General features: G+C 42.6%; 5 protein-coding genes and 2 pseudogenes across 5 annotated transcripts; 6 read left to right on the forward strand and 1 right to left on the reverse strand.

Annotated features, from left to right (window-relative positions):
* Positions 1–391: 391 nt before the first annotated feature.
* On the forward strand, positions 392–1750 carry LOC106612824 (claudin-4). The gene has a single exon (XM_014214349.3). It carries the CDS (start codon positions 530–532, stop codon positions 1154–1156), a length of 627 nt encoding a protein of 208 aa, XP_014069824.1. The 5' UTR covers positions 392–529; the 3' UTR covers positions 1157–1750.
* Positions 1751–12665: 10915 nt separating this feature from the next.
* Positions 12666–13782, forward strand: LOC106612820 (claudin-like protein ZF-A89; annotated as a pseudogene).
* A 4378-nt stretch (positions 13783–18160) lies between these two features.
* On the forward strand, positions 18161–19543 carry LOC106612819 (claudin-4). The gene has a single exon (XM_014214343.3). The coding sequence runs from the start codon at positions 18339–18341 to the stop codon at positions 18972–18974; it is 636 nt and encodes a 211-aa protein (XP_014069818.1). The 5' UTR covers positions 18161–18338; the 3' UTR covers positions 18975–19543.
* Positions 19544–21372: 1829 nt separating this feature from the next.
* On the forward strand, positions 21373–21851 carry LOC106612755 (claudin-4-like; annotated as a pseudogene).
* Positions 21852–33425: 11574 nt separating this feature from the next.
* LOC106597394 (claudin-4-like) lies at positions 33426–34668 on the forward strand. The gene has a single exon (XM_014188587.3). The coding sequence runs from the start codon at positions 33437–33439 to the stop codon at positions 34082–34084; it is 648 nt and encodes a 215-aa protein (XP_014044062.2). The 5' UTR covers positions 33426–33436; the 3' UTR covers positions 34085–34668.
* A 410-nt stretch (positions 34669–35078) lies between these two features.
* Positions 35079–36248, forward strand: LOC106612920 (claudin-4). The gene has a single exon (XM_014214583.3). It carries the CDS (start codon positions 35165–35167, stop codon positions 35849–35851), a length of 687 nt encoding a protein of 228 aa, XP_014070058.1. The 5' UTR covers positions 35079–35164; the 3' UTR covers positions 35852–36248.
* A 5858-nt stretch (positions 36249–42106) lies between these two features.
* On the reverse strand, positions 42107–44587 carry LOC106612818 (ribosome maturation protein SBDS). The gene is made up of 5 exons (XM_014214342.3): positions 44349–44587; positions 43547–43676; positions 43231–43431; positions 42743–42907; positions 42107–42338 (listed from the first exon to the last, which is right to left on the reverse strand). Exons 1-5 carry the CDS (start codon positions 44474–44476, stop codon positions 42210–42212), a joined length of 753 nt encoding a protein of 250 aa, XP_014069817.2. The 5' UTR covers positions 44477–44587; the 3' UTR covers positions 42107–42209.
* Positions 44588–72089: the final 27502 nt, after the last annotated feature.

The raw sequence follows: 72089 nt of genomic DNA on the forward strand, positions 1-72089 counted from the left end.
TATAATTGTGTAAATGTCAGATTATAATTATACCTGTCTAATTTTGATATCTGGTTTTGATGTAAAAGTAGAAAATCCTTATTCACAGATTTTTCCACAGAATGTAGTGTCAGCATGAAACTGGCAACAGAGAGAAGAGAATACTGAAACCCTGATACTGTGTTTATATTTTAAGGGTGTTGGCACACACAGTTCCTCTTTAGTTTGGCCAAAACTATTTGAACAATGGTGAGTCACAATGAGACTGTTCCACTTGTACCATTTAAGTGACAAGAGAAGACAAAAAACAGAATTACGACACATGCCCTGAGGGAGAAGCGGCAAGTCATGTCAAAGGTGTGTTGGAACGTTTGTGTGCCAAGCCCCTCCCAAGTCAGGTGTATAAAAGCACCTGCTCCCAGTATGGCTTAAACATTGACACTTGGATATTTTTCAAGCAAGACATACCAAGCAACTGATTTCTAAGAAGACACTCATTTTCGGCAGATTTCCTTCATCGACTCCTCCAGGACTTAAAGAAGAAGTAAAGATGGCATCTGCTGGGTTTCAGATGTTGGGCACAGCCCTGGGCATCATTGGCTGGATCGGGGCCATTGTGGTCTGTGCTCTTCCTCAATGGAAGGTCACAGCCTTCATCGGCGAGAACATAATCACAGCCCAAACCACTTGGCAAGGCATCTGGATGAACTGTGTGGTCCAGAGTACAGGTCAGATGCAGTGTAAGGTATATGACTCCATGCTGGCACTACCCCAGGACCTCCAGGCTGCTCGTGCTCTCATCATCATCTCTATCATGATGGGCCTGGTGGGCATCCTGCTCTCCGTGGCCGGGGGCAAGTGCACCAACTGCGTGGAGGATGAGAGGACCAAATCCAGAATAGGCGTGGGCTCGGGTGTAGTCTTCATCATCGCTGGCGTCCTGTGTCTCATCCCCGTCTGCTGGTCGGCCAACACCATCATCAGGGACTTTTACAACCCCATGCTGAATAGCTCTCAGAAGATGGAGCTGGGGGCTGCGCTCTACATCGGATGGGGGGCCGCGGCCCTCATGATCATTGGAGGAGGGTTCCTCTGTGCCAACTGTCCCCCTAAAGAGGACAATTACCCCACTAAGTACTCAGCTGCCAGGTCCACAGCACCCAGGGACTATGTTTGAGGAGTGGGAGAAACGCCCGAGAGAGAAAGAAGAGAAAGAAAAGCAAGAGAGATTATAAAAGACAGAGCGAGACTATGTATATTTATACAGGTGCTGTGCAGTGTGATCCTTACTGTCTCACATTGTGATTTTGTGATTGTTGGATCATGTTTGTATGATATCACAGCTTGGTTCCACTGCTAAATGACAAAATTCCAATGTATTTCATTAAAGACAGACTTCCAGACAGTGGCACTTGTATAAGTAAGAAATGACATGATGGCATGTAACGCACCCAGAAAAGGGTGTGGATGGACAATGCCAGCTAATACTCCTTCTGACGTATATTCACAATACATAGAATGAATAGCTAGGTATATAGGAACAGGAACTAGCCAAAGCTATATAGGAATAGGAACTAGCCAAAGCTATTATTTGAAAACATGTATAAAATATTTCAGAATGATCTGAATGGGTTTCCCATAACGTTTGCATTGAAAGTGTACATTTCATTCATCATTTTGACTAAATATATTTTTTAAATGTGTGTGATTCAGAAAATGTGAATTTCAATGGTGATAAAACTGTAAATAAATATTTTTGTTCAACTTCAAATGCAATGTCTCATGTTTTCTTTGACTGTACATGAGCAACAAGCTTTGATCATATATCAAATTAATGAATCTTTATCCCTCAGCATGGTCATGCTTATTCTTAGCTCTTCAGCCACACCCCACACCAACCGTCAAACAGACTATTTCATTGAGAAATCACAGAGTAGATAGATTAGACTACTATTTAGTAGACAATTTCACTTTAAGAGTAAACATCTCCATTCTCTTTTAAATATATACCATATATAGCCTCTAGCCATGCTGAAATGTAGGCCTAACATTTCCTACAGTAGCCTAGTTTGATAACCCACACCAAAATTGGTACATTTAACAAAATGGGAAGAAAAAAACTGATTGATGGCTAGATAAGACCTGAGATTGAGAAATGCTTTGCCTTTGGAATGGGAATGTTACTTTAGTCTACACTAGAATTCAGAGTAGGATGACACACCTTTGAAGTTCACATAGCATCTTGAGAATCCTTCATTGTGCAATGATGCCCCCTATAGGAATAGAAACATAGAACATCCTCATATGAAGAAAAAACAACATTATGTTACATGGTCCCCATCACTGCTAACTACACCCCACTTCATTTTGTATTTTGGCAGTCTCAGTGAAAACATTGTGTGTCCTGATAGAAGTGTAAATCAGTGTGCAGTCATAAAAAAATGATAGTTTTAAACACCTCCAAATAACACATTTCCTAATAACCCAACTCTTTCTCACAGTCTTCTTGTTAAAACTCCATAGTCAGTTTCCAAGTCATTCTTTGATATCAGTCACATAGTAGTGAGTCAGAAGGAATAGCTGTTTTGTTTCTGCGTCAAGTGGCTATATGACCGTGAAGCTGCTCTTTTCTCTTAGGTCAGCACTGCTAGAGGTTATTGGGCTTCTGTCTGTTTGTGTATAAACATCTCTCAGCAAATGGGAGCAGAGCAGGGAATTCTAGTAACACATACCTGCATCATATCTCTGTTTTTAACACATTACAAAATCTACCTTCTACAACACAACTCTAAAAATACTGGTATCTTTTGTGTGAACCATCTTTGAACTCTTTGGGAATAGCTGGACTCCTCGGGATCTGTCCGTACTCAGGTTGGTGTGTGTGAGACTCAGGTTGGAGTGTGTGAGACTCAGGTTGGAGTGTGTGAGGTCAGGAACAATCAGTTGACAGTGTGTGTGTGAGGAACTATTTAGTAAAGATGGTTTCCCAGGGGATCCAGATCATGGGAAAAGTAATGTTGTTGATCAGCTGTTTGACGCTCATCATCGTGTGTGCCCTGCCTATGTGGAAGGTCACAGCCTTCATCGGAGCCAACATTGTCACAGCACAAACCATCTGGGAGGGAATGTGGATGATCTGTGTGGTGCAGACCACGGGCCAGACGCAGTGTAAGGTCTACGACTCCATTCTGGCACTACCCCAGGACCTCCAGGCCGCCAGAGCCATGATCATCATCTCCATCCTGACCAGTATCGTCGGCATCTGCCTGTCGATCACTGGAGGGAAATGCACCAACTGCACAACAGAGGAGGGATCTCAACGTCAACAGTGAAGAGGCGATTCCAGGATGCTGACCTTCTAGGCAGAGTTCCTCTGTCCAGTGTCTGTGTTCTTTTTCCCCATCTTAATCTTTTATTTTTATTGGCCAGTCTGAGATACGGCTTTTTCTTTGCAGCTCTGCCTTGAAGGCCAGTATCCCGGAGTTGCCTCTTCACTGTTGACGTTGAGACTGGTGTTTTGTGGGTACTATTTAATGAAGCTGACAGTTGAGGACTTGTGAGGCGTCTGTTTCTCAAACTAGGCCTCCCACTCCTCTTTCTATTCTGGTTAGAGCCAGTTTGCGCTGTTCTGTGAAGGGGGTAGTACACAGCGTTGTACGAGATCTTCACTTTCTTGGCAATTTCTTGCATGGAATAGCCTTCATTTCTCAGAACAAGAACAGAGTGATGAGTTTCAGAGGAAAGTTATTTGTTTCTGGCCATTTTGAGCCTGTAATCGAACCCACAAATGCTGATGCTCCAAGCTACTCAACTAGTCTGAAGAAGGCCAGTTTTATTGCTTATTTAATCAGCACAACAGTTTTCAGCTGTGCTAACATGATTGCAAAATGATTTTGTAATCACCAATTAGCCTTTTAAAATGATAAACTTGGATTAGCTAACACAACGTGCCATTGGAACCCAGGGGTGATGGTTGCTGATAATGGGCATCTGTAGCCTATGTAGATATTCCATAAAAAATCAGCAGTTTCCAGCTACAATAGTCATTTACAACATTAACAATGTTACTGTATTTCTGATCAATTTGATCAGAAAAAATGTGATTTTCTTTCAAAAACAAGGACATTTCTAAGTGACCCCAAACTTTTGAACGGTAGTGTATATTTAATTTTATATATATATATAAAAATTAATAATAGGGGGCAGATCAGCTTTAATATTGCAGATAGATTGTGGTTTCCATCAATGTAATTGATCCCCCAGATATTTTTATGTAAATATATACAGTACCAGTCAAAAGTTTGGACACTACTCATTCAAGGATTTTTATTTATTTTGACTATTTTCCACATTGTAGAATAAAAGTGAAGACATCACTATTGGGTCACTATTTGTGGCGGCAGGTAGCCTAGTGGTTAGAGCGTTGGGCCAGTATCGAAAGGTTGCTAGATTGAATCGCCGAGCTGACAAGGTAAAAATCTGTCATTCTGCCCCTGAAACAAGGTCGTTAACCCACTGTTCCTATGCCTTCATTGTAAATAAGAATTTGATCTTAACTGACTTGCCAGGGTTAAATATCAAAACAATGAAATAACTCATGTAGTAACCAAAGAAGTGTTAAACAAATCAAAGTAGCCACCCTATTCCTTGATGACAGCTTTGCACACTTTTGGCATTCTCTCAACCAGCTTCACCCGGAATGCTTTTCCAACAGTCTTGAAAGAGTTCCCACATATGCTGAGCACTTGTTGGCTGCTTTTCCTTCACTCTGCGGTCCAACTCATCCCAAACCATCTCAATTGGGTTGAGGTCAGGTGATTGTGGAGGCCAGGTCATCTGATGCAGCACTCCATCACTCTCCTTCTCAGTCAAATAGACCTTACACAGCCTGGAGGTGTGTTGGGTCATTGTCCTGTTGAAAAACAAATGATAGTACCACTAAGCGCAAACCAGATGGGATGGCGTATCGCTGCAGAATGCTGTGGTAGACATGCTGGTTAAGTGTACCTTGAATTCTAAATAAATCACCAACAGTGTCACCAGTAAAGCACCCCCACACCCTCACACCTCCTCCTCCATGCTTCACGGTGGGAACCACACATGCGGAGATCATCCGTTCACCTACTCTGCGTCTCACAAAGACAGTTGGAACCAAAAATCTCAAATTTGGACTCATCAGACCAAAGGACAGATTTCCACTAGTCTAATGGCCATTGCTCGTCTTTCTTGGCCTAAGCAAGTCTCTTCTTTGAAGCATTTATTTGGGCCAGAATTTCTGAGACTAGTAATTCTAATGAACTTATCCTCTGTAGCAGAGGTAACTCTGGATCTTCCTATCCTGTGGCGGTCCCCATGGGAGCCAGTTTCATCACAGCGCTTGATGGTTTTTGTGATTGCACTTGAAGAAACTTTCAATGTTCTTGAAATGTTCCATTTTGACTGACCTTCATGTCTTAAAGTAATGATGGACTGTCGTTTCTCTTTGCTTATTTGAGCTGTTCTTGCCATAATATGGACTTGGTCTTTTACCAAATAGGGCTATCTTCTGTATACCACCCCATACCTTGTCACAACACAACTGATTGGCTCAAACGTATTAAGAAGGAAATAAATTCCACAAATTAACTTTTAACAAGGCACACCTGTTAACTGAAATGCATTCCAGGTGACTACCTCACGAAGCTGGTTGAGATAATGCCAAGAGTGTGCAAAGCTGTCATCAAGGCAAAGGGCAGCTGGCTACTTTGAAGAATCTCAAATATAAAATATATTTTGATTTGTTTAAAAAAAGAATGGTTTACTACATGATTCCATATGTGTTATTTGATAGGTTTGATGTCTTCACTATTATTTTACAATGTAGAAAATAGTAAAAATAAAGAAAAACCCTTGAATGAGTAGGTGTGTCCAAACTTTTGACTAGTACTGTATATAAAATATACATATATTTTTATATATTTTCCTTTATTATTTTCCACTAACCCTACCAGCCCTCCCCTAATTGTAGTATACTAATCGACAACAATACCTAAGCTCCTACTTCCACCTTATACATACTATATACATTTCACAGACACAGTATATTTTACAATAGTTATCTTTTGTTTGTTTTTAGTCTCATCCTTCAGCTCTACTCAACACCTCCCATCTATCTCTGAACACCATCCAGTTTTGATTCGTATTTGCCATATATTTTTCAACTGTGCTGTGGTGTTTCACAAATGTTCTGAACCTTTCTATTCTCATAGACTCTGCATATTGTAAATGAAAGATAATCATGAAGCTAAGAGTATTATTATATTATTGATCAATTGACTATGACTGTTTTTAAATCACCCAGCAGTGCTATTTGCAGAGTTTGCTCCAGGTAAATGTTACAATTCTTCAGCCATTCCTGAACCTGCGACCAAAAACGACATATGGACAGTACCAAGAAAAATGGTCTCTTCGCAAACAAAATCTGCACAGCTGGGATGGTTTTATCCCAAATATATATATTATTCTATTGGTTGCAAAAATGTTGTATAATAATTTAAATAGAAAAACTCGAAGTTTTGAATCCAGCATAGTTTTGTGTATCAGTTCATAAACCATGTGCCTTTTATTTCCAATCCATATGGCACAGCTTAAATGAAACTGGTATACTTTTTTGTTCATCACAATTTTCTTTAACCAATTTTGGTCTTTAATGCAGAGCTGACAGACATGTTCCTTACTTTCTCCCCCTTCCACTTGCCTCTTCCATTTTTGCGATGATGCTGTAATTAGTTGGTTGTCATTTTGAGTAGAGCAGACATTTCCATATATTTTTGTTAACTGCATGTGTGCCATAATGTCTGAGATGTTGATCATGTCAGTGTAATGTCAAAGATCCACTTAATTCAATTCAAATTAGGACACTGTGCTCAAAGGACTTGTCTGACAGTTCTTATAGCGAAAACAGTGAGTGTTGAAATCACAAAGAACTTGAATGAGTTTGTTGAGTTAAAAGTAATAATGTTGTGAGTTATTTTATAAGTGTAATATTGTTGTTTTTTAAACACCTGTTTTCTCAACCACTAAAGTACCCTGTTTATATCCATTAATGTAAAATTAAATCCATTAGGTTAGGAATATATCAATGGAGTTATGTCTCCATTTTGGCACTGTTTTAACTTTGTTCCTGTGATTTAAAACAATTGTATGATCATTGTAAATAAACAGTACAATATAATCAGTCCGTATTGTCCATTTATTTATGAAAGTGCAACAATTAATCCCTCAAATGTGTACTTTGACTGGAGTTTTAGTGAGGAGCATTATCTCTCTGTTGTGGTAAAACATTTGAGCCAGTACCAGTACATACACCCCTATATGCTCTGCTCTGCTTGGTGGGTAAACCTTGACCTATTTAGAAAGACTTGTGAGATGCTTGATAACAATCAGAGATGCATGTTGACTTGACCATAAAACAGTAAGCGATTTACACAGTCAGCCCAATTCTGATATTTTTTCCACTAATTGCCCAATCACATCAGATCTTTTCGCATCAGATCTTGTCAGAGCTGATCCGATTGACCGAAATACCAATTAGTGAAAAAAGATCAGAAATGGGCTGCCTGTGTAAATGCTGCCTCTAAAACATCTGTAGCCTACTGTCATTGTTAGGCCTATTACATTAGGTTTCAGTCAGACCTACTGATTCGTCTATCACACCAATGGGCCAATCCGCACAGCACCAGACAATTGTTATCAAGTGCGGTTAATCTAGACCCCACAGGTGCATACAAACCGCTTTGCCATGGCATGGTCGACAGGTACAAGCATAGGCTTTTATAAAGGTAACCACTGTTGGCATCGTAGCACCATTTAGAAGTAGCCTACAATGCCTTCAGCTTGTTCGCAAATTCTGGGCATTAGCCTCGGCGTGACCCGGATGGTTTGGATACATTATTATCTGTGCGCTTCCCTTTGGAAAGTGATCACGTTTATTGGCAACAACATTGTCACAGCACATATAATGTGGCTGGCCTTTGGGTTAACTGCGTGGTAGAGAGTACGGGGCAAATGCAGTGTAAGTCTTCGACTCCATGCTGGCACTACCTTAGGAGCTACAGGCACCCCGTGCCCTGGTGGTCATCTCCATCATGGCCGCACTCATCGCCATCCGGCTGTCTATGGCTGTGGGGAAATGCACCAATTGCATCGAGGACGAGCGGTCAAAGTCCACAGTCGCCACAGCAGATGTTTCATTGTCGCTGGCATCCGGGTCTGCTTGCAGTACCAGTGCGTGGGTAAAATCACTGGGGAAGTGTTGATGATTAGTTATTTTAGAAGGAGACCAAGTCAAGACGTTGGACCGGGTGGATTCAGTTTATAGTAAGGCAGTTTATTATGAGACAAAGATATTTGGCAAAGCGTGCACGGACTCCTTCGTTTAGCTCATAGGGAACTAGCAGAAGAGAGCCCCGAAACATAGTGTACATCCAATTTATACAATGAAATAACAGTGTGTTGACGTTGAGTCTAGTAGGTCCGCTCTCCTGACTGGTCGATGAGTGGAGGGACGGTCCACTCTCCAGGTGGTGTCGACTTCCCATTGGCCCTTGGCAGTGTCCTTTGTCCTCGGAGTCCAACACACCTAAGTGTGTGTGTGTGTGTGTGTGTGTGTGTGTGTGTGTATTTCTGGTAATTCGTGTCTGGGTGCTTGCGATATTCATGGAATGTTGTTCTTTACACCAGTGGTCAGTTCGTGTGGCTAGGGCTTAAGTCAGCCATCTGTCTCTGGGTGTGGTCGTGATTGGTATCAGTTGGTCGCTCAATATGTCTCTGGAATTTTGTTGTGTGCTGTTGTGAAACATGTTGTGCAAATGCCCTCCTTATATATCATTAGGTAAAACGTTAGATTATCTTTATTACAGAAGCCAAAAAAATGTAGTCCAATCAATGTAAGCTAAATATGATGTGGCTGTCCATGGTTCTGATTTCTATCTGTGGGGTTCAGGTAGAAAACATGTCGACTCACCCTACTTGTAGAGAAACGCCAATGCCATCCTCATCTCTTTCATGTTGACGAAAATGTATGATTCTGTCATACAGTACACACTTGTATTTTTTGTTATATTAGGCTACCTGGCCAAAATCTTAGGCTACCTGGCTAAAATGCTTGCTAATTTCCATTCATGGGCAACGTTAGCTAGTTATTATTAGCCTTCTACATCTAGCTACATATTGCATTTCCATCTCAGGCCAGGGGCACAACAATGTATGAATTAATGGTTGGATCAGAATTATAATCATTCGCCGTTATAATCATTGGCCAGTATGGAGAATTAAGTAAAACCACAAGTCCAAATCCCTATCTCCATCAATAGCTAATTTAGGAAAGGTTCAATTTTAGCTAGTTGGCAAGCTAGCCACCGAAGGACAAAACAACAAGATGCATCAATTCATGTTTTTCTGTCAATGACGTATGCTCTCAATGGGATTTGATAGGGGCTCGCTGGCTTCGCTTGCCTTCAATTCTACGGGCAGCAACAATGTCATGCTTGTTTAGACCAGACAGCATCAGATATATAAATGGCCTACACGTAGAGCGATAGGGGCACTGTTTCTCTCGTTCGGATGCTTTCTCCCGTGAGAAACATTCAGCCGCTTGCGAATTGAAGGAAAATTATGAAACACAGACAAAATGATTTGGTTCGTTTTTTTTAAACGCCTGTCTTCCCTTGGCATCCGTGAATACAATCCACTGTATGGATATAGACTTGCTACAGTATGTTCTGTATACACATTTCTCCTCTAGCCACTCCCAGTTACCACACATTTAGATATTGTTCTGACATGCTTTGTTTTGCTTCTCACTTCGCTGCTAAAAATACAATGAACATTTTATAAACCAGAATAGTTTTACTAGTGAATTCCAATAACTGATTATGCAACCGTGAGCCTGCAATAGACTATACAAGGTCAGTGATTCAGTAACTCAGTCACAACATTGAGATGCGATATATCTCGTTAACTTGACATGAGCTTGACTTTACTAAATACATTTAGATACAAATGAAATGTATTAATTTCCGTGACTGAGTAGCTTTTCCCATCAATGTTCCTATTTGATAAATATCACAGGATGTTTACAATGCTAGGTGGCATTGTTAGGTTTGTCATAGTTTTTGTCATGTGGGTGGCAGGCAGTTTCTTCTTCATTTGTCATAATAGAACTATGCAGGGAGAGGGCATAAGTATATACCACTAGATAGCAATTGTGCGTCATCAGTGTATTTGATGGAGGGACATGACTGAGGTGTTGCACTATAATGCAGGTTTCTTTGAATAGAAAGAGAACAAACCGTGAAACAGTCATTCAGAGTGAAACAATTATGCTAAAGTTGATACTGGGCGGAATATGAGGATGATTTGGTCATTCAATCTTACTGAATATTAATGAACTGTCTCTGTAAAACTACTGAATATAACGTGACAATCAATGATTTGATATTAGACTTTATCTTAACACAATAACAAAGCACCTAAGGCTAAGATAATTTACTGGTGAGACAAATTAGAAAAATAACTAAAGGAAGGGATGTCATTTTAAGATCTTTCAACATTTTCTGCATGAGAACGGCATAACTCGAACCGCTCTCTCTCCCTGATCGACAGATCTGATAGCATGGGAACATAATACTGCTTTCTCACAGCTTAGTGTGAACCGACTCAACTCACTCCAGTCTTTTCATATAGTCAACCATCATTTATTATTTTATTGATTTAGATGCTACGAGAGTGGATTGATTGCCTTTTTACAATAATAGATCAGAATTGCCATTATAATCATTGGCCAGTATGGAGAATTAAGTAAAACCACAAGACCAAATCCCTATCTCCAGCCATGGCTAATTTAGGATAGAGCCAAATTCAGCTAGCTGGCTAGCTAGCCACCGGAGGACAACAACACAACGAGACGCAACAATTCAAGTTTTTCTGTCAATGGCGTGTGCTCTTAATGAGATTTGATAGCTCGCTGGCTTCCCTTGCCTTCAGTGCTATGGGCAGCAACAATGTCATACTCGTTTGGACCAGACGGCATCAGATAGATGGCATACACGTAGAGAGACAGAGGGATGCTGTTTCACTCGCTTGGATGCTTACTCCTGTGAGATACATTCGGCCTCATGCGAATTGAAGGAAAATTAGAGGAAACATACATTATTTTATGTTTAAAAAAAATAATGGTAACATTTTTTGTCCTTCCCTTGGCATCCATGAATACACGCCACTGTCTGCTTTTCAGTTCATTTTTTATTTTTATTTTTATTTAACCTTTATTTAACTAGGCAAGTCAGTTAAGAACAAATTCTTATTTACAATGATGGGCTACCAAAAGGCAAAAGGCCTCCCGTGGGGACGGGGCCTGGGGTTAAAAAATAATAATAAATACAATATAAATATAAGGTTTCATACCATTCCCAACCAAAGCTCACGCTGAGGTTGGCTTAGTTCTGTAGTTGACATGTTAGTCCCTTTTAACGTATAGACCATCGTCTTATCGTCCTCGGAACAGGGGGTTACATTTTCGTCAAGGGCTTATATAGTGGAGGGAGAGAAGGGTGTGTTTCATAGTTTATAACCCATGTCTCTTCACAGGGGCGGGCCACTGATTGAGCAGGGCTCTAACCGTATGAAAACCCAATTCTCTCATTTGGAAGCTAAAATTACATTTAATCTTATCACAAATAGTTTCATATTCAAACATTTAATTTGCACAACAATTCCATGTGAATCTGATAACTAGAATGTGTAGACTTTCCCAGATACAGTTTATGTCGTCCTGTCATCAGTCATAATGTCTCAGATGACCACCGAACAGACATCATATACATTAAGTACCAACGCATATTTTCAACTGGTTCTATTACTGAGATATGGTTCCTTTCCCCCCACTTGTTTGATGTTCCCAGACTCTCTATGTTTAACAACAGCTATTCAAGAGTCCTTCAGTAGAGTCAGAGAGAGAGGGAAGGGAGAAAGGTATTTATGGGGGGGGGGGGGGGGGGGTCATAAGCCTTACCCACAGGCCAACGTCATGACACTGTAGTTGTTTGGGGTCTCCATGTTTGAACCATTTTCCCAACACCATGTGCTCAATGTATCTTAAGAATAATCTAAATGGCTCTTGTGATTAGATGAGGGCTTTTGGGATGAAGACATGTTCTTATGTGTTTTGAACATGTCACCAATACCATTTTCCCTAAATTGCAAGTTGTTGACAGTTTATTGTAACCTGCAGATGATGAAATGCAACATGATCAGACTGCAGTGAGTCACTTGTGGAAACAAATAACACTTTGACTAACTGGGAGGGGAATGTTACTTTCATCATAACACATCCTATCCTAGCATTTTTGAAGTATAGTATTTCCCAATGTTGATACACGGTGTCAGTAAAACCAATTTTCTTATTTGTAAAATAAATAGGCCTGCCTATACGTGTATTTACATTTTCAAAGTCACAATGAAGGTTTGGGATTGAGCATTTTGACAGATGGTCATGCCTTCAGGGAAGTGCCAGTTTCAGTGTCTATTGATGGTATTTGGTGGAAAGAAGTGTGACCATCTGAACTCCAGGTTGTTTTGAACCTGTCGCATATGAAAGAGAGCTTTCTGAAGATGACAGTATTGAGTTAAAGATTGTCACCACTCCTTCAGCTCTGTCTGAGTGTCACACAGTATCTACAGCGTGACAGTCTGAGGAATCTGGTCTGTCCAGAACAACTCACCTCGTGACAGGAAACCACTCCTCCTGCATATTCGTCTTCCTCAGCAGGCTCCAGTTGTTTCTGACTTAGGCAGCCAGACTTCTCTTTCTCCCACTCCAGACACAGCCTCTCGCCATGGGGAGGATTGGCAAGGAGGTGTTGGGCCAGCTGCTCAGCTTAATCGGCTTCGTGGGGGTGGCAGTGACCACGGGTATCCCCATGTGGAGGGTGGCCACGTACATGGGTGCTAACATTGTGACAGGCCAGATCGTGTTGGACGGCCTGTGGATGAACTGCGTGATGCAGAGCACGGGACAGATGCAGTGTAAGATAAATGACTCAGTGATGAGGCAGCAAGGGCCTTGGTCATCGCCTCCATCATCTTCAACTTTGTTGGCCTGATTGTCACCTTCATCGGGGGCCAGTGCACCAGCTGCCTGAAGTCTGATTCCTCCAAGAGTAAAGTGACGATCCTTGGAGGCATCCTGCTGCTCATAGGTGCTATTCTGGTCCTCATCCCCGTTTGCTGGTCAGCGGCATTCACTATCTCAGACTTTAATAACTCTCTGACCATTGAGACCCAGAGGAGGGAGATAGGAGCCTCCATCTACATCGGCTGGGGCTCCACAGCGCTGCTCCTCATCGGGGGGGATCATCCTCTGCACCTCCTGCCCACCCCAGAAGATGTATGGGTACCCAAGCTATCCTCAAGGAGCGCCCATGTACCCCTATCCAGGCCAACCAATGGTCCAGCCAGGGCCCTATGGGAGAGTTTACACCCCAACCAGCAGACCCTACTCAGGGACAGGGTCGTATTCACAATGTAAATCCTGAAGTATTGACTTCTAGTATGCAAACGTTATGAGAAATTGTTTAATAATGAGAATGGATGTAGCGTAAATGTTCATTTTAGCAGCAGCCTGTGTTTTTCTCCCATTGTGCAACTGATGCTGTTGTTTTGTAAATAGCTGGTTGGTCTATGACTTGTGATGTATCGGTACACAAAAACAACACATTTTTCTGTAAATATTTTTACCAAAAATAAACACACTTTATGATATAATGTGAAGTCTTAATGTGTCTTTGTGGAAAAGTTGGGAAACAACAGCTGCAATATTAAATGTATATGAAATATGAGCAATAATCATACCAATAATCAAAGCCTATGCATTTTCTTACTTACAATTCATGTTTTAAAAGTTGCATTTTGAATTAAATTCTCCCTTAAATCATGAATCTAAAAGTCTAAACCATTGGGGGCAGTGGTGGAAAAAGTACCCAATTGTCATACTTGAGTAAAGGTAATGATACCTTAATAGAAAATGACTCAAGTAAAAGTAAAAGTCACCCAGTAAAATACTACTTGAGTAAAAATCAAAGTATTTGGTTTGAAATATACTTAAGTATCAAAAGTAAATGCAATTTCTCAAATATACTTAAGTATCAAAAGTAAAAGTATAAACAATTTCAAGTTCCTTATATTAAGCAAACCAGACGGAACAATTATCTTGTTTTTTTACTTAAGTACTTTACAATACTGACGGGGGGTGGGGGGGGGGGGGGGGGGAGTGGGTACTAAGCTAACGTATGAAATTGTTTTAAGATGTTCATACCATGGATCATGTAGCTATTTGATTTGGAATTTTAGGACCCCTTCAGGTATCAAAAAAATATATTTGAAAAATATTGCATTTGGCCTTTTCTACTATAGCCCATAGAAGCACATAGAATAACACATTCATAAATGGCAAAAAAGACAGTAAAAAAGAAATCATGAATAATAAAGTGTTGAAGTGTCTGTGCTATATCTAGAAGATATAAGAAAGCTCAGGAAATATATATATATATATATATATATATATATATATTTTTATATATACATATTTAACCCCTTTATTTTTGTTTCCACAAAACTACCTCCATACTTCTTCTATTCTTTTGTATGGGTTACCTTAAAAGATGAGCCCCGTGACACATAGTTTGTAGCCCAAACAGTTTGGACTCTACAGAAAATGGCACATCACCGTTACTGACATCAGACGAGTCCCGTGGGGCTTGTAGGGGTTGTAGAGCAAAACGGAGAAGTCTCATCTTTCCATATTAGTTTTGTAGGCCAAACCGTTCAGACGCTACTGACATTTTCGTGAGAAGCCAGATTTTAGGGATGTCTCATGGGCTGACAAACACCGCTGTAGCTTGGCCACCTTCCACCGCAGATGCAGAAGGTTGACATAGGTGGATATGGCAGATTGAGACACAGCCCATGCAAAAAATGATATCTCTAGCTTAAACTGATGGATTTTGATGGGGTGCGTCAATAGACTCTTAAGGATTTTATGGGATCAACATCTTTTAGTTACATGATTGTCACGTTTGTCGTAGGATGAAGAAGCGGACCAAAGTGCAGCGTGTGTATCGTTCCACATTTTCTTTATTAAACTGTGAAACTAACAATACATACAAAACTAAATGAACAAAACAACAAACTGTGACTGTCACGTCCTGACCCTGGTATGAGGTCATTTTTCCTTAGTAGATTGGTCAGGGCGTGACAGGGGGGTGTTTCGTCTATGTGTTTTGGGTTTTCTGTTTTCTATGTGGGTTGTCTAGAGTTTCATTCTATGTTGTCATTTTCTATGTTGTGGCCAGGTATGGTTTCCAGTCTATCGTTGTCTCTGATTGGAAGCCATACTTAGGCAGCCTATTTTTCATGGGGTTTTGTGGGTGGTTGTTTCCGTTTAGTCTAGAGTACCTGACGGGAAAGTTGTTGGTTGTTTTATTGTTTTGTTGTTGAAGTGTTTTCATTAAAAATCTAAGAATGAGCACTATACACGCTGCGCCTTGGTCTCCATTCAACGACCCCTGTGACAGTGACGAAGAGTACAAAATGCACTTACTCAAAAACAGTCTCCCACAAACCCAGGTGGGAAAAACAACTACTTAAGTATGATCTCCAATTAGAGACAACGATGACCAGCTGCCTCTAATTGGAGATCATCCCAAAAAAATCCCAACATAGAAATACAAAACTAGAACATAACATAGAAAATCTAAACTAGAAAAAAACCCTGTCATGCCTGACCTACTCTACCATAGAAAATAACAGCTTTCTATGGTCAGGACGTGACAATGATGACGTATCTGGTAATTTCTGTTTATTTTGGCGATAGCATGGTTACTCAAAAGCTACCTCGTATCTCCTCTCTCCAAATATACAAACATCCCACTGGGCACACACTGGTTGAATCTATGATGTTTCCACGTATGTAACAAGGGTCGTATGAAGGGGACCAAGGCGCAGCGTGTAAAGTGCTCATATAAAACAGGCTGCCTAAGTATGGCTTCCAATCAGAGACAACGATAGACACCTGCCTCTGATTGGAAACCATACCCGGCCAAAACATAGAAAACAAAACATAGAATGCCCACCCACCTATCACACCCTGGCCTAGCTAAACAGAGAAAACACAGCTCTCCTAGGTCAGAGCGTGACAGTACCCCCCCCAAAGGTGCGAACTCCCGGCCGCAAACCTGAACCTATTGGGGAGGGTCTGGGTGGGCATCTATAATTGGCGGCGGCTCTGGTTCGGGGCGTAGCCCCCACACCGCCCGCTGATCGCTGGAGGCTCCGGGCTGAGGAGCGTCGCTGGAGGCTCCGGGCTGAGGAGCGTCGCTGGAGGCTCCGGGCTGAGGAGCGTCGCTGGAGGCTCCGGGCTGAGGAGCGTCGCTGGAAGCCCCGGGCTGAGGAGCGTCGCTGGAAGCTCCGGGCTGAGGAGCGTCGCTGGAGACTCTGGACTGGAGAGCGTCTCTGTAGGTTCCGGACTGGGGACCTTCGCTGCAGGCTCCGTGCCATGGATCATCACTACAGGCTCCGGGCCATGGATCATCACTGGAGGCTTCGTGCCATGGATCATCCCAACAGGCTCCGGGCCATGGATCATCACTGGAGGCTTCATGCCATGGATTATCACTGGAGGCTTCGGACCATTGATCATCACTGGAGGCTTCCTACAGGGAGCTGGAACCGGTCTCACCGGACTGGGGAGACGCACTGAGGACCGAGTGCTCAAAGCAGGCACCGGCCTTACTGGGCTAATGAGGCGAACTGGAGGGAGAGTGTGGGAAGCAGGAACAGGACTTCCTGGATTCTGGAGGCACACTGGAGAGAGAGTGCGAGAGGCAGGCACATGCTCACCACAATAAGCACGGGGAGTTGGCTCAGGGCTCACCCCTGGCCCAGCCAAACTACCTGTGTGCCCCCCCCCAAAAAAAAGTTTGGGGGCTGCCTCTCGTTCTTCGCCGGGAGGCTCCAATATCTGTCAATGACTTGCCCCCAAGTCCAGTTTCTCCTCCTCATCCATTCCATGTGTGACCAGGTGTCCATCTCTGCCTGGGCACGCCGCTTGATCCAGTCATGGTGGGTAGTTCTGTAGCAAGGGTCGTATGAAGGGGACCAAGGTGCAGCGTGTAAAGTGCTCATATTTCTTTTAATGACGACACTTAAACAAAAATAACAAAAACGACAGCCAACAGTTCTGTCAGGTACATGAACAAAATGGAAAAGAACTACCCACAAAACCAAGGAAAAACAGGCTGCCTAAGTATGGCTTCCAATCAGAGACAACCATAGATACCTGCCTCTGATTGGAAACCATACCCGGCCAAAACATAGATAACAAAACATAGAATGTCCACCCACCTATCACACCCTGGCCTAGCTAAACAGAGAAAACACAGCTCTCCTAGGTCAGAGCATGACAACGTAATTTCAATAAAATTAGGTCCGTTGAACCAACGTGGAATAGATGTTGAATTGATGTCCATGCTCAATGGGATAGTTTTGAGATTCGAAACTGTAACTCAAATAGGTTGTTTAATTAGATTATCAACAGCTTTCTTTAAAATCAAGGTCTCTTAGATCTGTACCGGCTTAAAGGCAATGTTCTGTAATGTGTTTATTTAATGTATTGGTTTATTACATGAAAGAAATTAGTTCAGGATCAAAACCAAGAAAACAGAAAGTGAATATAGGCCTAAACTTACTTCTGGCTATGACAAATCACAATTCTGGTGGTATTAGCAACTTGACTAGAGGAAAAAATTGTTGCAATAAACAATGTCGTCATGAAAGCGTGGAACAAAATTAGTAGCGTCGAACTTCCTGCCATGACTAATTCAGGTGGCATTGTGGACAGCTTATGTCTCTACCATAACCTGTGAGCAGACAGGTCTAACCTCCCAGCTATCCAGCGTTCACTACAGAGGCATTGTTTGAATGGACAAATTACTATCTGTTCACAGGTCTTGTTTTCGTTAGCGTGTCCAAAGAGATTGATTGCACATCTCATCGAAACCGGTCGTCAACCACACATACCGACCGGGGAAGTGAAAGAATCTGGTCCGGTTTGAAAATTACCATGTCAACTGGTTTCAGGTCAGGGGGGAAGAGGTTGACTCCACCCTTTCAGGAGCAGAGAGATCCATATAACTTCAGGGGATGTGACTGAGCCATTAGATAACAACGATTGCAACCAAGCTGAGCTGACCTGCATTGACTCTCCTCTACAACCTCTGCCTAAGCTTCATTGATTTTACAACAAAAAACAAGAAGTCTTCAAAATGGTGTCGATGGGAAGACAGATGCTGGGCTTCGTCCTGGCTATCATCGGGTTCCTGGGGACCATCATTGTGTGTGCCCTGCCTATGTGGAAAGTCACAGCCTTCATCGGAGCCAACATCGTGACTGCTCAGGTCATCTGGGAGGGCCTGTGGATGAACTGTGTAACCCAGAGCACGGGACAGATGCAGTGCAAGATCTACGACTCCCTTCTGGCCTTACCCCAGGACCTGCAAGCTGCCAGAGCTCTGAGCGTCATTGCCATCATCGCGTCATGCTTCGGCATCCTCCTGGGAATTGCTGGAGGAAAGTGCACCAACTTCGTGGAGGATGAGGCTTCCAAAGCTAAAGTAGCCATTGCCAGTGGGATCATTTTCATCGTGGCTGGCGTCCTCATCCTCGTCCCTGTCTGCTGGTCCGCCAACACCATCATCAGGGATTTCTACAACCCCCTGTTGGTCGAGGCCCAGAGGAGGGAGCTGGGGGCCTCGCTATACATCGGCTGGGGCACCGCAGGGCTCCTGATCCTGGGAGGGGGTCTCCTCTGCAGCTCCTGCCCACCCAAGGAGGAGCGTGACGACTACCCAGTGAAGTACTCACAGGCAAGATCCACAGCTACCAGCAGAGCTTATGTTTGAGCAGGAAACTGTTGAAAGAGAGACTATAAATTATTTGATTATCTTTGGTAATCTTCTGTGAATTGAAAATACCCTGCAAGTTACTGGCATTTTCAAGTCTTGTTCTTCTGCATTTTACATTTTGAAAGTGATGTGAAATCAAAACAGAATGAATCTATGAAAACAAATTTACTGAGTACTTCAGGACTTTGCAAGAAAAAGACAAGACAGAACTCTTGCCCATAAGAGAAGTAGTGCTACTGTATATGCTGCCTGTAGGGATCATCTCATGAGTCATGAGGTGATGGCTGAAGTGAATTGAAGCCATTCCCATAACCCTAACTTCTCTTTTGCTGTATAAGGACACTGTACCAGAATGATAATATTGATATTCATGTAAGAACATGGGCAATATGATTTGAGAGTTAAACCATAGGTACAGTATATATGTATGATTCACTTGTCATAACTTTGTACTGTAGATCACAGTATGTTTTGCAAACATACAATATATGTTCATTGATTATGTCTAAAGAACTTATTCAATTGCTAACTTTATTTTTTTAATAAAAAGTTTCCAACAAAGTTTATACATTGGTCTTAACTGTCTTTTTTTAATAAATAGACTCCAAGTTACTGTGATTTCCTTTTTCTCAGCTGAAATCTTAGATGTCTAATAGCATAGTATTTAGGTGAAACGACCTTCTGATGATCCTTCCTCACTGCCTTCTGTTTGAATGACACCAAAAGTGGTTTTGGAAAGTGGGACTTTACATTCCATTGATTCGAGTAAGAATGTGAGGAAAATATTTAGTCCTGTCACACAATCCTGAGAACACTGATTTCTTCTAAGGATTTGAAATAAATTTACCCCATTATACCCTCTGAGACATTTACTGTAAGACTGGCAGTGACAGATTGACACCATTTAGTTTTCTAAATCTTTAAGTTGGGGCAAGAATGCACAGATGAACCAGTTACCCAACTTACGTCCTGTCAGATAAGAAAACAGTTCTGCTATTTAAACTGGCTTCCTCTCAGAACCAGCTATGTAGAATTTAGGTCTGCCAGACAAACATTAGAAAAACTGGTAGAACCTGGTTTGTTTTCATTGTTAAATAGACAATAGTCCCTACTTTCTTTAACTGTGAAGCATTAAGAACAGTATTACCTTATCACCCCTGAAACTACATCGTAATTCCTTGTGACATGTTTTGGTATACTAGGCACATCTTCTTCTTGTGAAAGTGACACACTTTCTACATACTGTACATTACATAATGCTTTAGTTAACAGTGCACATGGAGAAATATGTTGTATGACTTTAAACAGATTAGATTATCTCTTGTTCTCTCCCCCCTCTCTCTCTTCTGTCCATTGGTGTGCCAATGCAATGTGAATGTCTCCAAACCGGTTGGGGCATACTACATGTTCTGGATACTGTGGTGACGTCTCTAAGCCAGTGAGAGTGAAGCTTGGCATATGTCACGTCCTGACCAGTAAAGGGGCTGTTTGTTATTGTAGTTTGGTCAGGGCGTGGCAGGGGGTGTTTGTTTAGGGTGTTTCAGGGTTGTTTGGGTTATGTTCAATGTTAGTGTATTTCTATTTTATTTCTAGTTGGTCTATTTCTATGTGGTGTTTATTGGGTTGACCTTCAATTGGAGGCAGCTGCTTCTCGTTGCCTCTGATTGAAGGTCCTATTTATAGGGGGGTTTGTTCTATGGGGGTTTGTGGGTAGTTGTTTCCTGTTTAGTGTTTGTTGCACCTGACGGGACTGTTTGGAGTCGTTTGTTTTGTATACGTGTTTTATTTTGTTTTTCCTTCTTCAAATAAAAAAGAAGATGAGTATACATTTTCCCGCTGCGTTTTGGTTCACTCCTTACGACAATCGTGACAGCATAGGTGCGTCAGCAAAGTAAAACACATCACTGTTGTTTTTTAAGTTGAGAATGAGTAAACTAAGAAGGTATGATGAGTTAAAAAATCCTCTCTTTTATTTTCTGCCCTCCCACAACTATCTATAAACTTAATTCAGCACTATTTGCCATCTATTGCTGATAATGTCAAATCCCATTGAAAGTTTATTTTGCAGTTTGAGCTTTTAAGCTGGTGAGTTTTCTGGCACATACCTACATCCTCGTTCCTCATCGTGTGTTTGAACCATAACAGCTTTTGTAAACCGATCTACCATCTCCAAAAAGGAGAATAAAATGAAACACTCACCTTTATTGTCCACAGACAACAAAGAATCCTGTAAGGCTGGTATTCTTTGGCTGGATCTCTGTTTCTTATAACAGCCAGTAACACTCTTCTTTCTCGTTTTCAAATGTACATAAACACTTGATCACCTTCCAATATTAACTTGGAGACACAGAGTGAGTCGACGAGTAGAGCGAGACAGAGAGTCACTGCATTCAGAATGGGTTCCATGGGCATGCAGATGCTGGGCAGTGCCCTGGCCTTGCTTGGCTGGGTGTGGACGATCATTGTCTGCGGCGTGCCCATGTGGAGGGTTACAGCCTTCAACGGAAACAACATTGTCAACTCGCAAACCATATGGGAGGGCATCTGGATGAGCTGTGTGGTCCAGAGCACGGGCCAGATGCAGTGTAAGGTAAATGACTGCTAGCCCTCAGCTCCGACCTGCAGGCTGCCAGAGCGCTGGTCGTGGTGGACATCATGGTAGGAATCGCCAGCCTCCTCATGGCGTTCGCCGGGGGGAAGTGCACCAACTTTGTGGTGGAGGAGGTAGCCAAGGCACAGGTGACAGTGGGGGCAGGGGGGGTGCTCATCATCAGTGGGTTCCTGTGTCTCATCCCTGTATCCTGGACGGCTAGTATCTTCATCCAGGACTTCTACAACCCGCTCCTGGTGGATGCCCTCTGTGAGGGGGCTTAGTCGTCAGGTCACATCAAAGCAGCAGGTTCTGTGGCAAGCCCTTCCACCCCAACAAAGACCTACATTTAACATGACAGTTCATGGGACAAACTGGTTGGCATGAACATTTCAAAAGGTATTGGTGGTATAAGGTATATGGACAGACAGTGGAATATGAAGGAAAAGGTTCCAGTGGAAGGATGTTGTATGCACAGACAGTGTACTATGAAGGAAAATATGCACAACTTTTCTTAGCCAGGGAAACACTACACTATTAGAAAAAAGGGTTCCAAAACGGTTATTCAGCTGTCCCCAAATCAAATCAAATTGTATTGGTCACATACACATGGTTAGCAGATGTTATTGCGAGTGTAGCGAAATGCTTGTGCTTCTAGTTCCGACAGTGCAGTAATATCTAACAACTACCTAATACACACAAATCTAAGTAAAGGAACGGAATAAGAATATATAAATATATGGATGAGCGATGATCGAGCGGCATAGGCAAGATGCAATTGATGGTACAAAATACAGTATATACATATGAGATGAGTAATGCAAGATATGTAAACATTATTAAAGTGGCATTATTAAAGTGACTAGTGATCCATTTATTAAAGTGGCCAATGATTGCAAGTCTGTATGTAGGCAGCAGCTTCTCTGTGTTAGTGATGGCTGTTTAACAGTCTGATGGCCTTGAGATAAAAGCTATTTTTCAGTCTCTCAGCCCCAGCTTTGACCCACCTGTACTGACCTTACCTTCTGGATGGTAGCGGGGTGAACATGCAGTGGTTCTGGTGGTTGTTGTCCTTGATTATCTTTTTGGCCTTCCTGTAACATCAGGTGCTGTAGGTGTCCTGGAGTGCATGTAGTTTGCCCCCGGTGATGCATTGTGCAGACGCACCACCCTCTGGAGAGCCTTGTGGTTGTGCGTAGTGCAGTTCTGTACCAGGAGGTAATACAGCTGAACAGAATGCTCTCAATTGTGCATCTGTAAAAGTTTGTGAGGGTTTTAGGTGACAAGCCGAATACATTTAAACTCAGTTTTTCACAATTCCTGACATTTAATCCTAGTAGAAATTCCCTCTCTTAGGTCAGTTAGGATCACTACTTTATTTTAAGAATGTGAAATGTCAGAATAATAGTAGAGAGAATGATTTATTTCAATTAGTATTTGGTAGCATTGCCTTTAAATTGTTTAACTTGGGTCAAACGTATCAGGTAGCCTTCCACAAGCTTCCCACAATAAGTTGGGTGAATTTTGTCCCATTCCTCCTGACAGAGCCTCCTGACAGGCCTCCTTGCTTGCACATGCTTTTTCAGTTCTGCTCACAAATATTCTATAGGATTGAGGTCAGGGCTTTGTAATACCTTGACTTTGTTGTCCTTTAGCCATTTTGCCACAACTTTGGAAGTATACTTGGGGTCATTGTCCTTTTGGAAGACCCATTTGCGACCAAGCTTTAACTTCCTGACTGATGTCTTGAGATATTGCTTCAATATATCCACATAAGTTTCCATCCTCATGATGCCATCTATTTTGTGAAGTTCACCAGTCCCTCCTGCAGCAAAGCACCTCCACAATATGATGCTGCCACCCCCATGCTTCATGGTTGGGATGGTGTTCTTCGGCTTGCAAGCCTCCCCCTTTTCCCTCCAAACATAACGATGGTCATTATGGCCAAACAGTCATATTTTTGTTTCATCAGACCAGAGGACATTTCTCCAAAAAGTACGATCTTTGTCCCCATGTACAGTTGCAAACCATAGTCTGGCTTTTTTAATTGCGATTTTGGAGCAGTGGTTTCTTCCTTGCTGAGCGGCCTTTCAGGTTATGTCGATATAGGACTCGTTTTACTGTGGATATATATACTTTTGTACCTGTTTAATCCAGCATCTTCACAAGGTCCTTTGCTGTTGTTCTGGGATTGATTTGCACTTTTCGCACCAAAGTACGTTCATCTCTAGGAGACAGAACTCGTCTCCTTCCTGAGCGGTATGACGGCTGTGTGGTCCCATGGTGTTTATACTTGCGTACTATTGTTTGTACAGATGAACGTGGTACCTTCAGGGGTTTAGAAATTGCTCCCAAGGATGAACCAAACTTGTGGAGGTCTACAATTTTTTCCTGATGTTTTGGCTGATTTCTTTTGATTTTCCCATGATGTCATGCAAAGAGGCACTGAGTTTGAAGGTAGGCCTTGAATATATCCACAGGTACACCTCCAATTGACTCAAATGATGTCAATTAGCCTATCAGAAACTTCTAAAACCATGACATCATTTTCTGGAATTGTCCAAGCGGTTTAAAGGCACAGTCAATTTAGTGTATATAATCTTCTGACCCACTGGAATTGTGATACAGTGAATTTTAAGTGAAATAATCTGTCTGTAAACAATTGTTGGAAAAATTAGAGTAGTGATAATGGAATTTATATGTTTAAGGTTTTGACTAAATGATTCCACCCTGAAAATGTATAACTGGGTGATTATAAGATAAATTCACTAATGTGTGTGCATAGGACAAGTTAACAAATTAAGACTTTGCTATTTAGCAATATAAGGGAGTCATTTAAGGAAAAGGGGAACTGTTAACAGACAGCTTGTGGAAGACAACTTGTGACCACTGTGAAACTGTCACGTCCTGACGAGTAAAAGGGGTTATTTGTTATTATAGTTTGGTCAGGACGTGGCAGGGGGTATTTGTTTAGAGTGTTTCGGGGTTTGTTGGGCTATGTGTTTATGTAGAGGGGTGTTTGTTTAGAGTCTTCCGGGGTTTTCGGTTATATTCTATGTTAGTATATGTCTATGTTCTGGTCTAGTCTTTCTAGTTCTATGTTTAGGGTTATTGGTTTGACCTTCAATTGGAGGCAGCTGTTCTTCGTTGCCTCTGATTGAAGGTCCTATATAGAGGGGTGTTTTTGTAATGGGTTTTGTGGGAAGTTGTTTTTGCACTGCTGTGTTTAGCCTGCAATACTGTGCGTCCGTTCGTTTTCTTGTTTAGTTTTTTTTCAGTGTTCAAATAAAAGTTAAAATGAGCACTCAACCCGCTGCATCTTGGTCTACTACATACGACGACCGTTACAGAAACTGATAACAGGAAGTAGGTTTCCTCACCCAGGGAGGGGAGAAACCGTTAGGCTTACAGTAGATTATGTAACATGGGGCAGGATATGATAAGCAATATATGTGTTGGAGAAGAATGGTAAATACGCTTTGACAGTGCTAAAGAAGAGGAGGGGCATTTATAAGGGGTATGACATATGGTATAACCAAACATGTGAGGTATAAAAGGCTATGTACATTGTATGATATTCGGAGCCCTCGTGAATAAACATTCTGATTATTGTAAGCTGGGCCTCCGTCTGTTTCATTCAACCAGAATCTTACAAATTCTGGGTTGCAGACTGAGTAGTTTAATTGAAGTTCAGTTTAAGAACATTGAGAATAGAATTCTCATAACAAGTAGATGTCCTAACCAACTTGTCAAAACTATAGTTTGTTAACCTGTCTGGGCTAGGGGGCAGTATTTTCACGGCCGGATAAAAAACGTACCCGATGTAAACTGGTTACTACTCTTGCCCAGAAATGAGAATATGCATAGTATTAGTATATTTTAATAGAAAACACTATAAAGTTTCTAAAACGGTTTGAATGGTGTCTGTGAGCATAACAGAACTCATATGGCAGGCAAAAACCTGAGACAATTCCAAGCAGGAAGTGGCTTGTCTGAGAATTTGTAGTTCTTCCTTTGATTCTCTATCGAAACTACACTATCTCTGGGGTTACGTAGCACTTTCTAAGGCTTCCATTGGCTCTCTAAAGCCTTCAGAAAGCGGATTGAGGCGTCTCCTGTCTCTGGGCAGAGTATAGTAGCTCAGTTTCTCAGTGGTCTGCCTGGTGACTAAGAGATTGGATATGCTCATTCACGAGACCACGCTGTTTTTTCTTTTCCTCTTTGAATGAATACACTATTGTCCGGTTGGAATATTATGGCTATTTTACGAGAAAAATACCATAAAAATTGATTTTAAACAGCGTTTGACATGCTTCAAAGTATTGTAATGGAACTTTTAGATTTTTTTTGTCTCGAAATGCGCTCGCGCGTTACCCTTTGGATAGTGACCTGAACGCACAAACAAAACTGAGGTATTTGGACATAACTATGGATTATTTGGAACAAAAACAACATTTCTTGTGGAAGTAGCAGTCCTGGGAGTGCATTCTGACGAAGATCAGCAAAGGTAATACCATTTTTCTAATACTAATTCTGAGTTTAGTGTGCCCCGAAGTTGGCGGGTGTCAAAATAGCTAGCCGTGATGGCTGAGCTATGTACTCAGAATATTGCAAAATGTGCTTTCGCCGAAAAGCTATTTTAAAATCTGACACAGCGATTGCATAAAGGAGTTCTGTATCTATAATTGTTAAAATAATTGTTATGTATTTTGTCAACGTTTATGATGAGTAATTTAGTAAATTCACCGGAAGTTTTCGGTGGGGATACATTTTCTGTACATCACATGCCAATGTAAAAAGCAGTTTTTTTTATATAAATATGAACTTGATTGAACAAAACATGCATGTATTGTATAACATAATGTCCTAGGAGTGTCATCTGATGAAGATCATCAAAGGTTAGTGCTTCATTTAGCTGTGTTTTGGGTTTCTGTGACATAAATGCTTGCTTGGAAAATGGTTGTGTGATTATTTTGGGCTATGTACTCTCCTAACATAATCTAATGTTTTGCTTTCGCTATAAAGCCTTTTTGAAATTGGACAATGTGGTTAGATTAACGAGAGTCTTATCTTTAAAATGGTGTAAAATAGTCGTATGTTTGAAAAATTGAAATTATTGCATTTTTTAGGTTTTTGTATTTCGCGCCACGCTGTTCCACTGGCTGTTGAATAGAGTGGGACGGTGACGTCCCACCTACCCATGGAGTGGTTGAAAAACTAGTTTTAATGACTCCAGCCTAAGTGTATGTAAACTTCCGACTTCAACTGTACAGTGGGGGAAAAAAGTATTTGATCCCCTGCTGATTTTGTACGTTTGCCCACTTACAAAGAAATGATCAGTCTATAATTTTAATAGTAGGTTTATTTGAACAGTGAGAGACAGAATAACAACCAAAAAATCCAGAAAAATGCATGTCAAAAATGTTATAAGATGATTTGCATTTTAATGAGGGAAATAAGTATTTGACCGCTCTGCAAAACATGACTTAGTACTTGGTGGCAAAACCCTTGTTGGCAATCACAGAGGTCAGATGTTTCTTGTAGTTGGCCACCAGGTTTGCGTACATCTCAGGAGGGATTTTGTCCCACTCCTCTTTGCAGATCTTCTCCAAATCATTAAGGTTTCGAGGCTGACGTTTGGCAACTCGAACCTTCAGCTCCCTCCACAGATTTTCTATGGGATTAAGGTCTGGAGACTGGCTAGGCCACTCCAGGACCTTAATGTGCTTCTTCTTGAGCTACTCCTTTGTTGCCTTGGCCGTGTGTTTTGGGTCATTGTCATGCTGGAATACCCATCCACGACCCATTTTCAATGCCCTGGCTGAGGGAAGGAGGTTCTCACCCAAGATATGACGGTACATGGCCCCGTCCATCGTCCCTTTGATGCGGTGAAGTTGTCCTGTCCCCTTAGCAGAAAAACACCCCCAAAGCATTATGTTTCCACCTCCATGTTTGACGGTGGAGATGGTGTTCTTGGGGTCATAGGCAGCATTCCTCCTCCTCCAAACACGGTGAGTTGAGTTGATGTCAAAGAGCTCCATTTTGGTCTCATCTGACCACAACACTTTCACCAGTTGTCCTCTGAGTCATTCAGATGTTCATTGGCAAACTTCAGACGGGCATGTATATGTAGTCTTGAGCAGGGGGACCTTGCGGGCGCTGCAGGATTTCAGTCCTTCACGGCGTAGTGTGTTACCAATTGTTTTCTTGGTGACTATGGTCCCAGCTGCCTTGAGATCATTGACAAGATCCTCCCGTGTAGTTCTGGGCTGATTCCTCACCGTTCTCATGATCATTGCAACTCCACGAGGTGAGATCTTGCATGGAGCCCCAGGCCGAGGGATATTGACAGTTCTTTCGTGTTTCTTCCATTTGCAAATAATCGCACCAACTGTTGTCACCTTCTCACCAGGCTGCTTGGCGATGGTCTTGTAGCCCATTCCAGCCTTGTGTAGGTCTACAATCTTGTCCCTGACATCCTTGGAGAGCTCTTTGGTCGTGGCCATGGTGGAGAGTTTGGAATCTGATTGATTGATTGTTTCTGTGGACAGGTGTCTTTTTTACAGGTAACAAGCTGCGGTTAGGAGCACTCCCTTTAAGAGTGTGCTCCTAATCTCAGCTCGTTACCTGTATAAAAGACACCTGGGAGCCAGAAATCTTTCTGATTGAGAGGGGGTCAAATACTTATTTCCCTCATTAAAATGCAAATCAATTTATAACATTTCTGACATGCGTTTTTCTGGATATTTTTGTTGTTATTCTGTCTCTCACTGTTCAAATAAACCTTCCATTAAAATTATAGACTGATCCTTTCTTTGTCAGTGAGCAAACGTACAAAATCAGCAGGGGATCAAATACTTTTTCCCCCCACTGTATATACTAGGCGGTGTCAGAGGAAGGCCCAAAAAACTGTCAGAGACTCCAGTCACCCAAGTCAGACTGTTTTCTCTGCTACCTCACGGCAAGTGGTACCGGTGCGCCAAGTCAGACAGCTTCTACCCCCAAGCCATAAGACTGCTAAACAATTAATCAATTGACCACTGGACTATTTACATTGACCCCCCCCCCCCCCCCATTTGTTTTGTACACTGCTGTTTATTATCTATGCATAGTCATTTCACCCCTACCTCCATGTACAAATTACATCGACTAGCCTGTACCTCCGCACATTGACTAGGTACCGGTACCCCCTGTATATAGCCTCGTTATTGTTATTTTATTGTGTTCATTTTTATTTATTTTTTACTTTAGTTTATTTGTTAACTATTTTGTTAACTCTTTCTTGAACTGCACTGTTGGTTAAGGGCTTGTAAGCATTTTACGGAAAAGTCTACACTAGCTGTATTCGGCGCATGTGAGAAATAAAGTTTGATTTGATTCAATGTGTTTTTTGACCAACATATACAATTGAAGGAATCCAGACATTGGGTTTACTGTATGTTTATTGTGACAGTTATTATTGTAAAGGGGCAATCAATCCACTCTTAACATCTAAATCAATAAAATAAACAATTATGGTTGAGTTTATAAAAAGACTGGAGTGAGTTGAGTCGGTTCACACTAAGCTGTGAGAAAAAAGTGTCATGTTCCCATGCTATCAGATCTGTCAATCTGGGAGAGAGGGGGGTTCGAGTTATGCCGTTCTCAAGCAGAAAATGTCTCATCATTAAATTATCTTAGCCTTAGGTGTTTTGTTATTGAGTTAAGATAAAGTTTAATATCAAATCATTGATTGTCATGTTATATTCAGTTGTGTTACAAAGACAGTTCATTAATATTCAGTAAGATTGAATGATGAAATGATCCTCATATTCCGCTCAGTATCAACTTTAGCATAATTGTTTCAATCTGAATGACTGATTCACTGCTTCTTGTTCTCATTCTATTCAAAGAAACCTGCAATATAGTGCAACACCTCAGTCATGTCCCTCCATCAAATACACGGATGACACACTACTGCTATCTAGTGGTATATACTCATGCCCTCTCCCTGCATAGTTCTATTATGAAGAAATTGTCTGCCACCCACATAACAAAAACTATGACAAAGCTCCTAACAATGCTACCTACCTCCCTCACTAACTTTAAGCATCAGCTGTCAGAGCAGCTTACCGATCATTGCACCTGTACATAGCCCATCTGTAAATAGCCCACCCAACTACCTCATCCCCATATTGTTATTATTTGTTTTGCTCCTTTGCACCCCAGTATCTCTACTTGCACATTCATCTTCTGCACATCTATCACTCCAGTGTTTAATTGCTAAATTGTAATTATTTCGCCACTATGGACTATTTATTGCCCTACCTCTCTAATCTTACTACATTTGCACACACTGTATATAGATGTTTCTATTGTGTTATTGACTGTACGCTTGTTTATCCCATGTGTAACTCTGTGTTGTTTATGTCCCACTGCTTTGCTTTATCTTTGCCAGGTCGCAGTTGTAAATGAGAACTTGTTCTCAACTGGACTACCTGGTTAAATAAAGGTGAAATAAAAATAGAAAATACCATTGTAAAAATCCTGTGATGTTTATCTAATAGGAACACTGATGGAAAGATCTGCTCAGTCATGGAAATTAATACATTTAATTTGTTTTGTATATCACTTTATTTAGTAAAGTCAAGCTCATGTCAAGTTAACGAGATACATCACATCTCAATGTTGTGCTGACTGAATCACTGACCTTGTATAGTCCGTTGCAGGCTCACTGTTGAATAATCAATTCTGGGAATTCACTAATAAAACTATTCTGGTTTAGTAGATTTTCAATGTAATTTTACCAGCGAAGTGAGAAGCAAAACAAAGCATGTCAGAACAATATCTAAATGTGTGGTGACGGAGTGGCTAGAGGAGAAAATTGTAAACAGAACATATTGTAGCAAGTCTATCTCCAATAATCATTATGGTAGTACCCCAAGTTCCACTGTAAAATAGATTATCCACTACTGGAGTTTTCATGTGAAGTGGCAAAGATTCTTCATAAAAGGTTATCTATCAATGGACCATCCCTCCCTTCATGTCCAATAGGGAACAACCCCTTGTTTACTGCAGTTGGCAAGACATTGGCTAATGGAACCGGGCAAAGCCAAAGCATAATTCAGACAGGGCAGGTTATAAGTGTCAGAGATACAGTATTTGTCACACCCTGACCTGAGAGAGCCGTTTTATTTCTCTTTTTGGTTAGGTCAGGGTGTGATGTGGGCATTCTATGCATTCTATTTCTTTGTTTTGGCCGAGTATGGTTTCCAATCAGAGGCAGCTGTCTATCGTTGTCTCTGATTGGGAATCATACTTAGGCAGCCTTTTTCCCACCTGTGTTTGTGGGTAGTTGTTTTCTGTTTTGTATTTGTTACCTGACGGAAGTGTTTGGCTTTTCGTTTTGTTTCTTTGTTCTAGTGTTTCATTGTTTAATAAATAATCATGAACACTTACCACGCTGCGCTTTGGTCCACCCCTTCCGACGACAGCCAGTACAGAACTACCCACCACAACTTGATCAAGCAGCGTGCCCGGGAGGAGATGGCATCCTGGTCTCTGGAGGAGTTGGAAGAAAGAATAGACTGAACTTGGGAGCAAGTATTGGAGAGATACAAAAGCCTGCCGGGGAAGCAGGTGGAGGCAGCGAGAGAGGAACGGCGACGAGACCGGGAGTCACGGCAACAACGGAAGCCCGAGAGGCAGCCCCCACACGGGGAGATTGGCAGAGTCAGGGTGGAGACCTGAGCCAACTCCTCGTGCTTACCGTGGGGAGCATGTGACCAGTCGGGCACCGTGTTATGCGGTGATGCGCACCGTATCACCGGTGCGCATTCACAGCCCGGTGCGCTCGATGCCGGCTCCCTGCATTTGCTGGGCATTCAGCCAGGATGGATTGTGCCGGCTCAGCGCTCCTGGTCTCCAGTGTGTCTCCTCGGCCCAGGATATCATGCGCCAGCTCTACGCACTGTGTCGCCAGTGCGCCTTCACAGCCCAGTTCGTCCTGTGCCAGCGCCCCGCACTTGCCGGGCTAAAGTGAGCATCCAGCCAGGATGGGTTGTGCCAGCCCTACACTCCAGACCTCCTGTGCACCTCCACGGCCCAGTATATCCTGTGCCAGCTCCGCGCACCCGGTCTCCAGTGCGTCTCCTCAGTTCGGTGAGACCTGTTCCGGCTCCACGTCCGAAGCCTCCAGTGATGATCCATGGTCCGAAGCCTCCAGTGATGATCCATGGCCCAGAGCCTGTAGTGATGATCCATGGCACAAAGCCTCCAGGGATAATCCATGGTCCGGAGCCTCCAGGGATAATCCATGGCACGAAGCCTCCAGTGATGATCCATGGTCCGAAGCCTCCAGTGATGATCCATGGCCCAGAGCCTGTAGTGATGATCCATGGCACAAAGCCTCCAGGGATAATCCATGGTCCAGAGCCTCCAGGGATAATCCATGGCACGAAGCCTCCAGTGATGATCCATGGCCCGGAGCCTGTAGGGATGATCCATGGCACGAAGCCTCCAGTGATGATCCATGGCACAGAGCCTGTAGGGATGATCCATGGCACAGAGCCTGTAGGGATGATCCATGGCACGAAGCCTCCAGTGATGATCCATGGCCTGGAGCCTCCAGTGATGATCCATGGCACGAAGCCTCCAGTGATGATCCATGGCGCGGAGCCTGTAGCGACGATCCATGGCACGGAGCCTTCAGCGACTGTCTTCAGTCCGGAGCCTCCAGCGACGGTTTTCAGTCCGGAGCCTCCAGCGACGGTCCCCAGTTCGGAGCCTCTGGCGATGATCCACGGTCCGGTTCCTCCGGCGACGATCCACGGTCCGGTTACACAAAAGCGGAGGGATCAGCGTAGATGCCCACCCGGACCCTCCCCTATAGGTTCAGGTTTGGGGCCGGGAGTCCGCACCGTCACGCCCTGACCAGAGAGAGACGTTTTATTTATATTTTTGGTTAGGTGAGGGTGTGATGTGGGGTGGACATTCTATGCATTCTATTTCTTTGCTTTGGCTGAGTATGGTTTCCAATGAGAGGCAGCTGTCTATTGTTGTCTCTGATTGGGAATCATACTTAGGCAGCCCTTTTCCCACCTGTGTTTGTGGGTAGTTGTTTTCTGTTTTGTATTCGTTACCTGACGGAACTGTTTGGCTTTTTGTTTTGTTTCTTTGTTCTAGTGTTTCATTGTTTAATAAATAATCATGAACACTTACCACGCTGCGCTTTGGTCCACCCCTTCCGACGACAGCCATTACAGTATTATTCCAATTAAAGAGTTTATTCATTTTAAAATGAATTTCTTAAAAGGGTATTGATGTGAGATCTAAAAGTGTGATAGACCACAAACAGGGGTGAAATGAACGGTTTCTGCCTTATACAAGCTGATTGGCCTCTACTCCCCAAACAGCAACATCCCTACTCATCTCTGTCCTGTAGTGTGCCTGTTAGGAAGAACTGTAGGGTGGACAATGTACAACCTAGAACCACACAATGCATCATTGCATTGGCGTTCCTTTCAGTCAAACAGACAAAGTGCATAAACCGCAGTGCTTCAGCATGGACAATTGGGAATTCATGGACTTATTGACTATGGAACAAGCGGTATCTTGTATTGCAGCTTGTATTGCCAGGGTTTTGGGTTCGATTCCCATGGTAGAGCAGTACGAAAATGTATGGAATCAGTAGTGTAAGTAGATCTAGATAAGAGCGTCTGCTAAATGACCAAAACATTTTTCATTGTTGTCTTTGTAAAAAAAAAAGTGTGGTAATTGCTAGGTTGTAATCACAGCGATAAAAGAGCAAACAGCCATGTTGAGCATATTTTTCCCTTTCTTTTATCCCCAGTTCTGTGCAAGCTGTAGCCCCCCCCCCCCCCCCCCCCCCATGGCTGTGGAGGAGCTGGGCATCACCTTGTCCATGGTGGGCCTGGCAGGCACCATCCTGATCTGCGCCCTGCCCATGTGGAAGGTCACAGCGTTCATCGGCACCCACCTGGTGGTCATGCAGGTGTTCTGGGAGGGCCTGTGGATGACCTGTGTGTCTGAAACCACGGGACAGATGCAGTGTAAGATCTACGACGCTCTTCTAGACCTGTCCCCTGACCTCCAGGCGGCCCGGGGCCTCATTGTCATCAGCATGGTACTGGGCTGCCTGGCGTTCCTCGTCTTCCTCCTGGGGGCTAGGTGTACCAACTGCCTGAGCCATCCCAGGGTCAAAGCCTGCATGGTGCAGGCCGCAGGGGTCACCTTCACCCTGGCTGGGTTAAGCACCATAGTGGCTGTGTCCTGGACAGCCCAGTCTATCATTAGGGACTTCTATAACCCGCGGGTCCCTGAGGTGCTGAAGGAGATGGGGGCGGCCATCTATGTGGGCTGGGTGACCTCTGGGTTCCTGTTCTGTGGAGGAGGGGTGCTGTGTACCAGATGTCCTCCAGGGGGGAGAGAGGGCAAGCATGGTTCCAGCAATAGGTACACCCTGGCTAGGATGCCCACTCACACTCACAGCAGCTACACCATAAAGAACTATGTGTGAGAGGGGAGTGCTTTATTTGCCTGTTAACTTCAGGTAAATCATGTTGGTAGGTGTTGGCACTCTGAAAAGACATGTCACAGCATGTTTTTCCATCAGAACACTGTAATTTTGAACATGTCTGGTCGTTCAGTGTATTGTCTGACTTTGATGCCTTTAGAATTGCCCTGGAACTATTTGATACAAGCTTTGGTGGAAGTTATTAAAAATAAGATAATATTAGTTAATTATTGTTACAAAATAAGTCTGGCTTAGGTAATTGTAGATATTCAAATGTTCACTATCACCATGAAAGATGTTTGTTGAGTAAATATCTGTTATTTAAATATGATCACTGAAAATCAACAGGTTACTGTTATTGACAGTACAAGTACGTCCACTGAATGAACCTGATTGTTTTTACATCCCTGTGTTGTAATTCACATCATTTCATTTTTTACATTCTATTAAACTGTGGTTATTACTTGTAATGTGTTTTTGTAACATGTTTTTCACATTTTATTTTGTGACTAGAATCTGCATTAAAAGAAAATCGATGCAGCATTTTAGAGGGGAGCAAATCAGGTTTTTTGAATGATTTGCGATTTGAACCGAATAGAAATAAACATTTTGATTCTAAATTACTTTTGTTGCATCTTTTTTATTTATCTTATTGGAAAAAGGTGTATCAAACCTGATTAGAAGGGAGAATATTGAACATTCAGAATTAAGTGTGAAAGACTAGATGCTGTACACGGTGAGGCACACAATGCTTATTTCCTACAAGATCACAAAGTCAGAGGCTGAAGTCAACAGAAGACACAGTGGCATCTTTGTTTTAGGGGCTGTGGTGAAACTAAAAAAGAGGGATTGTTGTGAAACCATGGCACAGTAAACAGAAGGAATCCCCTTTATTCCCCAGCTGTAGAGCTGCACTGCTGCCCCACGCCCTTTTCAGGAATTCGGGAGGAGTGGTTTCAAATCACACAGGCTAGACACACACACAAGCACACATTCACACAGACACCCCACCCTGCTGTGCCTGCAGCTGGTTAAACCCTGCTGTTAGGCCTCTTCCTGTGAGGAGCTAAGCTCAGCTCAGTCATGAAGCGGCAGTTGGAGCTAGCGGCATTGGGCCTGGGCATTACAGGCTGGCTGTGCGCCATCCTCACCCGCTGCCTGCCCCTGTGGAAAGTCAGCGGCACTCTGGACAACTCCACAGCCACGCTGCCAGCATACTGGGATGGGGTGTGGCTGGAATGGGACCACTGGGACCTGAACCATGACGGTAGCCTCCACTGCTCCTTCTACCAGTCTTTGTTATCCCTCTCTGGAAACTTCCAAACATGGAGAAGCTTGATCATGGCTTCTATAGGTGCTGGAGCTTTTGCTGTGGTCATCAGTATTATTGGAGAGGTGTGGTTTCCGAAGAGGAATCAGGTGAAAGTTGTCTCTGGTGTGGTGTTTGTGTTGTCTGGAATACTGCTGCTTGTCCCTGTTGCTTGGACCTGCCACCACACTAATGAGCCACTGGAGGGCGCTGTGGTGCTGAGGAGAGACTGGGGAGCTGCTCTGTACATAGGATGGATCTCCTTCTCTCTGACGGTAGTAGGGGGAGGGTTTCTCAGTACTAGATGCCTCATGTTCCAGCAGCAGGATGAGTCAGAAAGAGGGAGTTACCCTCCAGGTTATCCTGGAGCAGAGCAGGAGCCAGCCAACCCCCTGGATACTATCCACAGGACTGCTTTTAGACACAGCCAGTATGCTCGGGCAACAACACGGCCTTCATGAGAAGATGCAATCCCTCTGAGGGCCTTGAATGAGGAACCTTCCACCTATGAATTATTCTTCTGTGAAATTCTACCTAAATTGCATGTGTACTAGTTATGAATGGATTTCTAGGTACTATAGACAATGTTAGAACTAATTATTCTACTGCAATGAAGCACTTTGAAAGATGTTGAACAATTTTTAATAGGCGGAAAGGAGTAGCACTACCCATGGAGAGTGAATTGCGCTTTCAACTGTAATAATTGGGTCTAAAATGTTGTCAAGTTGCTTAATTTTTGTATTGGTGGTAAGGGTTAAGCATCTAAGTGTTACATTGCCTTCAGAAAGTATTCACACCCCTTGACTTTTTTCCCCATTTTGTTGTGTTACAGCCTGAATTAAACAATTATTACATTTAGATTTTGTGTCACTGGCCTACACACAATACCCCATAATGTCAAAGTGGAATTCTGTTTTTTACAAATTAATAAGAAATGAAAAGCTGAAATGTTTTGAGTCAATACGTATTCAACCCGTGTTCCAGCAAGCCTAAATACGTTCAGAAGTACACATTTGGTTAACAAGTCACATAAGCTGCATGGACTAGTGTTTAACATGATTTTTGAATAACTACCTCATCTCTGTACCCCACACATATCTGTAAGGTCCCTCAGTCGAGCAGTGAATTTCAAACACAGATTCAACCACCAAGACAAGGGAGGTTTTCCAATGCCTAGCAAAGAAGGTCACCTATTGGTAAATGGGTAAAAAAAAAAAGCAGACACTGAATATCTCTTTGGGAATGGTGAAGTTATTAATTACAATTTGGATGGTGTATCAATACACACAGTCACTACAAAGATACAGGCATCCTTCCTAACTCAGATTCCGTAGAGGAAAGAAACCGCTCAGGGATTTCACCATGAGGGCAATGGTGACTTTAAAACAATTACAGAGTTTAATGGCTGTGATAGAACTGAGGATGGATCAACAACATTGTAGTTACTCCACAATACTAACCTACATGACCAAGTGAAAAGAAGGAAGCCTGTACAGAATACAAAATATTCCAAAACATGCATCCTGATTGCAATAAGGCACTAAAGTAAAACTGCAAAAAAATGTGTCAAAGAAATGAACTTTTTGTCCTGAATTACAGCAAATCCAACACAATACATCACTGAGTACCACTCTTAATATTTTCAAGCATGATGGTGGCTGCATCATGTTATGGGTATGTTTGTCATTGGAAAGGACTAGAGTTTTTTAGGATAAAAAGAAACGGAACAGAGCTAAGCACAGGCAAAATCCTAGAGGAAAACCTGGTTCAGTCTGCTTTCCAACAGACACTGGGAGACAATTTCACCATTCGGCAGGATAATAACCTAAAATACAAACCAAGTATTCTGTACACTGGAGTTGTTTACCAAGACAATATGGAATGTTTCTGAGTGGCCTAGTTACAGTTTTGACTTACAGTACCAGTCAAAAGTTTGGACACACCTACTCATTCAAGGGTTTTTATTTATTTTCTACATTGTACAATAATAGTAAAGACATCAAAACTATGAAATAACACATGAAATCACGTAGTAACCAAAAAAGTGTTAAACAAATCAAAATATATTTTATATTTGAGATTCTTCAAAGTAGCCACCCCTGTCTTGATGACAGCTTTGCACACGCTTGGCATTCTCTCAACCAGCTTCATGAGTGGTTGAATGCATTTCAATTAACAGGTGTGCCTTTTTAAAGGTTAATTTGTGGAATTTCTTTCCTTCTTAATGCGTTCGAGCCAATCAGTTGTGTTGTGACAAGGTAGGGTTGGTATACAGAAGATAGCCCTATTTGGCAAAAGACCAAGTTCATGTTATGGCAAGAACAGCTCAAATAAGCAAAGAGAAATGACAGTCTATCATTACTTTAAGACATGAAGGTCAGTCAATCCGGAATGTTTCTTGAACGTTGAAAGCGGATGACTTCGTCAACCATTTTGAAAAGAAGGTTGACGACATCCGATCCTCGTTTGCTAAGTCAAACGACACCGCTGGTCCTGCTCACACTGCCCTACCCTGTGCTTTGACCTCTTTCTCCCCTCTCTCTCCAGATGAAATCTCGCGTCTTGTGACGGCCGGCCGCCCAACAACCTGCCCACTTGACCCTATCCCCTCCTCTCTTCTCCAGACCATTTCCGGAGACCTTCTCCCCTACCTCACCTCGCTCATCAACTCATCCTTGACCGCTGGCTACGTCCCTTCCGTCTTCAAGAGAGCGAGAGTTGCACCCCTTCTGAAAAAACCTACACTCGATCCCTCCGATGTCAACAACTACAGACCAGTATCCCTTCTTTCCTTTCTCTCCAAAACTCTTGAACGTGCCGTCCTTGGCCAGCTCTCTTGCTATCTCTCTCAGAATGACCTTCTTGATCCTAATCAGTCAGGTTTCAAGACTGGGCATTCAACTGAGACTGCTCTTCTCTGTGTCACGGAGGCTCTCCGCACTGCTAAAGCTAACTCTCTCTCCTCTGCTCTCATCCTTCTAGACCTATCTGCTGCCTTTGATACTGTGAACCATCAGATCCTCCTCTCCACCCTCTCCGAGCTGGGCATCTCCGGCGCGGCCCACGCTTGGATTGCGTCCTACCTGACAGGTCGCTCCTACCAGGTGGCGTGGTGAGAATCTGTCTCCGCACCACGTGCTCTCACCACTGGTGTCCCCCAGGGCTCTGTTCTAGGCCCTCTCCTATTCTCGCTATACACCAAGTCACTTGGCTCTGTCATATCCTCACATGGTCTCTCATATCATTGCTATGCAGATGACACACAATTAATCTTCTCCTTTCCCCCTTCTGACAACCAGGTGGCGAATCGCATCTCTGCATGTCTGGCAGACATATCAGTGTGGATGACGGATCACCACCTCAAGCTGAACCTCGGCAAGACGGAGCTGCTCTTCCTCCCGGGGAAGGACTGCCCGTTCCATGATCTCGCCATCACGGTTGACAACTCCCTTGTGTCCTCCTCCCAGAGTGCTAAGAGCCTCGGCGTGACCCTGGACAACACCCTGTCGTTCTCCACTAACATCAAGGCGGTGACCCGATCCTGTAGGTTCATGCTCTACAACATTCGCAGAGTACGACCCTGCCTCACACAGGAAGCGGCGCAGGTCCTAATCCAGGCACTTGTCATCTCCCGTCTGGATTACTGCAACTCGTTGTTGGCTGGGCTCCCTGCCTGTGCCATTAAACCCCTACAACTCATCCAGAACGCCGCAGCCCGTCTGGTGTTCAACCTTCCCAAGTTCTCTCACGTCACCCCGCTCCTCCGCTCTCTCCACTGGCTTCCAGTCGAAGCTCGCATCCGCTACAAGACCATGGTGCTTGCCTATGGAGCTGTGAGGGGAACGGCACCTCCGTACCTTCAGGCTCTGATCAGGCCCTACACCCAATCAAGGGCACTGCGTTCATCCACCTCTGGCCTGCTCGCCTCCCTACCTCTGAGGAAGCACAGTTCCCGCTCAGCCCAGTCAAAACTGTTCGCTGCTCTGGCACCCCAATGGTGGAACAAGCTCCCTCACGACGCCAGGACAGCGGAGTCAATCACCACCTTCCGGAGTCACCTTGAAACCCCACCTCTTTAAGGAATACCTGGGATAGGATAAAGTAATCCTTCTAACCCCCCCTTAAAGATTTAGATGCACTATTGTAAAGTGGTTGTTCCACTGGATATTATAAGGTGAATGCACCAATTTGTAAGTCGCTCTGGATAAGAGCGTCTGCTAAATGATTTAAATGTAAATGTAAATGAAAGTTTCTTCAAGTGCAGTCGCAAAAACCATCAAGTGCTATGATGAAACTGTCTCTCATGAGGACCGCCACAGGAAAGGAAGACCCAGAGTTACATCTGCTGCAGAGGATAAGTTCATTAGAGTTACCAGCCTCAGAAATCTGCAATTAACTGCACCTCAGATTGCAGCCCAAATAAATACTTCACAGAGTTCAAGTAACAGACACATCTCAACATCAACGGTTCAGAGGAGACTGCGTGAGTCAGGCTTTCATGGTCGAATTGCTGCAAAGAAACCACCACTAAAGGACACCAATAAGAAGACGAGACTTGCTTGGGCCAAGAAACATGAGCAATGGACATTAGACCCGTGGAAATCTGTCCTTTGGTCTGATGAGTCCAAATTTGAGATTTTTGGTTCCAATCACTAGGTCATTGTGAGACGTAGGGTAGGTGAACAGATGATCTCCGCATGTGTGATTCCCATCGTGAAGCATGGAGGAGGTGTGATGGTGCTTTGCTGGTGACACTGTCTGTGATTTATTTAGAATTCAAGGCACACTTAACTACCATGGCTACCACAGCATTTTGCAGAAATACACCATCCCATCTGGTTTGCGCTTAGTGGGACTATCATTTGTTTCTCAACAGGACAATGACCCAAAGCACACCTCCAGGCTGTGTAAGGGCCATTTGACCGAGAAGGAGAGTGACGGAGTGATGCATCAGATGACCTGGCCTCCACAATCACCCGACCTCAACCCAATTGAGATGGTTAGGGATGAGTTGGACCGCAGTGAAAGAAAAGCAGCCAATAAGTGCTCAGCATATGTGGGAACTCCTTCAAGACTGTTGGAAAAGCAGTCCTCATGAAGCTGGTTGAGAGAATTCCAAGAGTGTGCAAAGCTGTCATCAAGTCAAAGTGTGGCTACTTTGAAGAATCTCAAATATAAAATATATTTTGATTTAACACTTTTTGGCTTACTACATGATTCCATGTGTTATTTCATAATTTTGATGTTTTCACTGTTATTCTACAATGTAGAAAATAGCACAAATCAAATTAAACTCTTGAATGAGTAGGTGTGTCCAAACCTTTGACCGGTACTGTAAATCAGCTTGAAAATCTATAGCAAGACTTGAAAATAGCTGTCTAGCAATGATTAACAACCAACTTGACAGAGCTTGTAGAACTTTTTCAATAATACATTTGCAAATATTGTATAATCCAGGTGTGCTAAGCTCTTAGAGACTTATCCAGAAAGACTCACAGCTGTAATCGCTGCCAAAAGTGATTCTAACATGTATTGACTCAGGGGTGTGAATACTTACATAAATGAGATATTTCTGTATTTAATTTTCAATAAATTTGCTAACATTTATAAAAACATGTTTTCACTTTGTCATTATGGGATAATGTGTGTAGATGGGTAAGAAAAACAATCTACAAAATGTGGAATAAGTCAAAGGGTATGAATACTTTCTGAAGGCACTGTACAATTTCTGCTCGAGTAATGTCAGTAACAAATTCTTGATATTGCCCCTTTACCTACATAAACTTGGCATAGGGCTATTGATTCAGTTTTTGGAGAGACTATACCATACAAAAATGAATAAAAACAATGAAATTATTACATTTTTATTTGCACTTGTTTATAAGGAAAGACTCATTATGAAGAAATATATAAATTAAGGGGTTAAATTAACTATTAATAATAAAATATGGCTTCATAAATATGGTGAAATGGCACACTGGGTAAAATGAAAGGCAGGGTCAAAACCATATTAACTACTTGAGTAGAAGTTGACTCACAAAAATAACTTCATTCAATTATATAGAGCCATTTTTGTTCATAAGCAAACATCACATTCAAGTGGTGCACGTGCATGATCGCAGCAAAAAGCCCGGGCAAGATAGCTATACACCGTCAGGGCCTTGACAAACTTAGCAGTGAGTGATGACCATGAAAAAACACAAGACTGATGGCTATAGCTATGTTCAACAAGTATATTATTCTTCTGGCTTTATCTAGCTCCATTTGTGATATTTTACCTTGCCTCGATGGCTTGCTAGGTAATCAATCCTCTGATGTTGTAGACGTTAACCATCTGATCACGTGTTTATTAACTTGCACAAGCTGCATTTGCTGTTGCATGGGTCAATATAATGATTGAAAATGGTTTGTCAGTGTTTGCCAAAACTCATAATATGAAGTGAAAAACTGGTCAATACCTGACAAGCCTCAAACTTGTTTTGTAAACTAAAGAAATACAGAGCATCTCAATGTTTGAGTTCAGGTTTCCATCAACCTCCCGCTAAAGCATCTTGCAACAGGTCATACATTCAGCAATCGACACCCAGAAGCAAATCAGCAGTCACGAGAGACTATACATCCAGTAGTTGTACGTAGGGCAGGAAAAAAAAAATTCTGTTCAGTTAAATAATTATCTTCAAATAAACAGAGGCTGGAAATAAGAAGGGATCCATTGGTATTAGAAATAGCAGTCTCTTTAATGAAGGGTTTGCAGTTTGTGTGGCAACGGTGGTGGTAAGATAGTGTATGTATGTAGTCCTATAGTGCTCTGTGTGAAGGCTATTCCAGCCTCTCGTCTCCCTCTTCCACATCCTTCAGACTGAGCACCTCCAGGGAACCTTTACCTTTCGTCTCACAGCGGATCAACTCATCTATCTCCCTGAAGCAGCCCGGGTCCACCAGACATACCTGGAGGATGGAGGGAGGGGGAGAGAAATATATATAGACAGAGGGGGGAGGGAGAGAGTGGTTGTTGTTGCATCACTTGAACCATTTACTACTCATAGCGTATACAGTGTATTACATATTCGTTTGGATGTCTAGATAAAATATAACAATTTTAGTTAAGAGCAGGGGTGTCAAACTCATTCCATGGAGGACCTAGTGTCTACATGTTTTTTTTCCTTTCAATTAAGACCTAAACAACCAGGCGAGGGGAGCTCTTCACTAATTAGTGACCTCAATTCATCAATCAAGTACAAGGGAAGAGCGAAAACCCGCAGACACTCAGCCCAGCATGGAATGAGATTGACACATGTGCTTAAGAGACACACGGTCTAGGACAGTATAGACCAGAGGGATCTGTCTCTCACCATCTCTAGCTGGTCGTCAAAGTCTTCACTTTCCACCACCTTGAGGAGGGGTTTGAGTTTCTCCTTCAGCCTCTTGCCGTCCTTGACCGGCAGGACCAGCCTCAGCCTCATGTGGGCCCTCTGGATCTCTATGGAATCCTTCAGATGCCTGATCACCTCCAGAGCCTAGGAACAAACAAACAGCTGTTAGATTCATCGGCATTAGCATGACAAAGACTGTCATTTGTTGGTACGTACTAAATGCCATCCATGTAAGTATTCTGGTTTATGAAGCTAAACAACATACAGGTTCATCATGTTTGATATGAGAGATCAAACTCTTCACATTTGAAGGGAATAATTTATGGCTAAATCTTGCCACTGCTTGTACACACAGTATGCACAGTGAGTGAGCATTAAAAACAAAGCCGTTCATTCATGTTTCCTTGCCAATATTAAAATAAGGAAAATGTCTAGACTCCAGCAACAACACTGTGTCCCAGCCCTACCTGCTGCTTGGTGCTCTTGTTGGCCTTGACAGAGTAGTGGATATCCTTCATGGCCCTCTCTATGAGGTTGACTGTGTATGGTCGCTTGGTCTCTGGGTTCACACACTTCTCCGCCACGATGGTTGCAATGTCTCTGAAACTCGTCTCTAACTGGCTCTGCCTCTCCTTATCTGAAACCTGGAGTTCTCCTTTAGCTAAAATCTGACCGACAAAGAAAAAGACAAATACAGAATAGGCAAATATCACAGCAATACATAATGTTGAATGAATGTGTGTAATATTAGTTACTGGTGTTTGTATTTGTCAATGTATTTACTTGTTTGCATATCTCTGTCAGGTCATCTGTTCCAAAGGCTTTTGACAGATCATCTTTCTTGGCAACCTGACCCTTGGAAACATTATTGAAAACAGAACTGGTCTGCAACACTTCATCCAGGTCCTTCTCTCTGTGTAATTGGCAAATGGAAATGGCATGGAGATGTATTAAGTGTTTACATTAAGTTTTGCTATCACTGTCTCCTAATCCTGTTCTTCCTAATTCTTGCCCTAGCACTACACACCTGATTCTTCTAATCAAAGGTGTGACAATGAGTTGGTTAGTGGAATCAGATTAATAGTGTTAGGGCAAAAATGTGCACTCCTTTGGGTCCCCAGGACCAGGATAGAAGCACTGTGCTAAATGCTTTCAATACCCAAAACCAAATATTGTATGAACTCTGACCGGTTACTGGATTTGGTTCTGGGGGAGGTCGATGGGGTGTCCCATTTTGTTTTATTCAAAAGATGCCAGGTGTAGGCACTTCAAAAGTCCAACGAATCAGTGAAGCAAAACACATGACACAGACTGTTCCTCAGATCCTCATTATTCCACAGCCTCTCGACACTTGGTAAGAATATGATACAAGGCCAGTGATCGGTCATGACTTGCTCCTCCGAAACAGCACCATTTGTTTATATACATATTTAGTTACATTCGGAGATTATTATAAATACATCAAATATGAAAACATACTACCATTAGTCTGACATACTCGTAGTGTTTGATATGTGCCTCAGTGGGTATCAAACAGATCTAGCTAGCCATTATAGCTAGCTAGCCACATTCCTTAAACACTCACGCTCCAGATCTCCAGCTCATCACTTTATTTTTGTAGCAGGCGATTTCAAATCGTTTTCCTCCCTTTTTCATCCTCACCACCGCCACATTTGTGAGTCGGATCTGGTTTGTTGGTGTAAATATAGACATATTTCTGCTTTACAAAACAGGGTAATCTGCAAGTAAAGCGATACGATTATTGCGGCGTTGGTGTGCTATGAGTTTCACAACAATTCCGCCGGACTGAAACACATACTAGGTAAAAAGTTTCCGACTTTTTGTTGATCTTCTTCGATGAGGTTTAATGTTGCATTACCGTCACCGTCACCGCCACGCATTACCGCATGGCGCTTGCAATGCCAGGGTTGTGGGTTCGATTCTCATGAGGGACCAGTACGAAAACGTTTCCTCTGGATGAAAGCGTCTGCTAAAACGTTGAGTGGATTGGTGTATTTTTTTGCTCATTATATTTTGTACTTTTTAAAAATTATTTTTGTAATATTTGATACATTATGAATATGGTATTCAGGTGAGGTTATCTATGAGATTATCGGTTTACTGTTGTGCGCATTCAGTTTGCCTACAAAATAGCTTTACACACATACCTCAATGGAATATGAAACTTTGTGTAACACAGAGCCGTAACAACATCAAAAACCAAAGCAACTGTCTGGTTAATTCAATAATAAATGTATATTATAACACTGTAGCAACAGTCCAGTTTTTTAGGATAATCAAGTACAACTCCCTTATACTTCACTTGAAAAATAAACAAACAAATACCCTACCATCTAACTTTACCCTCACAAAAACATACAAAAATAACACCACCCTACTCCACTATTTAAATCTATTTAGTCCTACCTCATGCCAACAACCTGAAAGGATGGGACATCACCACTTAACACACCCTGTAACTCTTCTGATGTCAAGTCTCGCACACTCAAATACTTCTCTGCAGCTGCCACCACAGCTTCTCCCTGCAGTACAGTTGATAACCATTGCTATAAATGCTAAACATCTAATTTTACTGAAACATATCACTTGTTGGCCTATCCCTCTGTACTGGTACATGTCTACTACTCACACCACTCCTCTCAGGATTTCTCCCCCTTGACCAATATTCCTCTACTTCCTTCACTGCCTCAGCATATGACAACTTCTGCACTACTCTAACCCTGAAAACCTCAACCTGCCTCTCGCACTGGACATTTCTGATCCCCAGCCCCATGGGCACCCCTACAATTAACACATACAGTACCACTACTTTTCCCAATGCTACACATTCCTTTGTCTCATGCCCTTCTGCACACTTCTCACACCTAGAAACCTCCCTCCTACACACTGCTGCCACATGCCCCTAAGCTTGACACCTGCAACAACGTAATGTATTCGGTACAAAAGCTCATAGGAATTTACAAAGTTTTTCTTTGGTGTAGTGAATTCTGTGCGGAAGGGGCAGAAAATATAAAAATTATCTCCAGATCTTCAAAGTAGACCACACAATGGGGTTTCCAGTATACTTTGAAGGATACAAGGACAGTGGGGCACAGGCAAGAGCAGAAAGGGAGGATGATTGGCAGGAGTGGCCTCTAATAAGCACCAGTTGGTCCCTGGAGCATTACACCAGACCATAATATTTTTAATTTTGGCTGCCCAATAGTAAAGCAGTAAATTTGGAAGTGCCAATCCTCCATCTCAGTATTGCTCTACGTATCCTAGGTGATTTGCCTGCCTAGATAAAATGATCAATGAGCCTATCCAACTTGGTAAAAAAAAAATTCGGCAGAAAGATCGGAAGACATTGAAAAAGGTATTGAAACCTAGGTAAAATGTTAATTTTAACAGATTGGATTTTGCCAGCTAATGAGAGAGGCAGACTATCCCAGCGTTGTAAGTCTGCTTTAACTCGTGTGACTAGGCTTGCAAAGTTATTTTTATGGAGGGTAGCCAGAGAGTGTGTTATATTCACACCTAAATAGGAAAAGCCAGAGCGTGACAGATGGAAAGGCAGAGCTCCATGGGACCTTTTGCTTGGCAGCAGGGTTAATCAGAAAACATTCACTTTTCTGAATGTTCAATTTGTAACCTGAGAATGATCCAAATGTGTTTAAAATATGCATTGTTAGCAACAGAGTTTACAGGGTTAGTGATATATAATAGTAGATAATCTGCATACAGTGACACTTTGTGCTCTTCACCAGCTCGGTGGATTCCAGTGAACGATGATGATAATTTTAAGGCCAAGGAAAGTGGTCCTATCGCAAGAGCAAAAAGGAACGGGGACATAGGTCAACCTTGACGGGTCCCTCTGGAGAGGGGGAAGTATTTTGAATGTTGAGAGTTGGTGTGTACGCTAGCCGTAGGAGCAGAATAGGGCAGTCATATCCATGAGATGAAATTAGACCGAAAACCAAATCTTCTCAAAATCTTAATATATAAATAATCCCACTACACCCGGTCGAAAGATCAATTGGCTATTGGCAGTCTATTACCAGAATTGAGTCCACCAGTTCCTGAAGTTTCAGTTTTCTTTGTTTGACATAATGAGTATTGTAAGAAATGATCTTTCCCTGTAATACAGCTTTGAAAGTCTCCCAAAGAAGAGGGTGTCATTATTTTTATTCGTTTGAATGAATACATCTATGTTGGTTGAAATAAAGGCACAGAATTCTTTGTTAGACAATAAGGCCAATCTCCAACTCAACATTTTTTTTGCATTCGGAGTAAGAGCTAAGTCCAGACTGTGGGGGAAATGGTCCAAAATCACTATCACAGAATATTCTGTAGTTTTAACTGAGGGGAGAAGGGCTCTATCTAAAAAAAGTTGTCTATGCGCGAGTAGGCTTGATGAACATGAGAAAAGTAGGAGAAGTCTTTTGTGACAGGGTGGAGGAAGTGCCATAGATCAACACAACCCATTTGGGTCATGAATGTAGTAGCACTCTAGTATGGTTATTAACACGTAGGTGCGTTTCTTGAAGAAATACGATATCAAAATTCAGGCTGTTCAGATGTGAAAATACTCTGGCGTGCTTAATTTGCCCCCCACAACCGCGAATGTTCCATGTCACCAGTCTGACTGAAAGCCCCAAAATACCATCCTGACTTGTTGTTGAGCTAGACAATAATCTTCATAAGAGGTGGTCAAATGAAAAAGAAAGAGGAAAAGAGAGATTGAGAGACGACCAGCATAAAAAGAAATCCTCTAAAAAAAGCAGAGTACACGAATCTTTGGATAATGCGAACATAAACCCCCCCACCATCCCGAACATTCCAAACATACACACAAATAAAAATGATAGTACAATACACATCAACAAAGAAAAAAAGGAAAAATACAAATCCTAACCCTTCATTATGAACGAGATGAGCAGCATCCATTAATTACTCTACAGGTGAGGTCAAACCGACCTAGGAAAGAAGTTACATACGCCTTTGAAATTAAAAAATAAAATGTGTCAGTAGGCAAGTGTACAATTTGGGTTTCGGTCCCACTTTAAACAACAGATATAACCTTCAGCTTCAGTTATTGATAGACGTGAACAGCGATCGGTGGCCTTTCAATGACCATAAAATGAATGTAGTCCACTAGGTGTTGCCACAGGGCTGAGTAATGAGAAACACTTGAAATGAACCAGTAGGCTATGAAAAGGATCGGCCCCTGTGTTGGTAAATTGTTAAACGTCGGCTTGGTAGGAGGAAACAATTCAATAAAAGTATACAAATTGATATGTACAATTAAGCAAACGAACCGTGGGTCTAAACTCTTCAGCTAGTGCAACAATGAAACAATAGCACAGTTGGATGAGAAGTGATAGTATTAGACTCCAATTTCGATGTGGAGTCCAAGATAAAGTGAATGTAACTGACGACCGTCTGTGACCAACATCACCAATTATGGCCAACGTAAACCACAGTAGTTCAGAATGTCCATTAAAAAAATTTGAGTAAAAAATAAAATTAAAAAACAATATTTATCAAGCAGACCCCAAATGGAAAATGTATATACACAAATATCGGTGGACAGGATCGGTCTCTAACTAGCTAGTAACATCAGTATCCAAAATGACCTAAAGGCTGCCAAACTGCAATGTAGGTGGTGGAGCGAGTTCAAAGAAATCAAAATGCTGCGCTTTTAACAGGTGACACAGAGACGGGCAGGATAAATCAGCCCAAATCAGCCCAAAGCAACTTAATATTGCTGAAAGATTGTTTATTTTAGAATATACCTTTATTATTCCCTGCAAACCCTACCACCCTTCCCCCAATTGGAGTAAACTAATAAACAATAACACTTAGGCTTCTACCTTCAGTATATACATATTTTTTTTTTACACCCCATTTTTCTCCCCAATTTCGTGGTATCCAATTGTTAGTAGTTACTGTCTTGTCTCATCGCTGCAACTCCCGTACGGACTCGGGAGAGGCGAAGGTGATAAATTGTTATATATATTTTCAAAGAAGCTTGGATCATCATTATTTGGACCGTATAGGTTAATAAACCATATCTGTTTATTGTTCAATAACATATTTAAAATAATCCATCTACATTGATGATCTGTTTGGACAATTTGCACATTTGGATCAAAATTACTGTAAATTAAAACCATCACCCCTTTTGAATTTCTTTGCCCATGGGAGAAATACATTTTGCACCCCCCCAGTACTTTTCCCACAAAACTTCATCTGAAATTGTTGAATGAGTTTCCTGTAAACAATAGATATTATATTCCTTCTTTTTTAGCCTGCCACGACTTCTGCCGAAGTCGGTTCCTCTCCTTGTTCGGGCGGTGTTCGGCGGTTGACGTCACCGGTCTTCTAGCCATCGCCGATCCATTTTTCATTTTCCATTTGTTTTGTCTTGTTTTCCCACACACCTGGTTTTCATTCCCTCATTACGTCTTGTGTATTTAACCCTCTGTTCCCCCCATGTCTTTGTGTGGTATTGTTTGTTGTAAGTGCTTGTGCACATTGTTGTCTGGTGCGCGACGGGTTTTGTACCCATTCTTTATTATTCTGGATGCCGGTGGTTATATGTGTATATATATATTAAACTGCTCCGGTTTTTACACAGTTCTGCTCTCCTGCGTCTGACTTTGCTGCCACCAGTTACGCACCCCTTACAGAATACCACACCCCAATATGGAGTCAGCAGGTGCCCCAGGTATGGGGGTCGAGGAGCGCGTCCAGGAACACATAGCGATGACCCACCATCTCCGCACCGCCATGGACCGCGTCGTCCAAGCTATGGACCGCTGGGAGAGACGGAGAGTTCCTCCAGCACCTCCACCAGCACAACAGGGGCCTCCACTACTCGCTCCCCCTGCACCCGGTTCCAGTGGGATTCGCCTCGCCCTCCCCGGGGAGTACGATGGGACGGCTGCCCGCTGCCAGGGTTTCCTGCTGCAGTTGGAGTTATACCTGGCAACCGTCCACCCGGCTCCTTCGGGCCGTGAAAGGGTGTCCGCCCTCATCTCATGCCTCTCGGGGAAAGCCCTGGAGTGGGCCAACACCGTGTAGGTGGAAGAAGATGCGGTGCTGGACCACTTTGAGGAGTTCACCCGTTTCCGGGCAGTCTTCGACCACCCACCCGAGGGTAGAGCGGAGGGTGAAAGTCTTTTCCACCTGCGGCAGGGGACAAAGAGCGCACAGGATTTCCCTTTGGAATTTCGGACCCTGGCTGCCAGAGCGGGATGGAACAACAGGGCCCTGATCGACCACTATCGCTGCAGTTTGCGCGAGGACGTCCGTCGAGAGTTGGCCTGCAGGGACGCCACCCTCACATTCGATCAGGTGGTGGACCTGTCCATTCGGCTGGATAACCTGCTGGCTACCCGCGGACGTCCAGATTGGGTCTGTCGGTTCCATCCCCCAGCACCACCGCTCCGATGCCCATGGAGCTGGGAGGTGCTGCGCTCAGGGAGACCGGAGGAGGTTCCGTCTCGTGCACCATCTATGGCAACAGAGGTCACACTGCCGGTCGGTGCCGGGTTGGTTCCTCTGGGGGTCGAGGCAGCAGGCAGGGCACTCTGGCGTCACCCCAGGTGAGAAGGCACCATTCTCACCCAGAGCCCTCTGTTGCACATATGTTTTTGTTCGTTACATTTCCTGAGTTTTCCCCGCATTCCCACCATAAGGCGCTCGTCGATTCAGGCGCGTCTGGGAATTTTACTGACAGATCATTTGCCCATAGTTTAGGGATCACTATCATTCCTGTGGCTATGCCCTTCCCAGTTCACGCCTTAGATAGTCGACCATTAAGGTCAGGGTTGATTAGGGAGGCCACCGCTCCTCTGGGCATGGTGACGCAGGGGGGTCACACGGAGAGAATCAGTCTCTTTCTCATTGACTCTCCTGTGTTTCCCGTGGTGCTAGGCCTACCCTGGTTAGCTTGTCATGACCCCACTGTTTCATGGCAAAGGAGGGCTCTCACGGGGTGGTTGCGAGAGTGCTCGGGGAGGTGTTTAGGGGTTTCCGTATGTGCTACTACTGTGGAAAGTCCAGACCAGGTCTCCACCGTGCGCATTCCCCCCGAATATGCCGATTTGGCTCTCGCCTTCTCCAAAAAGAAGGCGACTCAATTACCTCCCCATCGACAGGGGGATTGTGCAATAAATCTCCTGGTAGACGCCGCACTTCCCAGGAGTCACGTGTATCCCCTGTCACAGGCGGAGACGGTGGCTATGGAAACATATGTCTCCGAATCCCTGCGTCAGGGGTACATTCGGTCCTCCACTTCACCCGCCTCCTCAAGTTTATTTTTTGTGAAGAAGAAGGAGGGAGGTCTGCGCCTGTGTATTGACTATCGAGGCCTTAATCAGATAACTGTGAGGTACAGTTACCCGCTACCTCTTATCGCCACGGCGATTGAGTCAATGCACGGGGTGCACTTCTTCACCAAACTTGATCTCCAGAGTGCTTACAACCTGGTGCGTATCCGGGAGGGAGACGAGTGGAAGACGGCGTTCAGTACGACCTCAGGGCATTATGAGTACCTCGTCATGCAATACGGGTTGATGAATGCTCCATCAGTCTTCCAAGCCTTTGTAGATTAGATTTTCAGGGACCTGCATGGGCAGGATGTAGTGGTGTATACTGATGACATTCTGATATACTGATATACTCCACTACATGCGCCAACCATGTGTCCCTGGTGCGCAAGGTGCTTGGTCGAATGTTGGAGCATGACCTGTACGCCAAGGCTGAGAAATGCCTGTTCTTCCTACAGTCCGTCTCCTTCCTAGGGTACCGCATTTCCACCTCAGGGGTGGAGATGGAGAGTGACCGCATCTCAGCCGTGCGTAATTGGCCGACTCCCACCACGGTAAAGGAGGTGCAGCGGTTTCTAGGGTTTGCCAATTACTACCGGAGGTTTATCCGGAGTTTTGGTCAGGTAGCGGCTCCCATTACCTCACTGCTGAAGGGGGGACCGGTACGTTTGCAGTGGTCGGCTAAGGTGGACAGGGCCTTTGGTCACCTGAGGGCTCTGTTTACCTCGGCTCCCGTGCTGGCCCATCCGGATCCCTCTTTGGCGTTCATAGTTGAGGTGAAGGAGTCCGAGGCTGGGATAGGAGCCGTGCTCTCTCAGCGCTCAGGTACGCCACCAAAGCTCCGCCCCTGTGCCTTCTTCTAAAGGAAGCTCAGCCCGGCGGAGCGAAATTGGCTTGAGGGGGCCAAACACCCTTTTCTCATCTGGACTGACCACCGCAATCTGTAGTACATCCGGGCAGCGAGGAGACTGAACCCTCGCCAGGCAAGGTGGGCCATGTTTTTCACCCGTTTTGTTTTTACCCTCTCTTACAGACCAGGTTCCCAGAACGCTAAGGCAGACGCACTGTCCCGGTTGTATGACACAGAGGAGCGGCCCATGGGTCCCACCCCCATACTCCCGGCCTCTTGCCTGGTGGTGCCGGTAGTGTGGGAGCTGGACGCGGACATTGAGCAGGCGCTACGTGCAGAGCCCACTCCCCTCCAGTGTCCCGCTGGGCGCCTGTACGTTCCGTCAGCTGTCTGTGACCAGCTGATCTATTGGGCCCACACGTCACCCTCCTCTGGTCATCCAGGCATCAGTCGGACGATGTGCTGTCTGTGGGAAGTACTGGTGGCCCACTTTGGCTAAGGACGTGAGGGTTTATGTGTCCTCCTGCTCGGTGTGCGCCCAGTGTAAGGCTCCTAGGCACCTGCCCAGAGGTAAGTTACACCCCTTACCCGTCCCACAACGGCCTTGGTCACACCTGTAGGTGGATTTCCTTACCGATCTACCTCCCTCACAGGGTAACACCATGATCCTGGTCGTTGTGGACCGTTTTTCTTAGTCCTGCCATATCCTCCTGCTGCCCGGTCGCCCTACGGCACTACAGTCCTTCCCTGTAGCTCAGTTGGTAGAGCATGGTGTTTGCAACACCAGGGTTGTGGGTTCGATTCCCACGGGGGGCCAGCGCAGGAAAAAAAAAAAAAATGTATGAAATTGTATGAAATGTATGCATTCGCTAATGTAAGTCGCTCTGGATAAGAGCGTCTGCTAAATGACTAAAATGTCTAAAATGTACAGACTGCGGAGGCCTTGTTTACACACGTCTTCCGGTACTACGGGGTGCCTGAGGACATAGTGTCTGATCGGGGTCCCCAGTTCACTTCGAGGGTCTGGAGGGCATTCATGGAACGTCTGGGGGTCTCGATCAGCCTTGCCTCAGGTTTTCACCCCGAGAGTAACGGGCAAGTGGAGAGAGTTAACCAGGATGTGGGTAGGTTTCTGAGGTCTCATTGCCTGGACCGGCTGGGGGAGTGGGCAGCGTTTGTGCCCTGGGCAGAGATGGCCCAGAACTCGCTCCGCCACTCCTCCACTAACCTCTCCCTCTTCCAGTGCGTACTGGGGTATCAGCCGGTTCTGGCTCCTTGGCATCAGAGTCAGACCGAGGCTCCTGCGGTGGACGACTGGTTCCGGTGTTCGCACCGGGGGACCGGGTCTGGCTCTCGACCTGAAACCTGCCCCTCCGTCTGCCCTGCCGGAAGCTGGGTCCGCAGTTTGTGGGGCCATTTAAAGTCCTGAGGAGACTGAACGAGGTGAGTTACAGGTTACAGCTCCCCCCGATTACCGTATTAACCCCTCGTTCTATGTGTCTCTCCTCAGGCCGGTGGTGGCTGGCCCGCTCCAGAAGTCTGAGGTGCGGGAAGTTCCTCCGCCCCCTCTGGACATCAATGGGGCCCTGGCGTACTCCGTTCGTTCCATACTGGATTCGAGGCGTCGGGCGAGGGGTCTTCAGTACCTCGTGGACTGGGAGGGGTACGGTCCGGAGGAGAGATGCTGGGTACCGGTGGAGGATGTGTTAGATCCTTCCCTGCCTCGAGAGTTCCATCGTCTCCATCCGGATCGCCCTGCACCTCGTCCTCCGGGTCGTCCCCGAGGCCGGTGTCAACCCGGAGGACGCCCCTCCTTGCTCGGGTGGTGCTCGGCGGTCGACGTCACCGGTCTTCTAGCCATCATCGATCAGTTTTTCATTTTCCATTGGTTTTGTCTTGTCTTCCTACACACCTGTTTCCAATCCAATTAATCATGTTGTGTATTTAACCCTCTGTTTCCCCTCATGTCCTTGTCGGTGATTGTTTGTGATGTTATGTTACGTGGGTTTGTGTATCGGTGTGCGACGGGTATACTTTACCCATTTATTTTGTACTTTGGTTTTGGAGTAGTTTTTTTAATTAAATACTCCATATTATCCAACTTGGTTTCTCCTGCGCCTGACTTCCCTGCCACCTACATACACGAACATGACACTGTCATTATCTGCACGTGGGTTGTTGTCTTAACCCCACCCTGGCTTAGTTTCCCAGATGTAAGGATGATTTTGAGACAACGACGGATTGTTCTACTCCTAAGCTATCCCTAGTAAAACACATTCTTGTCTATGTAATGCAGTGTCGTGTCTTTGGCTATGCTGGATTAAGTGATATGACATGCTATTCTATAAAATCCTTTCTCTGTAAATAATATTACCTGATTGAGCTAATCATGTAAATGTAATTAACTAGAAAGTCGGGGCACCACGAAAGAGTGTTTATAGAGCTGTTATCTTCCGAATAAACTCTGAAAGACCTAGTAATATTTTACATCAATAGCAGTCAATATTAATCGTCACCTTATTTCAGTCTCATCTGAAAGTTGTAAATTCTTGGTTTTCTTCACACACCCTGGCTAACAAGTTGAATCAGCAATACAAAATTGGGTTTAATTATTTATTTACTAAATACCTAACTAATCACACAGAATTACATATACACTGAATGCAAATTATGTCATACAGAAAACATCCCTGGTGGACAGAACTTGTTTGATGGCTTGTTAAACAAAGAAAGGGGGTTGGTCTTGAATGAAAGAGCGGGAAGACTGAGGAACAAAGGGAGAAGCTGTGCTATCGTAAATACAGTATCTTATGCATTCTAAATTACCGCCCATTTGGAAAAGGAAAATGCAATAAATATTTACTCTGAGCTGTGCTTCGGTAGGTTGGTCGTAGATGCTGGCCGTGTTGGCCAACAGAGATCTTCCTGTCCTCGGAAGAATGTCTCTGGTGGTAAATTGGATATGTTGTAGTATCTTCGTTGTGTGTTAGACTGGGTATGTCGTCCGTCCTTTCCTAGCCCACGTTTACAGCTGCTGTTGCTAACTCAACGGCTAGGATGTCTCACTTCTTTAGTGAATAAGAGTTCAAAGTTCATACCATTCACAACCAAAGCTCAAGCTGAGGTTGGCTTAGTTCTGTAGTTGACATGTTAGTCCCTTTTAACGTATGGACCGTCGTCCTATCGTCCTCGGAACAGGGGGTTACATTTTCGTCAAGGGCTTATATAGTGGAGGGAGAGAAGGGTGTGTTTCATAGTTTATAACCCATGTCTCTTCACAGGGGCGGGCCACTGATTGAGCAGGGCTCTAACCGTATGAAAACCCAGTTCTCTCATTTGGAAGCTAAAATTACATTTAATCTTATCACAAATAGTTTCATATTCAAACATTTAATTTGCACAACAATTCCATGTGAATCTCATAACTAGAATGTGTAGACTTTCCCAGATACAGTTTATGTCATCCTGTCATCAGTCATAATGTCTCAGATGACAACCGAACTGACATCATTTAGTATCAATGCATATTTTCAACTGGTTCTATTACCGAAATATGGTTCCTTTCCCCCCACTTGTTTGATGTTCCCAGAATCTCTATGTTTAACAAAGGCTACTCAAGAGTCCTTCAGTAGAGTCAGAGAGAGAGGGAAGGGAGAAAGGTATTTATGGGGGGTCATATACCTTACCCACAGGCCAACGTCATGACAGCAGTCTTTAACTCATTTGTCAACTCAAGCCGTCTCTGGTGAACATACGCCCAGATTAGCTGCAGGGAACTAGAGTGGAGACCATAAAAACACAGACACTAGTAGGACAGAAATGTCTTAATATTAGTTAAATATTAATTGTTAACAATTAATATTAAATAAATCAGGTAAATAAAATGTTTCCCTCACATTCCCCACTCAAGAAATTCTTCTAGAAAAATTCAAGTTTGTTAAGTATACATTTAAAATAACAAAATACATCCCTCTGGTGCCTGACATTTCATCCATGGTAAACAACCGTCATCTGGGTTGCTGAGCTTAATACCTTCTTTATCAAAACACTGTCAATTTGTAACATAATAAAACCCTGAAAATTAACCTCTATGGGCTAGGTGGGACGCTTGCGTCCCACCTACGTAACAGCCACTGCCAGCCTGTGGCGCGATTTTCAAAACCTTAAAAATCCTATTACTTCAATTTCTGAAACATATGACTATTTTACAGCCATTTAAAGACACGACTCTCGTTAATCTAACCACACTGTCCGATTTCAAAAAGGCTTTACAACGAAAGCAAAACATTAGATTATGTCAGCAGAGTACCAAGCCAGAAATAATCAGACACCCATTTTTCAAGCCAGCATATAATGTCACCAAAACCCAGAAGACAGCTAAATGCAGCACTCACCTTTGATGATCTTCATCAGATGACAACCCTAGGACATTATGTTATACAATACATGCATGTTTTGTTCAATCAAGTTCATATTTATATCAAAAACCAGCTTTTTACATTAGCATGTGACGTTCAGAACTAGCAAACTTCCGGGGAATTCGCTAACATTTTACTAAATTACTCACGATAAACGTTCACAAAAAGCATAACAATTATTTTAAGAATTATAGATACAGACCTCCTCTATGCACTCGATATGTCCGATTTTAAAATAGCTTTTTGGTGAAAGCACATTTTGCAATATTCTAAGTACATAGCCCAGGCATCACGGGCTCGCTATTTAGACACCCGGCAAGTTTAGCACTCACCATAATCATATTTACTATTATAAAAGTTTCATTACCTTTTGTTGTCTTCGTCAGAATGCACACCCAGGACTGCTACTTCAATAACAAATGTTGGTTTGGTCCAAAATAATCCATCGTTATATCCGAATAGCGGCGTTTTGTTCGTGCGTTCCAGACACTATCCGAAATAGTAAAGAAGTGTCGCGCGCATGGCGCAATTCGTGACAATAAAATTCTAAATATTCCATTACCGTACTTCGACGCATGTCAACCGCTGTTTAAAATCAATTTTTACAACATTTTTCTCGTAGAAAAGCGATAATATTCCGACAGGGAATCTCCTTTTCGGCAAACAGAGGAAAAAATCCCAAAGGCGGGGGCGGTCGGGGTCACGAGCATAAGCCCAGTATCCCTTGATCGGCCACTTGAGAAAGGCGATAATGTGTTTCAGCCTGGGGCTGGAATGACGACATTCTGTTTTTTCCCGGGCTCTGAGCGCCTATGGACGACGTGGGAAGTGTCACGTTAGAGCAGAGATCCTTAGTAAATGATAGAGATGGAAAAGAAGTTCAAGAAATGGTCAGACAGGCCACTTCCTGTAAAGGAATCTCTCAGGTTTTGACCTGCCATTTGAGTTCTGTTATACTCACAGACACCATTCAAACAGTTTTAGAAAATTTAGGGTGTTGGTAACCAGATTAAATCGGGTATGTTTTTTATCCAGCCGTGTCAATACTGCCCCCTAGCCCTAACAGGTTAACATCACACACGAGCTTCATTTCTACAGATAGGACAGTCATCATGCTGGCACCACGCACAAAGGTAGGGGTAAGCATGACGAAAATGTCCAACCCATTTAGAACAAACCCTTCCTACACCAGTGACAGACACCCCTCTCTGGACACTTTGTACACCCAGTAGTAACATGAGCTCCTTATTGGTCCATATGCTCAGGATTGGGGTCCTCATCAGAGATGTAGTCAGGAATAGGTCAGGGAAATCATTCAGTTCCCAAATCATAATCAAAACCCAATTAATTATCCAATCAAAATTTAGAATGAAATTGCTCAGTGATTCACATTGGTTTTATCACCCAAAATGAAAACCCTCAATTTAACACATTAGTACTGGCAGAATGTACATTTATATTAACATACAATATATTAATATCATAATTAACCCAATTAACTAACCCATCAGGGTTATTATTACAGATCAGTATCCCAATATATTCTTAAGCCTAAATCATTATAAATTTAGCAGGGTAGACCTCCCCCATCAACCAGATACCCCAAATGACCATTTCAGACAAGTCTAAATCAATTACGGGCACAGTTGACCAACCCCCTCCCTTCTCCGGCACTCAATCTTCTGGCATTTCTTCATTTTTCTTCAGATAGCTTCACAGTTCAAAATAGATGATCCATGTCAATGTACCAATTTCAATGTCTTACCTGAACCCCACCACAACTCATTATGTCTTGACCATTTGCATACCAGTATACCAGCGATATGAGAAATGTTTTGGAACGGATCTCTCTCTCCATGCTCACTCCGCGTGGACTTCTTTTGCAATCCTGAGAGAAAAGGCAGTTGATGAATTCAACTGGATGCTGTACACCAGTTGCTGGCCCGGACTCAGGTCTCCCGATAAAAGTGGTGCAGGACAGGGCCGTAGTGAATGCCATTTCTTCAGCCGGTTAGAGGAGGTTTTGAGGTCCACACCGTTTGGTCAAATTGTCCCTGCTTATGCATCAAGACACCGTCTGTAGTAACCTCGAGAATGATGACAGATCAGAACAACAGTTCAGTTCATTTCTGATTCAGAAAAGCATTTTAAAGAAGTCCAAACAAATGATCTACTGTATGTAATTATTACCACTACCAATATTCTTAATGCAAATCTCTAAAACACATGTCAAAGAAAAGAATAAGATCACATTCTGTTGAAAAAATTATTCTAATTAGGTTGTACTCCCTTATCACACCGTCAACCTCAATGCAGAGTCATAGGATCTGGAAATTATCCCGATCATCCAGCAGGCCCAATCCTTTGAGATGCATCAAAACAAAACAGAACAAACAACGCAACAATACATTCCTTCATACATCACTCAATACATTTCTATATATCACTCAAGGTGTGTAAACTTCAATCCAAAACCCTCAAAGGCTGGTAATTCCCCCATTTTGACACATGATTCACATCATGACTAATGTGTAGAAACAGCAATACTACAAATAAACATTCTAATTTCTATCCTTAATAACTCCAACAACAAAAAACATTTGTACCCATAACTTCATAGTAAAAATAGACTAGAGACAGGTCTATCCTTCTCGAGGTCCAATTAGTTATAAAAGCTCTCCGTAATTATCAGTATTATAAATGACCATCAAATCAGTATTAAATATGACCTTTAAATCATCATCCAATGTCTCTCGGCATTCCAGTGAGGGCGATCAAACCCCACTAGAAAGTCAGGACAGAGGTCATTCAAACCCTTCCAAATAAGTGTTACTTTCTATATTAGACTAACTAATTAAAAAACAGTAAAACATTATACATTTTGTATCCCAGGGTTACACTAAGTTTCTTCAGTACATTTTTTATCAAAATAATTCACATGTTCAATTAAAACTTAAGATACCTAGGCACTAACCCATATTCATAACCAGTAAGGTGTGTGTGTGTGTGTGTGTGTGTGTGTGTGTGTGTGTGTGTGTGTGTGTGTGTGTGTGTGTGTGTGTGTGTGTGAAACCATTTGGTAAAAAACTAAAATGGCCAGGCCTTATTTAATTTAGTAAGTCCTCTTTACCACGGAATCCGGATACCTTTATACCTATAAAACTGCCAAATTTCACTATACTAATATCATAATCAGCAACCCAAAGGTTTTAACCACAAAAAAACATGATAATAATAAGTCCATTGTACTCCCTCATCATTAATTGTTTGTTTTAATTTACCCCAACGTTTATGTGCGCTTAATGTTTCTCTTCACAGAGTCTAACAATTCACTCCCAACTCTCCATTGTTACCTTCACTGGTCTACATCTCTTCCCTCTGTCTTTCCGTCTAATGTTATGTTACCAGGTGAACAATTAAAAAATAAAATAATTATAGTCAAAACAAACATAACTTCTATTCACAGGGAGGCCACTTTAATTACTCTGTCATCTCTTTCTCCCTTTCGTCATTTCAATAAATCTATTTTAGAACAAAACTAAATAAAGTCCCACAAGTTTAAAACTGCTAGGGTTTTCCTGAGTCGCATTGTTCTCGAAACCCAAAATATGTTCTCTCTTGTTTCGCCGGTTGCACTTTACCATATACCACATGACCCTGCTCTACCACTTAGTTTACTAATGTGGCTATGTTTGGTATATGAGTTTCGTCTTTTTACGCTAATAACAAATTCACTACGTATTGTATCAACACAGAACCCCAAAATCTACACCTTTTAGCAATTGTTTAAATGTGGCGTGAAACAAAGTTTGACAATTTGTAAACATAATCCGTGCTCTCGCCCATATGTACTGTCAATTTTAATATGGTACGTAGTCCACTGTCCTTGATTCTCACAAGGATTATTCAACCCCAAAATCTGTTAAGGAGCAGGGTTGATCCAAACTCTATGATTCATAAAATATACTACTTTTCTTGCCTCACACCCAAGCTAACTGGCTAGAGTTGGCTAATTTGCTAGCTAACGCTACTTCCAGACACAAACTAGAGCATACTACATACTCAAATGACCACAATAGTATGGTCAGTGCGATTACGCTGATAGAACACTAACATCAATACGCTAGTGTATTGAGCTAATTCTTCTTTTATATCATTGTGCCAAGTCACAATTGCATCCCTGAGTTTTCTATTTCGATGAGCAATTTTTTTCTTCATATTCAAGCCGAATTGGTAGAATGCTTGTGCGCTTCTATTAGTGTCTTTGTGGCTTTGGTATAGTGAACCTCTGAATTTATTTCCGGTCCTCTCTCCTCGCGGTTTTAATATATGCCAAACTTTTTCTGAGACTATCTCCCAGATCCTGTAGACAGTCATATAATGCTTTAACCTTAACTCTAACTAATTATCCATAAAAAAACCCTCCGTACGCCTATGTATGGGTTGTTTAAGTTGCATCTCATATTCCCAGTATTACTTTATCAAATCTCAAGTAATCGATTATACACATACATACAATTTCTCTTTTTTTCTCTCCATGTCTTCACAGAATCAATAGATAATGTAGGAAATCTTAGGTACTCACATTAATGAATCACTCCATGTGCGTTTCCAACAACTCTTCACACTCCCAGTGGAACCCAAAAACATTCGTTTCTCGGACGCTGCCCTATGGGAATAATTCTCAACAATTCTCTAATATTCCAAAATTAGAGAATAACATCTAGCACTTAATAACACCAGTCCGTAATATTCTATGATGGGCAGTGTTGTACGGAAGTCAAAGTTAACTGTCACAACATCCACAGAAGGGGGCGCCTCTCCTCGGTCGAGCGGCGCTCGGCGGTCGTCGTCGCCGGCCTACTAGCTGCCACCGATCTGTGTTTCAGTGTCTATTAGTTATGTCTGGTTTTTGTTTGCACCTGTTTTGTGTTTTGTCATTAGTGGGGGGGTTATTTAGTCTGTCTGTGTTTAGCTAGGATTTTGTGCGGGATTGTTCGTTGTTACGTGTGGTGTTACTTTTATTATCTAGGCATTAGGGTTGCCGGGCTGCGCCCCATCTGCCTTTTGAACGGAGCTTCTTTTTTGTCAATTTTTCTGACTGTTATGCTCCCAGCCGTATGTGAAACTTACCCGTGGATTTATTAAATTAAGATTGTTCCAACGGACCTCAGTCTCCTGCGTTTGACTCACTCCTTAAACTGTTCATTCCGCTCGTGACAATAACTCTACATATCTTATTATCCAAATGTAAGATTAACACTTTTCTAGACTCACAAAACTCTCATTCACATTCACACAGTACTGTTCCTAAAACATACTTCCCTCACACACTCTCGTATCACACTCACAGAAAACACAAACAGAGGGGAATGAGACAGACAAGGAAAACTGGTTAACGCTGTTTTTCGATTTCAAAACCCTGTCTATATGAGCAGGGAAACCCATACCATTATCAAAATATTGCCTAATTAGTGGTCCCACAACCGGGTGTTGTATCCACACTGGGATATGGCCTACTGTGATTACTATGGTATAGATTATTTTATGTCTATCCAAATGTGCAAAACTACCTACAGAGTTCCCATGTTTGCTATCTAATTACGTAACACAGTCCCAAAAATGTAAATCTTAACTCGTATTTTCTAGGTATCAGGAATAACAAAACACTTACAATAACACCTAACAATAGTAACCCAGGGCATACCTGTTTACCTCATTTAACAAAACATTTGATCAATTACATACACGTTACAATTTGAACTTCAAATCAGATGCCCTCGCAAGGCGTCACCTGCACTATAGTCCCTCATTCAATGAGTTTCATCACACCGAGTTCTCACAAGATTACTCGCGCTCTAGTCCTTTACTCTACATTAACCTCACAATATTCCTACTGTGATCAAGTCAGTACCACGGATTGGACTTTTGGTTGCCTGCAAATGGCAATGAACAATTAAGCCCAAGGATACCTCACTTAAGAACACTCTTATCAACTCATCTCAGTCCTGCTAGTTACCTCAGCGGTGGCCCTCTTAAGGAAGACCTCGCTCTGAGCGTACCCTCAACAGGGCCTATTCTTTTTTTTAAAATTATTTTTCTTTTTTCTTTATAATTTCAACACTTATTGATTGTCCCAGCCTACTCTTCTCAGTACTATGTCCGAGATCTGGTATCCTCCTGTTCCCGCTACCTCTCAGATCACAGGCGGGTCCAGCTGCTCAATAATAAGCATGGTTTATCCTTGTCTTGTTTTGCACGCTTTGTACAAAATAATTAAATGTAGTACGACAGGATATTTAGTCCCCAAATCCAGAAAGAATTCAAGAAAACGTACAGTATTATATAGAGCCCTAATTGCATGGAACTTCCTTCCATCTCATATTGCTCAAATAAAACCTAGTTTTACAGCAAACCTAGTTTAAAAAAAAACAGATAAAGCAACACCTCGCGGCACAACGCCTTTCCCCTATTTGACCTAGATAGTTTGTGTGTATGCATTGGTATGTAGGCTATGTGTGCCTTTTTAAAAATGTGTGTAGTTCTGTCCTTGAGCTGTTCTTGTTTAATGATGTTCTGTATTATGTCATTCTGTATTTGTGTTTCATGTTTTGTGTGGACCCCAGGAAGAGTAGCTGCTGCTTTTGCAACAGCTAATGGGGATCCTAATAAAATACCAAATACCAAATATTTCGTAACGTAGCTCTTTATTAGCTAGCTATAACTGGCATGTTCACGTGTCTCATACCATGATCAACTGACCATGACCTCACCACCTGGGTGGTCTTAACCAATCATAGCGCAGTATGATATGTGGTAAAATGCATCCAATTACAATTCGGTATGTTTACACATATGAATATTACATCCCCCTTCTTTTAAAACATGAAGAACAATGTTTTACATATTCTAAGCGTTTCTTTTGAATACATGCTCTGTAGTTTGAACTCAAGATAAGTAACCATTTATACTGCATACTGCACCAACTGAATCAACATAACAGACAATGATTCAGGATACTGTTGTATTGTATTTATTAAGGATCCCCATTAGCTGCTGCCAAAGCAGCAGCTACTCTTCCTGGGGTCCAGCAAATTTAAGGCAGTTTATACAATTTTAAAAACATTACAATACATTCACAGATTTCACAACACACTGTGTGCCCTCAGGCCCCTACTCCACCACTACCACATATCTACAGAACTAAATCCATGTGTATGTATAGTGCGCATGTTATTGTGTGTGTGTGTGTATGCATGTGTCTGTGCCAATGTTTGTTTTGCTTCACAGTCCCTGCTGTTCCATAAGGTGTTTTTCAGTTTTTTTTTTTTTAAATCTAATTTTACTGCTTGCGTCAGTTACTTGATGTGGAATAGAGTTCCATGTAGTCATGGCTCTATGTGGTACTGTGTGCCTCCCATAGTCTGTTCTGGACTTGGGGACTGTGAAGAGACCTCTTGTCTTGTGAGGTATGCATGGGTGTCCGAGCTGTGTGCCAGTAGCTTAGACAGACAGCTCGGTGCATTCAACATGTCAATACCTCTCATAAATAAAAGTAGTGATGAAGTCAATCTCTCCTCCACTTTCAGCCAGGAGAGATTGACACGCATATTATTAATATTAGCTCTCTGTGTACATCCAAGGGCCAGCCATGCTGCCCTGATCTGAGCGAATTGCAATTTTCCTAAGTGTCACGACTTCCGCCGAAGTCGGCCCCTCTCCTTGTTCGAGCGGCGTTCGGCGATCGACGTCACCGGCTTACTAGTCACCACCGATCTATGTTTCCCTGTTCGTTTTGTTTTGTCTTAATTATACACACCTGTTTATGATTCCCTGGTTATGTTCATTATTTACCCCTCTGGCTTCCCTGTTTGTCTTGTCCGTGATTGTTCATGTTTTGTGGTTGTTGGAGGTTTTTCTCCCAACCCTGTTATTTTGCTGTGGGAGAAGTTTTATTGTGGTTTTTGAGTAAACACGTTTAGTTTGCACTCATCCCTGTGTCCTGCGCCTGACTCCACTACTTCTCCAAACGAAAGCGTTACACTAAGTCCTTTTTTGTGGCACCTGACCACACGACTGAACAGTATGTCAAGGTGCGACAAAACTAGGGCCTGTAGGACCTGCCTTGTTGATAGTGTTGTTAAGAAGGCAGAGCATCGCTTTATTATAGACATACTTCTCCCCATCTTAGCTACTACTGCATCAATATGTTTTGACCATGACAGTTTACAATCTAAGGTTACTCCAAGCAGTTTAGTCATCTCAACTTGCTCAATTTCCACATTATTTAGTACAAGATTTAGTTGAGGTTTAGGGGTTAGTGAGAGTTTTGTTCCAAATACAATGCTTTTAGTTTTAGAAATATTTAGGGCTAACTTATTCCTTGCCACCCACTCTGAAACTAACTGCAGCTCTTTGTTGAGTGTTGCAGTCATTTCAGTCATTGTAGTTTCTGACGTGTATAGTGTTGTGTCATACGCATACATAGACACTCTGGCTTTACTCAAAGTCAGTGGGATGTCTTTAGTAAAATTGAAAAAAGCAAGGGGCCTAAACAGCTACCTTTGGGAATTCCTGATTCTAACTGCATTATATTTGAGAGGCTTCCATTAAAGAACAACCTCTGTGTTCTGTTAGACAAGTATCTATTTATCCACATTATAGCAGGGGGTGTAAAGCCATAACACAAGTTTTTCCAGCAGCAGACTATGATCGATAATGTCAAAAGCTGCACTGAAGTCTAACAAGACAGCCCCCACAATCATTTTATCATCAATTTCTCTCAGCCAATCATCAGTCATTTGTGTAAGTGCTGCGCTTGTTGAGTGTCCTTCCATACATGAAGGGAACATTTCGGCATTTGCTGTATGAATAGTGAGAAAGTCCATATTGCAAATGTGCGGTCCCTTACTAGAGGTCCGCGAACGTTTGTAAAACTCGCGGACGGCGTCGGGCCGTGCACCAGGGCCGGATCTTCCGGGAAGTCATCAAACGGAGTCTCTCGGACATTCGGTTTCCGTTTTATACAATTTTCAAATTTTGGTCATTTCTCACCTGTCCCAGATTATACCACAAGAGGGTGAATGGAATCATATTGCAAATGTAACAAACATCACCAATCACGACGTGGCCTTTTCTCCTAAACGGAAAAGACTTCGAAGACGAAACTTGGTGAGCATTGATTTGGCATAATGGGCAGTTGGCCGTGAACAAGATGGAGTCGAGGCCTCAATGCTTTTTGAGTTAAGGCCTTTTTTCTGGGATTAAAAGTAAAAAATTAAAATAGAGCGCTAATTTGACCGATTCATGTCAAAGTACATGAGCCTACGGTTTCAGGAAAAAAGAACCAGACATTTATCTATCGTCATTTAAGAGAAATCGAACAATGTCAAATTAGGATATTCAAAAAATTTAGTTTTTTTTCTAAAAAAAAGTTACAGATCCAATTGCAGTGTGTTCAGATGAATCCGTTAAGGCGGGTTTCGGAGCTCCGTGAGATTTCTGTGATTTTCTGTGATTTTCTGAAACAACAAAACACTCGTTCAACCCTCTGTACTTAACCTCTCTAGGGTAGGGGGCAGTATTTTCACAGCCGGATGAAAAAGTACCCAAATTAAACGGCCTACTACTCGGGCCCAGGAACTAGAATATGCATATTATTAGTAGATTTGGATAGAAAACACTCTGAAGTTTATAAAACTGTTTGAATGATGTCTGTGAGTATAACAGAACTCATATGGCAGGCAAAACCCTGAGAAAAACCTAACCGGGAAGTGAGAATTCTGGTGCTTGTAGTCCTTTCAAGTCCTTGCCTTTCTAACAGACAGTGAGTTAGGGTTCACTTCCTAAGGCTTCCACTAGATGTCAACAGTCTTTAGAGAGTTGTTTGAGTCGTCTATGATGAACAGAGACCGAATGAGAAGGCTGAGAAGTTGGTGACCCCGGGAATGAGACGCGCATTCACGCGAGAGGTAGCTCCACGTTCCAAAGCGTTTTTCAAGACACTGGTTTCGTCCGGTTGGAATATTACTGAATCTTCACGTTCTAAAGGCCCTAAAAATTGATGCTTTACAACGTTTGACATGTTTGAACGAACGTAAATAGATATTTTTTTTTACTTTTCATCGTGACATTTTCCTCGCATTTGGAGTAGGTGAACTGAACGCGCGAACAACAAGGAGCTACTTGGACATAAATTATGGAGTTTATCGAACAAAACAACATTTATTGTGGACCTGGGATTCCTGGAAGTGCCTTCTGATGAAGATTATTAAAGGTAAGCGAATATTTCCAGTTTTATTTATGCTTTTAGATGACTCAAAAATGGCGGCTATCTGTATTGCTTGATGTCTTTTTCTGAGCGCAGTACTCAGATTATTGCAAAGTGTGCTTTCCACATAAAGTTATCTTGAAATCGGACAACGTGGTTGGATTCAGGAGATGTTTATCTATAATTCTTTGAATAACTATTTCATATTTTATCAAGGTTTATGAATAGTATTTTTGTAAATCGGTGTGCTGTTTCACCGGCAGTTTTGGAGGCAAAATATTTTCTGAACGTCACGAGCGATTGTAAAATGCTGTTTTTGGATATAAATATGAACTTGATCGAACAAAAAAATGCATGTATTGTGTAACATGATGTTCTAGGAGTGTCATCTGATGAAGATCATCAAAGGTTAGTGCTGCATTTAGCTGTGTTTTGGGTATTTGTGATGCATGCTAGTTGCTTGGAAATGGCTGTGTGGTTTTTTGTGTCTATGTACTCTCCTAACATAATCTAATGTTTTGCTTTCGCTGTAAAGCCTTTTTGAAATCGGACAACGTGGTTCGATTCAGGACAAGTGTATCTATAAAATGGTGTAAAATAGTCTTATGTTTGAGAACTTTGAATTATGACATTTTGTGGTTTTAAATTTGGCGCTCTGATTTGTCACTGGCTGTTGAATAGTGTGGGACGATTTCGTCCCACCTCCCCTAGAGAGGTTAGTCAGTTCTTAACATAAAGACTTAAAACTCAATATTCTATAAGAGCCAAACCCAAGAAGGATATGTATTCACTTTCAGCTTCCTGTGTGCCTTAACCTCCCTGGGCAAGGTGGGACGTTTGCATCAGCCAGTGGAATCGTGTGGCCCGAAATACAAATACCTCATAACTTCAATTTCTCAAACATATGACTATTTTACAGCATTTTAAAGACAAGACTCTCGTTAATCTAACCACACTGTCCGATTTCAAAAAGGCTTTACAGTGAAAGCAAAACATTAGATTATGTCAGGAGAGTACCCTGCCAAAAATAATCACACAGCCATTTTCAAAGCATGCGTATATGTCATAAAAACCAAAACCACAGCTAAATACAGCACTAACCTTTGATGATCTTCATCAGATGACACTCCTAGGACATTATGTTATACAATACATGCATGTTTTGTTCAATCAAGTTCATATTTATATCAAAAAACAGCTTTTTACATTAGCATGTGATGTTCAGAACTAGCATACCCACCGCAAACTTCCGGTGAATTTACTAAATTACTCACGATTAACGTTCACAAAATACATAACAATTATTTTAAGAATTATAGATACAGAACTCCTTTATGCATTCGCAGTGTCCGATTTTAAAATATATTTTCGGCGAAAGCACATTTTGCAGTATTCTGAGTAGATAGCCCGGCCATCACGGCTAGCTAATTTGACATCCACCAAGTTTGGCCCTCACCAAACTCAGGTTTACTATTCGAAAAATTGGATTACCTTTGCTGTTCTTCGTCAGAATGCACTCCCAGGACTTCTACTTCAACAACAAATGTTGTTTTGGTTCTAAATAATCCATAGTTATATTGAAATAGCTCCGTTTTGTTTGTGCGTTCAGGTCACTATCCGAAGGGTGACGCGCGGGCGCATTTCGTGACAAAAAAATTCAAAATATTCCATTACCGTATTTCGAAGCATGTCAAACGCTGTTTAAAATCAATTTTTATGCAATTTTTCTCATAAAATAGCGATAATATTCCAACTGGGCGACGTTGTATTTGTTCAAAGAGAGAAAGAAAAAAATTGATTCGTCTCGTGCACGCGCGCTCCAGTGTCAGTGTTCCCTGCCTGACCACTCACAAACACTCCTGCTGTTTTTCGCCCAGAGACTGCAGAGCTCTCATTCCACTTTCTGGCACCTTCTTAGAGCCAATGGAAGCCTTAGAAAATGTCACGTTACAGCAGAGATGCTGTATTTTTGATAGAGATGCCCTAGAAGGACAACAAATTGTCAGACAGGGCACTTCCTGCATGGAATCTTCTCAGGTTTTGGCCTGCCATATGAGTTCTGTTATACTCACAGACACCATTCAAACAGTTTTAGAAACTTTAGAGTGTTTTCTATCCAAATCTACTAATTATATGCATATTCTCGTTTCTGGGTAAGAGTAGTAACCAGTTTAAATTGGGTACATTTTTTATCCGGACGTGAAAATACTGCCCCTAGACCCAACAGGTTAAAATGGTGTCATAGGGGCTGTTTCGAAGGGTTAAAAAGGTCAGATCTTTCCACAACTTCATATGTGTGATTAGGCAACCCTCATGAACTGTAAATCAGTCATTTCTCCAAACAGATGTCAAAGAAAAGCTCTCTCTCTCTCTCTCTCTCTCTCTCCCACACACACACACACACACACACACACACACACACACACACACACACACACACACACACACACACACAGCAAGGATGGAGTGACACAGTGCGGTGCTTGAAGACACACAGAGCCTGCAATGGCATTATCTCTAGGCTGTGCCGAGTTCAACGAGATGCCCGCTTGACCGTGAGAGATGCCCCCCCCCGGAAGCGCAGCGACCGTGAGAAAAAGTAGGCCCAAAATGAAGCCTGGCCCTAAATTTCAAGTGCTTTTGGGTGACAGCAAGAGAACCGTTAGGGTTAGAAGCACATTTCGACCTCAGGAACGTTCCTGAGGTCCTCCTGATCTGTGCAAGCCTAACCTTGACCGTGTGGCATTAACCCTTAACAGTTAAAAGAAGGTGTTTAAATCTCACAGTTTGCAATGACTTCTCTCCCCATGGGAATACATTGCCTATTCCCCTTAATTCAACCTGAAGCCTATGTGGGTTATGAATGGCTTATGAACCTGTCTTCTATAACAATCCACCAGGCTACTGTGAGGTCTACCTGTGTCGATTCTAAGCTTCCTGGAGCAACCAGAAGTTGTTAAAAACACCCTAAAGGTGTTTTAATATAACTAACCTACTGATTGTGAAAATCACTCAATTCAGCCCTGTGTAAGTCAGTCAATTCCTAAGGTAAAGACTTAAAACTCAAGATTCTGTGAAAGCCTACCCCAATGACAACGTGTGTCGATTCTAAGCTTTCTGTGCCAACCGGAAGTGCCTTAAATTGGGGTCACAGTAGCTGTTTTGAAGTGTTAAAAATGTCAGATAATTTCAAAACTTCATATGTGTGACTAGGTAACCCTCATGAACTGTAAATCAGTCATTTATTCCATCAGATTTGCAACAAAAAATAACACACACACACAGCTAGTGACACAGTGTGGGGCTTAGAGACATACAGTGCCTGCAATAGTTACCTTCGTTCGAACGATTCAAGAACGTCAGACCTAGAGCTCTGAAACTTTAGAAACATGTTCTAGAGCTCAAGTCGATAGTGCACGGTGAGTTATGTGGCTCTAGAAGGTTCTCAGACCGAGAAACAGCCTCGTACATTTGCAATACGTTCAATTCATTTTGACTATCACGAAAATGGCGACATTTAGAAATGTCCCAGAGTCGCAAGACTAGGTGCATTGATACCGCCTCGGCCCATAGAGATGGACTCCAACGTTTCTGTCTGATAGCTCATTCAAGGACCCCGTAGCAACGCCCGGAAAAACATTTATTTTCAGCACCAATTAAGGTCGTTGCTCGGGCACCGAATGACCTATCGAGCCAAAACTTGGGATTCAGGGACGCCTCACATAGGCCTACACATAATGTCAGAGCTGGACCCGCAGCTAGAACGTAACTACGTGTTTTATGTTTTTTTATGGTTTAAACTGAAGGCGCTGTGAATTATGGGCCTGCTCTGATATATGTGATAGTTGGCTTCTAAACGAGTTGGAAAAAGTGGATTTGGTGTCAGATGGTATCAGTTTGGTGTCAGAATGACTTGCTGACTTGCTGGGTGATGAGCGATGGAGAGGAACCAGAGTCACTGCCCGGCCATCCCGAGTTCATCGGGCCAGTCAATTATGTATTTCTGCAGTATTTTTGAGCATGTCAAATTTGTGATGGTAAATGCCCATTGAAAAATATTGCAACAAATTGCAACATATTGTACATTTGCAATATGATTCAATAGTGAAAAACATCACCAAATGGACATGATGAAAACACCACAATGAGCGATGGAGACAACCACAGTCACTGCCCGGCCATCCTGAGTTAATCGGGCCAGTCAATTTTGCATTTCTGCAGTATTTTTGAGCATGTCAAATTCGTGATGGTAATGGTCATTTTGGACGTTTTTCCAAAAAATTATTAAAAAACAACAGAGTCTCACTTCTCCCTCATCATACATGACAAATAGACCATCTAGGTTGATTCATGGCTTAACATAGGGCTATATATCATTTGGGCAGTATAAATGCCATTTGGACACGGTTCACTGACTTTTGGGTTTGGAAACTGACTTCCTATGATCGTACATTGCAAATGGACAAACATCCTGATTTGGCACATTCAATACATTCATACATGTATAATTTACGAAAAAATAATTGGACATTTCATTTGGACATTTCTTATGGCATTTGGCAAAAAAAAATAAAAGGTTGTCACTTTTGACTTCCTATGAAATTGCAAATGGACAAAACATATGCCTTTATGTACAAGCAAAAACAACCTGAAAAATTATGTCAATAAAATATGTCAAAAGTATGTTCATTCAGCCCTTAGACATTTATAATTGACAAAAAAATGAAAGAATTTCAAAAAACTTTTTTAAGTGGGTGATACGTTTTCTAAAATGTTTTCATTTTTTCAAAATTTGACTCTTGGGTCTTGACTTGTGTTACATTTGCAATAAGAAAATTCACTGTGGAGAGCGCTCGCCATCTATTGGATATTTGCTGTGATTTGTCACATTCAATATTTTCATACATGTATAATTGACAAAAAAAAGAATTGGACATTTCATTTGGACATTTCTAATGGCATTTGGCAAAAAAGAGAAAAAAAAGTCACTTTTGACTTCCTATGAAATCATATTCCAAATGCACAAAACATATGCCTTATGCACAAGCAAAAAAAACCCCCAAAATTATGTCAATAAAATATGTCAAAAGTATGTTCATACAGCTCTTATACATGTGTAATTGACAACAAAAAAAAAATCGAAAGAATTTCGAAAAACGGTCCAGAAAGCACATTTTTAAGGGGGTGATAAGTTTTCAATTCTTTTTGAATTTATAAAAAATTTTACTCTTGGGGGTTGACTTGTTACATTTGCAATAAGAAAATCCACGGAGCGCGCTCGCCATCTATAGGATTTTTGGGGTGTGACACTTGGCATTTGCCACATGAAATTTGTAATATGATTTGGATGAATGTGGACCAAATTGGGTGGTATTGGCATTAGGGTGCATGATTCGTGCGGTGCCAATATGTTCCAATTCATTTTTGTCCATTTCATGGGGGTCTTCCCTTA

Source organism: Salmo salar, chromosome 09 (assembly GCF_965601325.2).
Source record: "Salmo salar chromosome 09, fSalSal1, whole genome shotgun sequence".
NCBI lineage: Eukaryota > Metazoa > Chordata > Actinopteri > Salmoniformes > Salmonidae > Salmo > Salmo salar.

Bases quoted from the DNA above. Each gene is read 5' to 3' on its own strand.
- LOC106597394 (XM_014188587.3), top strand. From the start codon at position 33,437: ATGGCTGTGGAGGAGCTGGGCATCACCTTGTCCATGGTGGGCCTGGCA.
- LOC106612920 (XM_014214583.3), top strand. From the start codon at position 35,165: ATGAAGCGGCAGTTGGAGCTAGCGGCATTGGGCCTGGGCATTACAGGC.
- LOC106612819 (XM_014214343.3), top strand. From the start codon at position 18,339: ATGGTGTCGATGGGAAGACAGATGCTGGGCTTCGTCCTGGCTATCATC.
- LOC106612818 (XM_014214342.3), bottom strand. From the start codon at position 44,476: ATGTCTATATTTACACCAACAAACCAGATCCGACTCACAAATGTGGCG. The intron at 43,677-44,348 runs GTGAGTGTTTAA...CCAATTACACAG, and splicing joins ATGAGCTGGAGATCTGGAGC to AGAGAAGGACCTGGATGAAG. The intron at 42,339-42,742 runs GTGAGAGACAGA...TCCATCCTCCAG, and splicing joins TTGACGACCAGCTAGAGATG to GTATGTCTGGTGGACCCGGG.
- LOC106612824 (XM_014214349.3), top strand. From the start codon at position 530: ATGGCATCTGCTGGGTTTCAGATGTTGGGCACAGCCCTGGGCATCATT.